General features: G+C 32.1%; 4 protein-coding genes across 4 annotated transcripts; 1 reads left to right on the forward strand and 3 right to left on the reverse strand.

Annotated features, from left to right (window-relative positions):
- Positions 1–25,058: 25,058 nt before the first annotated feature.
- Positions 25,059–26,444, forward strand: LOC139857325 (uncharacterized). Its single transcript, XM_071846063.1, has 2 exons — positions 25,059–25,308; positions 25,670–26,444. Exons 1-2 carry the CDS (start codon positions 25,132–25,134, stop codon positions 26,282–26,284), a joined length of 792 nt encoding a protein of 263 aa, XP_071702164.1. The 5' UTR covers positions 25,059–25,131; the 3' UTR covers positions 26,285–26,444.
- A 3,326-nt stretch (positions 26,445–29,770) lies between these two features.
- On the reverse strand, positions 29,771–31,764 carry LOC139859369 (protein HYPER-SENSITIVITY-RELATED 4-like). Its single transcript, XM_071848159.1, has 2 exons — positions 30,802–31,764; positions 29,771–30,154 (listed from the first exon to the last, which is right to left on the reverse strand). The coding sequence occupies exons 1-2, from the start codon at positions 31,762–31,764 to the stop codon at positions 29,771–29,773; spliced, it is 1,347 nt and encodes a 448-aa protein (XP_071704260.1).
- A 666-nt stretch (positions 31,765–32,430) lies between these two features.
- Positions 32,431–34,931, reverse strand: LOC139859370 (protein HYPER-SENSITIVITY-RELATED 4-like). Its single transcript, XM_071848160.1, has 2 exons — positions 33,966–34,931; positions 32,431–32,814 (listed from the first exon to the last, which is right to left on the reverse strand). The coding sequence occupies exons 1-2, from the start codon at positions 34,929–34,931 to the stop codon at positions 32,431–32,433; spliced, it is 1,350 nt and encodes a 449-aa protein (XP_071704261.1).
- Positions 34,932–39,058: 4,127 nt separating this feature from the next.
- On the reverse strand, positions 39,059–41,380 carry LOC139859372 (inositol-pentakisphosphate 2-kinase-like). The gene is made up of 7 exons (XM_071848162.1): positions 41,279–41,380; positions 40,711–40,914; positions 40,464–40,611; positions 40,284–40,324; positions 40,000–40,110; positions 39,286–39,885; positions 39,059–39,202 (listed from the first exon to the last, which is right to left on the reverse strand). The coding sequence occupies exons 1-7, from the start codon at positions 41,378–41,380 to the stop codon at positions 39,059–39,061; spliced, it is 1,350 nt and encodes a 449-aa protein (XP_071704263.1).
- Positions 41,381–72,089: the final 30,709 nt, after the last annotated feature.

Raw genomic sequence — 72,089 nt, forward strand, 5'->3', positions numbered from 1 at the left:
CATGTGCCATATTACACGGCTCTTACATTCTATATAAATTCTAAGAATATCAAGAAAATATTTCTTGATGATTCAGTCTTTTCTAATGTATTCTGGTAAATTAACAAATCAAAATCGTGCCATTACCATTTCTTTCTAAGAGCATTAGCTATGTTCATTCCAAATTTCATACCTACGAATCCCGGATCATTGTTCGCTTGACTCGAAGTCGGGGAGAGAAAACAAAAGCATGAGGCTCCGAAAAATAAGGGAAGATATAAAACCCAACAACAACCCCGAAATCACAAACCGTGTATATCGATGCAGATAGCGATATAAAGACACGGGAGAACTAGAAACACTATAAACACAAGAGTATAGTAGAAGTAGATAGATTCTTCTGAGGTAGATGAAAAAGGAGAATGGCAGATGTGAAATTAAGAGTATATCAAGGATTAGAATGGGATGGAGCATATTAACGAATGTCTTAAAGTAGGAATTAAGGAGAAAAAGTAGAAAATGTGAATTGTGAAAAATGAGGAAACGAAGGAGTAGATTTATAGTAAAGTATTCGACAAAGAAATCAAAACAGATCGCCGCATTAAAACAAAGAAGATCCTGATCGCCAAAGAACCAAGTCCTATTACGTAAGATTTTCTTTAAATCCCTTAAATCCCGGAAATCAATCATACCCACGACATCGGTTAAGAACGAATCCATATTTACTCATTTCACTCTTTTGTGATAACTTCACTCGTACGCTTCGTCTGATTGAATCATTTAGTCTATATCTCTCAATAATGATAAAACTCCATTATTACCTCATATTCGTCATAAAAACATTCCTATTATTATCCATAATGACCTCTATCAAATTTCGGGGACGAAATTTCTTTAACGGGTAGGTACTGTAATGACCCGGAAATTTCCGACCAAATTTAAACCCTAAGCTTTATATGTCTCCGACACGATAAGCAAAATCTGTAAATTTGAGTCTAGAAAGTTTGAAATCTATATTTAGATAATCAATTACCCTATGACCATGCCTGACGATTCACGAACAATTATGTGCATTAGATATATAACACTTTACCTGAACGTATTTTGCTTAAATATAAGTTTATTTTAGTTAGCGACGAAATTACAAGATAATATCAACGGATTGATTTATCAAGTACATTGTATATATTAAAAGTAATTATAGGTTAAAGTATAGTTATTACTTTCTTTATTAAAAAAAAATAATTATAAAATAAAATAATAATGATAATAATAATAAATATTATTATTAAGATTAAAACCAGTATTAATGTTACTGTAGATATAAAAATTTGATTATTATTATCATTATTATTATAATTAGTAACAAAATTTTAATTAGTATTATGATTATTATTGTTATTATTATCAAGAATAAAATTACTATTATCAGTTTTATAGTTAATATCACTATTATTCCTTATTAATATTATAAATACTATAAAAGTAATTATTATTAGTATTATTATTATAATTACAATTAAAAATATTATTATTACACTATTTTTTTTATTTTTATAATATTACTATTATTATAGATTATTACTGATATAAGTAAAATTATTAATTATAAATAATATTTATATAAAATCATTCATACGAAATCAATTGCTACATAACACGATCGTTGTTGTCAAATTTGATAGATAACTGTATCAATTATTGTACATATCAGTATCTGCTTTTTATTCTCTTGTTTTTATCCCTTTGTCTGAGTAGATACGGTTGATACCTCTTCCTCTATTAAATCCACGATTTTTTTTCTTGATTGTCAATTAGAATCATTCAGCTTAATACTCTTCAAACACTTATAGCTGATATTATGTAAAAAAAAAAAGAAAAAAAAAAAGAAATAAACCACCGCCGGTATCACTGTTCGTGACCAAGGACACCCAGAACTTGAATCCGAACGAAAATTCAAAATGTGTAAATGCAGTCTCGTTAGGAATCGTTTACTTAATCTAACTGCAAAATCCTAAACTCCAATTCTTTCTATCAAATCTCAATTTTCGAGTCAAAGTTTATGATTCAAAAAGTCAAACAATGTTCTTCGGTCAAATTTGTGAAATCTGTTAAGATTTAGGTTCAATTGATAATTTTAGTGTATTCTAAAGATCATTTGAGAGATAATTCATGTAGATCACAAAGTCTCAAAACGCTCCAAACGCGAAATCAAATTTTTTTTTTTTTTCTCTTACAACCGTCCAACAGCAACAGGTTCTTTTCTTTTATTTTTTTTTATTTTTTTTAATTAATCACATATAAGTAATCATATACTGGATATTAAGTTTTAGATTGATTTTGTAAATCACTATTTGGTTTTGGTTGAGTTTGGATCCGAATGATTGAGTATTGAAGAAGAAGGAGATAAACAGCACGGTTTATAATTATTTTGAGTCGAATAATAACAGAAAGACAATACAGCTTGGATGGTTTGGGTGTTGGGTCACTTAACGTGAGGTCTAGGGTACGATCCCGGGCCTGAGCTGTTTTTTTTTGGGAAACCCTTTCTTTGAGGTAGACTTTAAATATCATTATTATTGTTTATTATTATTATTATTATTATTATTATTATTATTATTATTATTATTATTATTATAAACATAATTTTTAAGACTATTATTATTATTATTATTGTTATTAACATTAGTAATAGTATTATAATTAAGAATATTATTAGTAGTGTTTCTTTAAAAATATCACTTTTATTAAAATCATCATTTTATATAAAAATTGTCACTTCTAGTATTATTAATATTATAAATTAAGTAATATCATTTTTCTTATTCATATTTAGGTAAAGTATAATTTTTTTTATTAAAATTCTCATAATTATTAAAAAAAAAATTTAAAAATGTTCATTTTCATCAATATCGTTATATTATAACATATAGACAAAATCGGGTACTAATTCTATATAAAATACAACAACAAATATATATATTATATAATTAATAGGTGAAATTATGTGATTTCCATTATATATTTTAATAGATATACAATTAATATAGGTTCGTGAATCGAAGGCCAACCTTATACTTGATCAATGATGTTATATGTATTTTTACTACAAAATACATTAGGTGAGTATATAGTCCCACTTTTAAACTCTAAGTATTTCGGGATGAGAATACATGTATTTTATGTTTTACGTTATGGACACAAGTAACTGAAAAATATATTCTACGTTGAGTTGTACCACTGGCATACTTCCCTGTAGCTTGGTAACTGTTATTTACAGCGGTATTGTAAACGCGAATCCTGTTGATAGATCTATCGGGCCTGACAACCCCAACCGGACTGGACGACCAGTATTCAACGGTTGCACAGTACTTCGTTTCGTGACTACACTTGGTACGGTGTAGTAAGATTTCTTAATAAAGGGAATATGCGACGTGATTAAATGTTAAGTATGGTTACCAAGTGCTCAACCACTTAGAATATTTTTATTAAAATGTTTACATATGAAATCTTGTGGTCCATAGTTATAACGCTGCTAGCATCAAACCTATATATCTCACCAACTTTATGTTGACGTTTTAAAGCATGTTATTCTCAGGTACGAATTAAGTCTTCCGCTGTGCATTTGCTCATGTTAAGGACATATCTTGGAATCGATCATTGCAATGGAACCAAATGTTGATGACTTCGTCCAGGAGGATGAGGACGGGTTGTTACAAAACATCACCATAGGGTACCATTAGGAACGTCACCCATATCAATAACATGCACAACACCGTTGAGACTTTAAGGGTCTCACTCAAACGAGCTTAACAACCCGATACCAATCAAAATGCTTAAGCACCCAAGGATTCGCACCATAGGATCAAGGCACAACACACCACTTATACACTCTGCGAGAGCAAATCGGAACCATAAACGTAAACTGCCCGCTTGCTACGAATTATCTCCAACGGAGAATAAAGTTTAACTAAGACTTACGCACACACCGCATGTTATTACAAACGAACAACATATAATTTCGTACTAAAAGTACCTGATGTAGAACTGTTGGGCTTCCGTGCTCCACTTCCCATCATGTATTCGCACTCTAAACTCCTAACCCGATCGTCATGCGATTCGAAACACTCTGACTTCTTGTGTCCCTCCATCCGGCAAATGAAACACCTGATTGAGTTTAAAGGCACCACCGTACAATCTTGTGCCAAATGACCCCGTTCCCCACACTTAATGTAGCGACCCCGACAAATCGTCAAGTGACGGCGTCGGCTACGTATGGTCCCATTACATGGTCATAAGCATTTATAACAAAGATTGACCGAAAATATGTCGCATTCATTTCATAAAAGGATGTTTCAATGTTTACAAAAGTAATTCCTAAGACAAGTACATATCAAAAGTTATAGTTCATATGAAACACGTGCGACATAGTTTAAAGTAGCCAAAAAGACGCTCCACGTATGCAAGTATACTCGACATCCAATGCAAGTATCAAAAGTATGAGCGGAAGCATGTATCACCTAAGTTCAAGGACCTGAGAAAAACATAGAGAATCTGTCAACGAAAACGTTGGTGAAATCATAGGTTTAGTAAGTAAGTAAGTGAGTAAGTAAGTTGAACTACAAGTGTTGTCACGTTGAAATAATAATAAACCATTCTAAAAGTTGATATCACGAGCACCCAATTATCAAGGCTTAACTATCACGAAACCCCATTAATATAGTGTCAGAACATACACTTATCCCCGAAAATATATTTCATCCGATTAACGGTAGCGAACCGTCCGAATGAGGGTTTGTCAAACCCGTATGGCCACACAACATAAGTTCTCGCTTACACCCTGCAAGTGTAACTAATGATAATTGAATTGAGGCTTTTTGTTCTAACTCGTACGTAGAATGTTTGTTTTCGTACTTGTGTTCACTTTGTAAAATGAAATGTTTATGTTTTCTCATCCCAAATATAAGTATAAAAGAGTAAAAGTGGGACTATGATCTCACCTTTGATTGCAAGAGTAAATAAGTACTTCAACAAGTAATGTGCGCAAAGGACAACGCTAGTCTCGACCTAAACAAATAGGTTGTATCAATAACGATAGTCACGAAGGGTCAAAGTTGCTCAATTAGTCCTATGGCTCAACACGACTCGATTATGAAGCATGTGAAGCAAATAGTCAAGTTTCATGCAAGATACATGTATAGAAACAAGTTAGAAAGATTGCATAATCAATTGGTTAAGTTTGACAAAAAGTCAAACTTTGGTCGGTCAAAGTCAACGAAAAAGTCAACATGTTCGGGTCGGGTCCCGAACAAATTTTCTATGCTAATTATTCATATATAAGCATGTTAGAACAAGTTGAATGTGAATTGGAGGTCTAGAACGGGCCAAACATTTTTCACATTTGGGACAAGGAGGTCAGAACCTGGCCCCCTTTCCTGTCGCGCCGCGACAGGAAAGGGCCGCGCCGCGGCAAAGGCCGAGTGCTGGTGCCTGGCCAGTCCCAAATGTTCAAGTCTCAATCCAAAACCTTTTTGTGCATAAAACACAAACCGCTAACACTTAGGACTCGCACCTTATATCGTTGGAAAGCTCTTTTGACGTAGAATGCAACTAAACACAATTCATCAATTAAAAACCTCATTTGTAACAACCGAGTTTTCAAACCAAGTGATCATTCAGTGCACACATTAATGCTTCAAACTTACCAATGCACATTTAATGATTTAGGCATTCAATGCATACATATGACATGCCATTTTGTAGGCAATTGAGCATACAATACAACTAACAACTTACTAACAACAAATCATGGCGATCAATGCATCAAATAATCATTTCAAGTTCATTAAACCCTAGCTCAATTCCACCAAAAATCACTAAACAAGTTCTTAGAGTTTTCTCATGCAACCTATACATCAAAATGAAGCTAGTAACACTAGGAACACATTTAATACATGCATTTATAACATTTAACAACATTTAATCATCTAAAACTCAAGATTAAACACACCCATTTTGCTAGTTCATGCAAGTTACTTCCAAACAACAAATCAAGCAATTCAAACACATAATCTTGTTAGACTAGAGCCATAGACACTAATTAACAACCTTGTAACTCAAAAAAATCTCAAGAACACAAAAATTAGTGATTTTAGAAAGTTACCCAAATGCAATGAGATTGGTATGGAATCGAAGAGGAGATCACGAGGAGTTCAAATATGTAATTTGTTTGGCTCGAAGCTTGATCGATTTAGTATGGATGATGATTTACTTTTTGATGAATTTAAAGAAAATATGAAAGTAGAGAATGAAAAGAGAAAAGAAAATGAAAAATGGAGGTGGAAGATGGTTGACTAGTCAAGTGCTAGTCACCATCTTGGGGTTTTGGCAAAACAAGTCCCTCAAGTTGTAGTCGGGTGCGTTAAATTACCTGAACGAGATAATTTGAAACGTGTATTAACGGGAGATGTTATAAACATATAACAGAGTTTAAAATAGTTAAACGGAAAAGTAGATGGAAAAAGGTGGGATGTTATATTACCTACTCCTTAAAAGAAATTTCGTCCCGAAATTTAAGTAGGCGTAGTAGTCGTTGTTCCTTCCTCGGAATCCTGCGTTTCCGGAATTGGGAATAAATGAGGGTATTTCTTTTGCATTTGATCTTGCCTTTCCCAAGTAAATTCGGGTCCTCTTTTGGCGTTCCAACAGACTTTAACAATCGGGATTCGGCTTTGTTTCAATGTCTTGACGGAGGTGTCCACAATTTCAACCGGTTCCTCCACAAAATAAAGCTTGTCATCAATAGTAAGTTCCTCGAGAGGGATGACGATAACGGGTTCGGCAAGACACTTTTTCAAGTTAGATACATGGAAGGTAGGATGAACGGAGTTCAATTGAGGCGGAAGATCTAAACGATAAGCAACGTTTCCAATACGCTCCAAGATTTTGAAAGGACCAATATACCGCGGATTTAGCTTCCCGCATTTCCCAAAACGGATTACACCTTTCCAAGGTGCAACTTTTAACATTACTCGGTCACCGACTTGAAATTCGAGGTCGTTGCGTCTTTTGTCGGTGTAGCACTTTTGACGACTCCGGGCCGTCCGGAGCCTATCTCGGATTTGTACGATCTTCTCGGTGATTCGTAAATGAGTTCGGGTCCGGTGATTTGCACGTCGCCTACCTCGGCCCAACAAAGAGGTGAACGATATTTTCGGCCGTATAGCGCTTCAAAAGGTGCGGTTTTAATACTCGCGTGATAACTATTGTTGTAAGAGAACTCGGCGAGAGGTAAGTGCTTGTCCCAAGCTTTTCCAAAATCAACCACGCAAGCTTGTAACATGTCCTCCAAGGTTTGAATTGTACGTTTGTTTGGTCCGTTGGTTGTGGATGATACGTGGTACTCATGTTTAAACGTGTCTCTAAGGCTTCTTGTAACACTAGAAGTGAAACGAGTATTGTGATCCGAGATAATCGACAATGGTACACCGTGTTGGAATAGAATTAAGATATGTTTGAACAAGCTAGTTAAGGTTTGAAAGCGTTCATTGGAACAAGTTCCTTATCAGCTACCGAGAACGTTTTCCAGGGCTATTCACCCTCGTGGTGAATACTAGTAATATATGATGAGTCTCTCTCTCCATTGACAAAGTATATAAAAGGTTTCCTTATGCAAAAGTACAAGCGAAAGGACAGGAGTGGAATGAGAACTTAGAATAGGATGAGCTCACATCCTGAGGTAGCCATATCGCGCATCTAGTGGTCAAATGTTGAGACCTGGTGGGAAAACGAGATAGAACACGTAGTTGTATGGTTCGGGGTCGAGTAGTAGTTGTCCGTATCAGGAGCATGAGGACGATAAGTCAAAGAGAAAGGAAGTATCCTTGGATTATGTGTTATCTTGGGTCCCAGTAATATCAGACGGTCATAGTGAAATAACAGTGTTATGTAACGTGGTACGTGGTGATGAGAAGATTGATCGGATCCATAATTAAGTATTCCAATCGTTCGTGCAAAAATAACGAATTTCAGTTTCCTTGATTTCGAGTCGAGAGAGTATGCCCTTCGGGCGTTCAAGTAGAAATATTTCCATATTTGAATTTCATTGTGTTACATGAATTTAGCTATTAAGGTTGGTGTGAATAATCGCGTTAAAAGTTCGGACACGGAGAGGTTTAGTCCTTTCCTGGGGGAGTTAACAGGGTAAAAGGACGAGTAACACGAGAAAAAGTCGAAAATGAATCTGCGATAATAATCGGCGAGATCTAAGATTTTACGAGTACAAGTCAGAGTCGTGAGGGTTTCCCGATTACGTGTGGTTCCAATTGCAAGATGTGTTGTAATGCCTTGACCACTATCAACCTGGTCTAGAAATTTGACTTCGTTTATCCAAAATTCTCACTTGGAGAATTCGGTATAGAGTTGCTCTTTTCTCAAGAGTTCGAGCGTAAGACGGAGACGTTGTTCATTTTCTTCTTTACTTGAATAGGTTTAGAACATCAATTATAAGTATGGTAACGATTTTTGTCTAGATAAGTTTACAAACGCGGTTCAGGAGGCCTATGAATACGGGCGGAGGCCTAGATAATCGAACGGTACTAAAAGAAATTTACAACTATTATAGCGAGTTTTAAAAGCGGGTTAGGAGACATCTTCTCCCTGATCCCTCAATTGATGATAATCGGAACAGAGGTTGGTTTGGAATATACGCGAGATTTATGTAAATAATCATGAGGTCATGGATACGAGGAAGAGGGTATCGGTTTTCAACCGAAAGTTACTTAGTTCCAATGATCTATACATAATTGTAGGGAAACATTTCTCCTTAACGAATAGGTTTTGAGCTCCTTAGTTCTATAGGTGTCAAGTTACAATTCAAATTATCCACCCAATAAGTTTAACGTATATCCTCCGATAAAATTTATCGATACACAAAAAAAAAATTCGTTGGTCACTTAAATGGTGTAAGTAATACCTAGGGAAAATGGTGGAGTGCAAATAGTAGGCTCCAAAGCCTTGGATACAAATCATTTATCGATATCCTAATCGAATAAACATGAAACCTGAGAATTTTGAGAAGAAACGTACCCGTGACTAGTTGTCATCTCGGGCATCCTAGGTGTAAATGTTGAAGGTTCAACGGCGTGCGTTGGTTTTAGCTTTATTCTTTGGACAAGCATTTCTAAAATGACCCGGTTGGCCACACTTATAACAAACACCCGTTTTCGGTACATTGGGCTCCTTTTGAGTTACGAGGGCGGTACTTCCACAATGTTTGGCCATATGACCCCTTCCTTGGCATCGACGGCAAATTAGCTTACCACATTCACTAATGTGATGATTGTGGCATTTGTTACAAAAAGGTAGTTTTCCGGCATACCCCTTCTTGCCGCCGGGGGAAAAAGGCTCTTTGGTGAGGTTGTTATTGTTGTGGTTGCTTGATTGAGAGGCTTCCCATTTTCTTTTGTTGTTACCCAGTTGGTCCTCAGCCGTTGGTGTCGGCGCTTCAATTTCATTCACCGTTTTTATAGATTTGCGGGCCATCATTAAAGCCTCTTGTAGGTTAGTGGGTTTGGATGTCATTACCCCGTGTTGAATGCTCTTAGGGAGGCCATCCATGTAAAGTTCAACTCTTAGGGACTCGGGAGTCATGAGATTCGGACAACCTAAGGCTAGTTCGGCAAACCGTTGATTATAAGCTTCGAGGTCATTCCCGACCGTTTTTAAATTTCTTAGTCCCTGTTCGAGCCTTCGAGTCTCATCGCGCGGGAAATATTCGGTGATAATTCTTTCTCTTAATTCGGTCCAAGGGAGTGTGTGGGCTTCATCGATACCCACCGATCGTACATACGTGTTCCACCATGAGAGAGCAACACCGGTGAAAGTGAGGGTGGAGAATTTGACCTTATCTCGGTCTCGACAACCGCTTATGCTAAAAACGGATTCCGTTTGATCAAACCATCGGGTAAGAGCAACTGGTCCCCCGGTTCCATCGATAGTGGGAGGGTTGTACTTCATGAAGCTTTTGTAGGAGCACCCCTCGTTTGAATTACCGCCTCCCTGATTATTGTTGTTGGAAAAGTGATCGGCCACGGCCTCACCCACGGCGGTGGCTATCATTTGTTGAAGAGCTTGTTTTAGAGTTTCGGGAGGAGTATTGTGTTGACCTTGGTGAGCCATTGTTCCATAGAACTGTTGGGCTTCCGTGCTCCACTTCCCATCATGTATTCGCACTCTAAACTCCTAACCCGATCGTCATGCGATTCGAAACACTCTGACTTCTGGTGTCCCTCCATCCGGCAAATGAAACACCTGATTGAGTTTAAAGGCACCACCATACAATCTTGTGCCAAATGACCCCGTTCCCCACACTTAATGTAGCGACCCCGACAAATCGTCAAGTGACGGCGTAGGCTACGTATGGTCCCATTACGTGGTCATAAGCATTTATAACAAAGTTTGACCGAAAATACGTCGCATTCATTTCATAAAAGGATGTTTCAATGTTTACAAAAGTAATTCCCAAGACAAGTACATATCAAAAGTTATAGTTCATATGAAACACGTGCGACATAGTTTAAAGTAGCCAAAAAGACGCTCCACGTATGCAAGTATACTCGACATCCAATGCAAGTATCAAAAGTATGAGCGGAAGCATGTATCACCTAAGTTCAAGGACCTGAGAAAAACATAGAGAATCTGTCAACGAAAACGTTGGTGAAATCATAGGTTTAGTAAGTAAGTAAGTGAGTAAGTAAGTTGAACCACAAGTGTTGTCACGTTGAAATAATAATAAACCATTCTAAAAGTTGATATCACGAGCACCCAATTATCAAGGCTTAACTATCACGAAACCCCATTAATATAGTGTCAGAACATACACTTATCCCCGAAAATATATTTCATCCGATTAACGGTAGCGAACCGTCCGAATGAGGGTTTGTCAAACCCGTATGGCCACACAACATAAGTTCTCGCTTACACCCTGCAAGTGTAACTAATGATAATTGAATTGAGGCTTTTTGTTCTAATTCGTACGTAGAATGTTTGTTTTCGTACTTGTGTTCACTTTGTAAAATGAAACGTTTATGTTTTCTCATCCCAAATATAAGTATAAAAGAGTAAAAGTGGGACTATGATCTCACCTTTGATTGCAAGAGTAAATAAGTACTTCAACAAGTAATGTGCGCAAAGGACAACGCTAGTCTCGACCTAAACAAATAGGTTGTATCAATAACGATAGTCACGAAGGGTCAAAGTTGCTCAATTAGTCCTATGGCTCAACACGACTCGATTATGAAGCATGTGAAGCAAATAGTCAAGTTTCATGCAAGATACATGCATAGAAACAAGTTAGAAAGATTGCATAATCAATTGGTCAAGTTTGACAAAAAGTCAAACTTTGGTCGGTCAAAGTCAACGAAAAAGTCAACATGTTCGGGTCGGGTCCCGAACAAATTTTCTATGCTAATTATTCATATATAAGCATGTTAGAACAAGTTGCATGTGAATTGGAGGTCTAGAACGGGCCAAACATTTTTCACATTTGGGACAAGGAGGTCAGAACCTGGCCCCCTTATATGTCGCGCCGCGACAGGAAAGGGCCGCGCCGCGGCAAAGGCCGGGTGCTGGTGCCTGGCCAGTCCCAAATGTTCAAGTCTCAATCCAAAACCTTTTTGTGCATAAAACACAAACCGCTAACACTTAGGACTCGCACCTTATATCGTTGGAAAGCTCTTTTGACGTAGAATGCAACTAAACACAATTCATCAATTAAAAACCTCATTTGTAACAACCGAGTTTTCAAACCAAGTGATCATTCAGTGCACACATTAATGCTTCAAACTTACCAATGCACATTTAATGATTTAGGCATTCAATGCATACATATGACATGCCATTTTGTAGGCAATTGAGCATACAATACAACTAACAACTTACTAACAACAAATCATGGCGATCAATGCATCAAATAATCATTTCAAGTTCATTAAACCCTAGCTCAATTCCACCAAAAATCACTAAACAAGTTCTTAGAGTTTTCTCATGCAACCTATACATCAAAATGAAGCTAGTAACACTAGGAACACATTTAATACATGCATTTATAACATTTAACAACATTTAATCATCTAAAACTCAAGATTAAACACACCCATTTTGCTAGTTCATGCAAGTTACTTCCAAATAACAAATCAAGCAATTCAAACACATAATCTTGTTAGACTAGAGCCATAGACACTAATTAACAACCTTGTAACTCAAAAAAATCTCAAGAACACAAAAATTAGTGATTTTAGAAAGTTACCCAAATGCAATGAGATTGGTATGGAATTGAAGAGGAGATCACGAGGAGTTCAAATATGTAATTTGTTTGGCTCGAAGCTTGATCGATTTAGTATGGATGATGATTTGCTTTTTGATGAATTTAAAGAAAATATGAAAGTAGAGAATGAAAAGAGAAAAGAAAATGAAAAATGGAGGTGGAAGATGGTTGACTAGTCAAGTGCTAGTCACCATCTTGGGGTTTTGGCAAAACAAGTCCCTCAAGTTGTAGTCGGGTGCGTTAAATTACCTGAACGAGATAATTTGAAACGCGTATTAACGGGAGATGTTATAAACATATAACAGAGTTTAAAATAGTTAAACGGAAAAGTAGACGGAAAAAGGCGGGATGTTACACTTAAAGCACGTGAGCTTGTAACCCTTCTTACTCTTCTTCTTCACATTCCCGACGCCTTCAGGCGTACTTCGTGCCCTCTTACCATGAGCACCATGTAATCCTAACCTTGCAAGTACATCTTCATCATCACTACCTTGAGGTTTCGGAAACCTCTTTTCAAACTCTTCCTTTACAACTTTAGTCACTTGGTCTCGGACCATTTCCGTCATTTGTCCTTCGACCAACTCCTTGGTTACTTCCCTAACTTTGCCGGTGAAAACCGAGATATATTGTTCAAACACTGCCTCAATCTTTAAAGTTAACTTATCCTTCCCTTCGTGAATAGGCTCACTCGTTCCGCATCCATCTTCCGTTTTCATTCTAAGGAATGTAAACGATTAGATCACGAACGTATAAACCACACGCACAACACCGCCCCATCTTTCTAAACACTCATCGTACATCACTTGTTAGACACGATTTGCACCCATAATAAGGTTTGCAAGTCCTTATTACGCATACACGCCGTATCAACTTGTTAGTACAACGACCGCCTCGCTCGATGATATAAGCAAACACAAACAAAATTCTACGCGATAAAAACACACGCGAGAATTATTATCACAACACAATAATATATTAATAATATCCGCATTACTAATATAAACGTTATTCCACTTACAAACAAGGCACTAACTATAACCCATTCCGACCCGTAATCCTACAAGTCCCGCAACAAATTAAGCACACACAAAAGTCTAAGTCTAAGCACCTATCTCAAGTCACCTAAATCCCTTAGACCATGCTCTGATACCACTTGTAACACCCCAACCCGTTATACAAACGATCACGCAGAAATATCGATTAAAAAAAAATTCTTTGTGCACGGACTTGCGCGGCGCGCCAAGCCATTGCGCGGCGCGCAGAATGGCTTGGACAGGCTGCTGTCCCAAAAAGTCAATTACGCGAAAAAGATTGACCACTTCCCAACATTTTTAGACGAAACGCTTTACACCACATATTCAAATATGTAAAACTAACACGTTCCATTAATAAAAAGGGTTTTACGACACCGAGCCCACATATGCCCAAATTACCCCTTTAAGTACAAATACGAGTTTTCGACCACAAGACTTTTAATACAAAATAAAAGCCGAGCATGGCGATTGGGGATACGCTACCCAATCCTAATTAATCCAAAAGCAAGCCTTCTAAAGCAACTACGCAAGCCACTAGTTCCCACGCTTACCCGAGCCACCGCATCCAAGCGAATCTATAAAAAGGTAAACAATGAGAGGGTAAGCTAGCGCTTAGTGAGTGATAATATACTACATACATATATATGCATAAAATGGACACGCCACACAAATATCAAATACCTCATACCGAAGCATCCATGAATAAGGCAACTACACTAAGCATACCGTGCGATCTCTAAGTAACAAGCTAAAGATATCAACAAAATATAAGTTCACCAACAACGATGTGAACAACGGCAAATAAGCTACACCCGGAGGGTTAGCTACATTACAACAATACGTCAATATATATATATATATATATATATATATATATATATATATATATATATATATATATATATATATATATATATATATATATATATATATATATATATATATATATATATAAACGCCCAAGGTTAACCAATCGTAAAAAGGAATGGTACTCGAATTTCCCATCGGTGTTCATAACAACCGTTAGTGTACAACACATATATCACTAACCCTTAGACAACACATATCCGTTTATAAAATCGTTAGTGTACAACACATATAACACTAAATTGGACAACACATATCCATTCATAAATCATTAGTGTACAACACATATAACACTAAATTGGACAACATATATCCATTCATAAAAATGTTAATGTACAACGCATATATCACTAACTTGGACAACACATATCCATACAATAAACCGTTAGCATACAACACATATATCGCTAACTCGGACAACATACATCCGTTCATAAAGGCCGTTAGTGTACTACGACATATATCACTAACTTGGACAACACATATCCGTTCCTACAATTAAATACATTATATACATACATGTATACTTATTCCACTCACAACCACGTGTGATAACGTACACCCAAAGTGTGTACTTCGCCAAAGGTGGTCAACCAAAATGCACAACCGTGCCAATTGGACCCATACACAAGTCCATCAAATCCACCTATATGTGAAGTGAGCTCTATAGCTGAGAATCACTTCACCCGACCCGCACCCATCCTACACATACATATGCATATAGGATATTAACACTCACCTTGTCGCCTTGATGAATGCTTTCGAATAATCCACAACTCGTCAATGGAAAGTACCTATTCCATTATCACAATTACAACAACACACTTAGAGTGGATTTACAAACCAACCCAATTCGACACATAGTGCAATTTCGACCCAAATGCACTTTCAAGCACAAACCGTGCCCAAACTAACCAATGATCACTAACACAAGTGAGAATGGTCCTAATATGCCAATTAAACCCAATCATAAGTGTTAAACACTTATCGTTCTCAAAATTGCCCATAAACCCTAATTTTGACCCATAAAGTCAAAATCTCACCATTTACAAGTTTTGACACCAAAACGTATTTAACTCGGTTTCATACTTCAACTTAATCCATTTTAAGTTTATAAACTTTATTACCTCGACAATTGAGTCATAATCATCAACAAACCCTAATTTTGACTCTAGCCAAAATTAGTCAACCACAAGAACCCTAATGGTCTCCAAAACATCAATAATCACTAATACTAGTGATGATACACCATTTACAAGTCTTAAATATGGTTAAATCATTAACCAACCTAAAACCCACCAACATCAACAATAACTAGTTACAATTTCCCATTTCACCTCCTAAATGAGTTTTACCACTAACTAGCTCAAAACCCTAAACTTGAATATTAAATTACAAAGATGAAATTCGGAGTTTGAACTTACCAATACCGCCAAAATGATGCCGTTGACGAGTAGAGCAACTTTAATACTTGAGACTTGACCCGAATCAAACTTCTTCTTCTCCAAATGGAGCTTTCTCACACTTGAAATGGGTTTCTCACTCTAGGGTTTGATGAGAGTGTTTGATGAGTGAAATGTGATCCAAAATGATCAATGGATCATTTTGATGACCCCAAATCGACCCCAAGTGAAAAGACCAAAGTACCCCTCATTTAAACCCTTTAAAAATGCTGAAAATTGCATCAACGGCAATCGGAGCACCGCTCCAAATGGTGGAGCACCGCTCTAACCTACAGGTCAGTTTTCAGAAACTTGTTTTGGCCATAACTTTTTGACCGTAGCTCCATTTTCGATGAATCAAATATCGTTGAAAACGTAATAAGATTTTCTTTCCAATGGTAAGGCTTTGAAACATCAACACAAACTTTATTTGGGGTTGAAAAGATACGTACACACCTTGTCACTTCAGACAACGTCCAGTTTCCTTCGACGTTCGAGCAAGCAACACGTACGTGCTTCGTACACTTCATATACGCATCGTACACCATAAATACATTATGTACAATAAATATTTGAGTCTTACATGGATACTCCGCCAATATAAAGCGGCACGTTGGAGTACGCCCGCATAATCAAGCTCGCATTCTTGATTGTTTTCAGTAAATCTTGCTCAAGGTCATCCGGGGTGACCTTGTCATTCACCGTTGCATCCATCTCAGTGCACCAAGCTTTGGGTATGTTGCTATCAGCATGGGCGATATTATTAATAAAAAAGAAGGAGATGCGCCAGTTCCCAATGGAATCCTTGGGAGAGGTCATCACGCAAGGACGACCGCGGAAGGAATACCACCCCTTATCGTAAGGTGTAAGACTATTAAAAGAGCGAAAGGTGTTAAGTAGTGGTTGCTCATTAAGTGCTTTGCAGTACATCTCGAATAGCACAATTTTATTAATCGCATTTAGGTGCAGTTGTGCAACTGCAACCTTGTAGTATTCGCATACGCTGCGAAAAAAGGGAGTAAGCAGAAGGCGTAAATTGCCATGTGATATGGCAGCCTCGTAAATGGTAATCGTGCCCTTGGGAGGGGCATTAGCCCTATCCTCCGCTGATGGAACAGTGGGTGAAAATTGTGCAAGCAATGGATAATACTGTTGTAGGGTTTGGATTTTCGCCTCCATCATATATGAAACGAAGGCGCTGGGAGTGTTGGCAGAAGATAAGGATGGCATTCGTAATAATAAGTAGATCTGGTAATGAATTGAAAAGTGTTAAGGGTTGAATCGCTTAATTTCAACGAATGTGTGAAAAGTTTCGACAAGAGAGTTTGATTAAATAAGCAATTGAGGAAGAAAGCGTAAAGTTGTTAATGCAAATTATCTAGCTATTTATAATTGAAATTAGGGCGAGGAAGTCGGAAAGGTAATGATTACTTTTAAACGGCTAAAATTACCGCAACGTGTAAACGGTAATTTTATAGCCGTTACAGCGATTCTGATTTGACAGTTTTGCAAAGTTACCGTTGTTATTATGCGTTTTAATTGCTGCAATCAACGGTAATAATTTCATGGTAAACAATTATTAAAACTTGCTGCAAATATATTTTAAAGTAACACGGTTTATTTTTTAGAGTTTATCATGATGCATCTGCTTCGCGAAATGTATCATAATAAACTGGGGGGACTTGATCATATACATGGTATTGTATATGTATATTTTATTAGCTAAAGGCTAAAAGCAGAAGTTACGCGAACTATAATCAAAAGGCTTGAAATAATTCGCCGAAGATAAAGATCGCGGATCAGTTTCCGCGCTAATAAAAGACTGCGGGTCATTCCGCTAATTTTCCGCGGATAGTTAAACAGTCCGCAGACCGCGGATATTTCGAATACTATAAATAGGGAGCTCGACCTCTCATTTATAGGTTGTTGATTTTCTGCCATTTGCCTGAACCTTTGTAATTTTCTCTTGTGATCTCGCACAAGGAATTTTTACATCGTGTCAAGGTGAATCATGCTAATTAACAATCAAGACCGGGTCGGGGTGGTTGATCACTTGATAGTTAAAGTGAAAGACAATCATCAGGGTCCAAAATAATCATCAAACATCTCATCCTCCATCTTAATCTCATTGCACTCAATCCGTAATTAAGTATCTTATTAATTATGGATTGATCAATGTCCTCTCCAACGACCGGCATCTCACCGGTGGTTCGGTGTTTTTAAGCTTTCCGTCGTGAATAAAGGTCCTCCGCTCCTTCTCCGGTGGCTTTTGCGTCGATTGAATGCTCCGGTTTCTTCTCTGGTTTTCAGGTGACGAATCCAGTTCTCAGATTTTGGAAATCGTTAGGGGTTGGAGTGTTTTATTGGTTGTGATTTCGGCGACGATAGGTAAGCCTTGATGTGTCTTCTCTCCGTCTCCTCTGCTGTTTCTCTACTCGGTTTGGTTGTAGGCGACGAGTTCTGCCTGGAACTCTACATCTCACTAAGTTGGGCTTCAATTTTGGTTGGAGGTGGGTTTGATTTGGTGGGGTTTAGGTGGATCGTTTTTTGTGTTGAATTTCGACGGATCTCGGTGGTCCGGCCGCGGGTCTTCGGTGGTTTTGTGGTGGTGGTCGGTGTTCTCCTGACAATCACCCATGTTAGAGCTCTGGCATTCTTACCGGTGGACTTTGTTCTTGTCGGAATGGTTTTTTTTTTTTTTTTACTTATTTGATTATGTGTATTATAACCGGTATTTTACTTTTATATTGTTATAGCTTTAGTTGTATTTGGTCCTTCGTAAAACGCATTTTCCACCCAGTTGGTGAGCCGTTTGATTAGGACTGTGTATTATTTGTTAGAGCTCATTTTAGACTCTATTGTATCGGTTGTATGAGTTGATCTCCGGATCGGTTATTAATGTTATCATTTTTTTGCCAAAAAAAAAATTCATGGGCCCTGTGCAATGGAACGGGCTGCACAACCCAATATCCGGGCCTGCATGTAAAACTCGGATGTTTCCCATAGCAACCTGATCACGAACAAAATGAATGTCAATCTAAATATGCTTCGTTCGCTGTTGTGGAACTGGACTATATGCCATTTATACAGAACTAATATTGTCACAATAGACAATGGTGTCCTTTGACAGTGAAGTGTGAAGGACTCTCAGAAGATTTTGAAGCCAGCATGTCTCGGCAATAGCATTTTCAACTCCACGATATTTGGGCTCATCACTAGATCTAGATATAACCTGTTGGCGCTTCGATGACCATGATAAAAGATTTTCACCAATAAAAACACAATAACTAGACGTAGAACGAGGTGTGTTGGGGGAACCCACCCCAATCAGCGTTAGAATATGCAACAAGTCCATCTGTGGATGAGACATGTATCTGTAACCAATAATCAAGAGTGTCACGGAGGTAGCGCAAAATGCGCTTAAGAGCAAGGAAATGCGGTTCGCGTAGATCATGCATGAAAAGAAAAATTTGTTGAACCGCATAAGAGATGTAAGGGTGAGTGAACGTAAGGTACTGAAAATCACATGCAAGACTCATGTATAATGTATGATCGAAAACCGGAGGACCAGTGTTGCTCAATTTGGAATGTGAGTCAGCGGGCGTGTGGCAAGGATTACACTACATCATATCTGCACGTTGTAGGATCTATCGCGTACTTTTGTTGTGATGGGAACAATCCTTTAGAGCTGTGAGTAGCCGAGATAACAAGAAAATAGTTAAGAGTACCCAAATCAGTCATTTAGAACTCGTTATTGAACTGTCTAATAATAGTGTGTAGAAACGAGGTAGATGATGCAGTGAGGATGATGTCATCTACATACGGAAGTAGATAAGTTGTAGAAGATCATTGGCAATACACAAACAAAGATAAGTCAGATCGACTGCGTAGAAAGCCATGTGTCCAAACAAAGTCAACAAATCGCTGATACTAAGCGCGGGGGGTCTGTTTCAAGCCGTATAAAGAGCGTTGTAGGTGACTGACGTTGTCCGAGAATATGGTATTTCGGTATCCAAGTGGCTGATGCATGTAAACCGTCTCCTGTAAGTCGTCATGAAGAAAGGCATTCTTCACGTCAAGCAGGTGAACTAGCCAATGATGTGAGACAATTTGAATCAACACCGTACGAATGGTGGTTGGCTTGACAACCGGCCCGAAAGTCCCATCTCAATCTATGCCAATTTGCCTACTCTTTTCGTTATAAACTAACTAAGATTTGTAACGGGACATGGAACTGTCATCATTAAACTTCTGCTTAAATAACCACATAGAACAGTTCATGTTAGCCCTTGACAGGCGCGAAACAAGTACTCAAGTTCCATTCTACATAAGAGCATGATATTCCTCATCCATAGCTTTGTGCCAATGAGGGTCCTGAAGAGCCTGTAAATACGACCGGGGCACAGGTGAAGGCGTAGTGGTAGTAGTGTGTAGTTTAAGACAAGTGACAGGTTTAGTAATGGCGTATTTGTTACGGGTCATCATAGGGTGTAGGGGAGGAGGTGATGGAGAGGTGCTTGTGGTGGTAGAAGGAGAGTCGGTAGTCGAAGTAGCAGGTGGTGAAGTAATAGGTGTGGGTGAATTGGCGAATGATGGGTGATTAACATCCGAGGACAACAATGGTGGTGCGGGTTTGATGTGTGGGAGAAAGGTTGGAGAAGGAGAGTCAATAATTTCATAGGATGGATGTTGTGTAGAAGTTAATTTCGTCAGAGACAAAATGACGTGATATAATAGTTTTATGATTATAAATGTCAAGGCACCGAAAACCAAAATGATCTTAAGGATATCCGAGAAAGAAACATGGGGTTGTAGTGTGGTGCGAGTTTGTGAGGAGTAATGATATGAGGAAAACATAAACAACCAAAAACACGTAAGTGTACGTAGGTAGGGTGTTGTTTGAAGAGTCAGAAGTGAGGTGTGTTATTTTGAATGGTTGAAGAAGGTAAAATGTTGAGGATATGGGTTTCCATATGAAGGGCTTCCGCTTAGTATGTGGGAGGAAGACGAGCACGAAATAAGAGTGTGCAATTGGAGTTGTTGATAATGCGAAACATTCTCTCTGACTTACTATTTTGTTTAGAGAAGGTGTGAAACCCTTTTTCATTTACATTGCTCTTTTATTTATAGTACAAGACTCCAATTTTTTAGAAGTGGCTCATGGGCTTTTAACTGTGTGGAGCCCAAGATAGGATACACCATCATGGGTTGAAGTAAAATGAAATTATTATCATTTTGGAAAGTATGATTACCATCTATATACTCCATTGATTCTAAGTATATTTGTATTTTCGTGGCACTGGTTTTTCGTTGGCTACACATCAAATCATTATACTTATTTTTGACTTGACCATAATAAAGTAAATAGATAATCAAGTAAATATTTACCCTAGTCCCGAGTGCAATAGGATGAATGAATTAAGAACGAGTCAAGCTTTAACTTTTCGAAAAACATGACTAACCCTAATTTGATCAATGAGATACAAGAGGGTGGTTAATGTTGATCGTTCACCGACGAATTGATTGGACAGTTCCACGACGAGTAGTTACGATTTACATGTGAGAAGATAAGCCAAAACTTAAAGTATGAAAGTATAAATTCAGAGAGAATAACTAAATATGTTAAATGAAGGCTTAAGATTTGTATTTAGAGAAAAACTCTACCTTCCAGAAGGCATTCGATTGTGATCCCTTCCATATTCGCCGCACGTGATATTTGCCTATAAAAATAGGAAATGATTAATCAGCTATGAATTAGATTAGTTAGAGTCTTAAAGACTTAATCGAATAAGGAAGCCATGAGGTCAGTGAATGTTCGCACAATCGAGATATGCACGACATGGACATTGGATTTTGCGTGCTAATGATGTGTTTCATGACATGAACGCAAGTCCCAAGCTTTTAGGCGCCCATCGATATGCGTAATTAATTGACATAAACAAAATCATCATCTGTCGCCATGTATAAATTCACACACCCTTATTCCTCTTATCATAGTTCTCCCTCTTTTGTTAGCCACAATTTCGTATCATTTAAGTGATATCTCCCATATCCCGCTCATGACGGGATTATGTAAAGTTGTTTTCGTGTTATTGGTCTACTTATGCAAATGTTTCTCTATTCATCTTTTTATGACAATACTTTCAATTAAACTTGAAAATTGACATTACTCAACTTATGACCACTAATGCTTAAGAAAAAAGAAGCACAATGATGACAAAGAAAACAAATTTGACCGAAAGAAAACTCCTAAACGTTGGTTCCATCAGAAATGGGACTATGCTATAACATAATGCCAAAAGTTTAAGACATGATTGGAAATACACTATATATATGTATATACTTATACTTATAGTTTGTTACTTATATATATTCACTTTTTTCATTTTAACACCTTGTGATGAGTTGGTATCAGTTTGGTTATAATAATTAGTCATATTGCATCGACAACATAACAACAGTGTGTTTATCATTGCGATGTTGTTCTGCTTGTTTACTCTTCTTGAATTCACAAAGTTGATTGACAAATGTTATAAGTGTTGCTACATAATGAAACGGCCTCAAAGCTGAAGTAGTGAAATAACCGATATCTTAAAGTTTCAAATAAAATCATGTTAATTAGACAGTATATAAAATACTTGGCCCCCTCACGTTGCCTAAACTATGTAAACCTTATTCGTAGTTTATAGTTTATGAATGATCTAATTGTTTGTTTTTAGATGGTTTCAAGAATAGTATAAAATTTCACATATATAATTTCCTAAACTCTTGTAATGAGACATCATATATTAACTTAGGACCTAGAAAACTTGTTAATGACATCATACGATACGGAGTAACATCAAAAGAAATCAACCCATTTACCAGTACATGAGTAAGGGCCTGTTTATTTATAACTTAATGGACTGTGTTGAGCCCTATGATTATTCGGTCAAATTTGAAGTTGTTTACTTACACCTTAATTATTAATATTGTCTACATAGAAGCCTGTTTTGGTCAGGCAAAAAACCACACTAGCATCCATACAGCACCTCATATTTCCACAACTACCCACCCACTTTATTCTCTCTTTCTATCTTCTTCCCATCTTCTAAACTTATTAAATTATAATTATTCTATACATAATTGATAGATCATCAAACAACCTTCACTTAATACTCCAATGACCACCGCCATGTTTCCGTCGACCGCCGTGATTTTGTCGACCGCCACGGTTGCGGCGACCGTCGCGGTTGCGGCGACTAACGCTTTCGTGAACAAATAATCAATAATTATAGTATTTGAAGAAAAACAAGAACACTGTTATGTTGATCTTTCTACATTTTATCTATTTTGTTTGAAATTATTATGTAAAAAATGAATTGTGAACTCTTGTATTAAATTTTAGGGGCAAAAATGATGGAGGAACATTCTGAATTTCATGTTTTTCTTTTACAATTATTGTTGTTTAATTGCTTATGATTAGCATTACATGTATATTACAATTATTATTACTTGTTTATATTTACAGTATTATTTACGGAGTATTTTTATGAGATAATAATAAGACAAGCAGGTGATAGCTTTTTTATATACTAAAAAAATAACAATTAAATTTAAGGGTAAAGTAGTCAATTTTACCATTCAGTCTTTTTATTCAGCATAAAAAGTAAACAACATTCATCATTCACTGATTATTACATATAGTCTTCCATATACATACTGCCATCTATATCCATATTGGACTTAATGTGAAAAAAAGTAAACAGGCCCTAAAAGTATCACCCTACTAAATTTGCATAAATGTCAGGATTTGTATTTAGTTTCTTACACTTTGTGCCTTACAACATGTATAAAAGTTTAAAAGATCAAATGGTTACCTAGAATCACTTAGCCTTTCTTGTTAGATACTTTACAGATATACTTTGATTTTCTTTAAACACTTCAAATAATGTGTCTACAACTATACTTCCACACGTTTTACAAGAAACACCAATTTTAGACCAAAGACGCATGTGATGATTGTTTTTGCACTATTTATCATACATGTATGCCCAAACTTGCTACCTTTAGTTTGTGTTTATTAGCATATACATATATATAGTATTATCGTTATGTTATATTGTTATTGCTTTCCATAAACAAACTATTTTAGTGATGAGGTAAGAATAATTGTCTACATCTTATTTCCCTCGTACCTCACAATCGTGAGATTAGGTATTGTTGTTTTTTTTTGCCATGGTTTTCCAAAACGAGTTTTAACGTTTTAAGTTACCTCCCCATACTTTGCCATCAGCAGGATTAAGTACAATTGTAAGTTACCTTGTTTGACACTCTCGAAATCGTAAATGATTATGAACTTTTTTCCATGAAGAAGTGTAATATCATAGAAAGCGAAATGCAAGAGAGTCTATTTAAATAATGAGTACGTAGATGTGTTTTCGTAATTGTAAATTATCATCTACTGCAGTTACAAACTTTATTGTTGTCATCAAGTTGCATAGACTTTTATTCTTTTAGATGTTTATTGAAAGTATGTTAAGAGCTTGTAACACATTTGAACAGTAAATAACGAAAATTTTACTTATAAAGGGTGTTCATTAGTAAAATTGTAGCAAATCATCTTACATGATATGATACTATTTTGTTCAAGCAACTTACAGTTCAAATAGATGTCATTAACCAAAAAGTGCACTTTCAATACGTCTTAACCGACAAGTAAAAAATCATCATAGTAATGTTTACATGCCGTTATGATGTAGAATTTGCGTGGACAGACTTATGTATACATGGTAGATATAACCACGATAAGTATCAATACAAATTACACTTGATAACCTTATGAAAACTTGTTCATCTAGAGCGACATTCAAACGTAAATTTCTATATTCAAATCACATCGGATTCGGCTGATTTTTGGTTCATTGGACTCCTAAGTTAATCTAGTACAAATCCCAATATTAAAATCTCGTTTTCAACCAATGCATTGGCTTAAAAACAAGCGAAACCGTCGATACCTCTAAACAAAAGCACTTTTCGACCATTGTACATTCCAAATCAAATATCTCTTGATACACTCAACCTCAACGACTACAAATATAATCGACGAAAAGCTAACTTAATTCCCTACAATTAGAAGCAAATTTCACAAAAAATTAACAAGTAAAACTGAAGTTATTAACGATACAATCGAGCATAGAAACACACCAAAAGGAATAAAATTGATCAAATCATCTCACTACATTCACAAACATGTCCTTATCAGCCGTAGATGCCAAATGATCTAACCGCTCACGTTTAAATTCAGGTTAGGTGTTCGATCCGTGTGACCTCACTACTAACCAATCATATTACATCTTTTAGATTATGTACTCTCATGCTCGATATTATTTAAACCACCACAAATTTCACGCTAGAATCAAATCGCTTCAAATCATCAATCTCAATTATCGTTTAATCAGCATTTCTAGATCTCAAATTTCGTTCGAGCACTAAATCTACATCAATGGCGACAGAAGAACCTATTGTTGCGACGGAGCCTATCTCAGAACCGATCGTCGATGACAAACCGGTAACGGAAGAAAAAACTGAAGTTCCGGCTGCTGAAACCGGTAAAAAGGCTAAAAAATCATCGGCGAAGGCTAAACCTAAAAGTCCGTCTTTGCATCCACCCTACTTCCTGGTATGAATTCATTTCATTACTTTACATTGTTTTATTACGTTACTTTTTCTTTTTGTCGGTACGATTCAGTTGATTTATGCGATCGATGTTAACCTATCGATTTCTCTGATTGTGTTTAATTTCGCTAAATATGTTTGCAACGGTTCGATTAGAGCTGATCTATTCGGTTGATGTACATATAATACAGAATTGATTGCTAATTACATAGTTCGATTTTTGTTAATATACTAATGAACTTGCTGTTTGATGAATAATGTAAATGTAAATGTAAATATATGGACGAATTCATTGCAGTTTGCTGTGTCGCTATGTAAATCATTGAATAATGTTATTTAATTCTGTTAATTATTTTATCTAATAGATGATTAAGGACGCAATTGCTACGTTGAAGGAGAGAACCGGATCTAGTCAGTATGCGATCACGAAATTCATTGAAGAGAAGGAGAAGAATCTTCCAGTTAATTTCAAGAAGGGTTTATTGACTCAATTGAAAAAATTCGTTGCTGCTGGTAAACTAGTTAAAGTCAAGGCATCATACAAGCTACCCTCTGCAAAAGCTCCGGCTACAGCTGCTCCGGCAAAGAAGAAACCTGCTGCTAAGCCAAAAACAGCCGCCAAGCCAAAGACTGCGGCTAAAAAAGCTGCTACTAAGAAAGCAGGAACCAAGCCTAAGCCAAAGCCTGCTCCAAAAGCGAAAGCTGTAGCCAAGCCGAAAGCAGTTGCTAAGCCTAAGCCAGCTGTGAAAGCCAAGCCGAAGAAAGCTGTTGCAAAGCCTAAAGCTGCTGCTGCAAAGGCTAAGACGCCAACGAAAGCGGCTAAAGTAGCGAGGACCTCTTCGAGATCTACGCCTGGGATGAAAGTGGCAGCTGTGAAGGCTACTGTGAAGAAAACACCAGTAAAGAAGGCAGTTAAAAGTTTGAAACCTAAGGCAGCAACTGCTAAGAAGGCAACCGCAACAAGGAAGGCAAAGAAGTGAGATGTGAGTGAGATTTTAGTACATTGTTATTGTTTTTAGGGTTATTGTGTAAAATGTTGGTGGTATCTTTGTATTCCTGGTAATAGTTTATAGAGATCTTTTAGTTTATGAATCAATTGTTCCTTACATTAGAGCCTTATATATGATTATCTCTTCTTCATATTGAAATGTTCTGATCTTGTGTTTTTCAATTTCATTTGTTATTGAAAACTTTTATGTTAGTATGTTATGGTTGTGTTTGTGTAACTTTTGATTGTAAATGGTGGTGTAAGTTACACAGGTGAAGAATGTACTATTGGATTGTTTATGCAGTGAAAACCAGATGGTATGCAATATTCACATCAATGTATTGATTTATGTTTGTTTTAGGTTCTGAAACTAATATCGACTTTAAGATTTGTATAGTAACTTGTTTCTTTGTATTCTGCAGGAGAGTTCAAAGTAAGAGAATCTGAAGAAATAATGGCTGGTAAGCCTGTCTCTCAATTTGTCACTTTTATCAATTGAAATTTAGAGTTTGATATCAGACACAATGTTTGATGGGATGGGAATAATAGGATGGTGTAGTTGCACTATTATTGTGTTTGACATTGTATTACCAAAAAGTGAAGCTTAGATTCCCACTAAAACTCTTTCTTGCTTGCCTACCTTCCTTTGTGGAATGATGCTAGTGTTATGTTCTTGAACTATACGGTAGCTAATTAATTATCTGTCAGGTTGGTGCCAACTAAATTATCTAATGACTGTGCTTTCATGGTGGTTTGATACATTATGGTACAATCCTCTAACTTTATATGAATTCTGAGCATTCAAGTTCTGGTATGATTTATTGTATCGGATTTACCATTATGTATATTTTTCCTTTCTGCCATATCTGTATTGTTGTCCTTCATTTGAGTTTTTCTATGATGAGTTGGGTGGAATTAAGGTCTCTTGATACTTAATCGCTTAACGTTTTTTTATTGGATTTTGTAATGAAATTGACCCGATGTAAGAGGAAACCAACATGAGTAGCTTGACTTTCATATTAGTAAAATGGAGCAATCAAATTTAGTATGTAGGGCATGATGCATCAATGACTTGAATCTAAGTTTGTACAGATACAACAACAACAATACTCAATCCTACGAAAGTGGGGTATGAGAGAGGTTGGTGTAGACAATCATTCTTCGTACCCTAGATTAGAAGGAAGTCACTACTCCATCCGCGGGTATAGAACCCTCGACTAGATAAGGTCGTCCCTCCCTCTACTCTAAAGCAAAAGAGATTGCTTCCTAAAGGACCTCTGGCCAGAAATGCTCATAAAAACGAAATAGGGAGGGCAAATGATACTTACCTGACAGAGTTATGTACACCTACAAAAGAAGGAAAATGATACTTATTATTACTGTATTAATTTATTAATACGAAAGAAATGAGCTACTGTATGTTGCAGACTTGCAGTTAATAGTTTAAGAGCTGAGTTTTTCTAGTTAATGTAGTAAGTTGGCTGAAGATGTGGACTGCATTTCCTAAAAGCCAATTAATCTAACTTTTTTAGACAAAGACCATTGGTGATGTCTTTAATAGAACTTGATAGCTAACATGTATATATGATGACCTTATTGTAACTTTACGATTAGAGTGAGAGCTTAACCTTATGACAGTCTGCTATATGTAAACATAAATGAAGGAGGTTTTTACCAGGTTATCCGGGGAGAGTGAGTATTTTCTACGCGTCTTACATAGGTTATCCCCATTTCCAACCCTTTCCCTGCTCACCTGCTGAAACCCAAGATGTGTTGCTAGCGAGTTTTTGAAAATGACATCTCACGATGATGCTAACCACTAGGACATCTTGAGATGATCTCCTGCATATGTGCCTTGTAATTTTGGATACATGATGAAATCATTATATTTTCTAAAACATAGGGGTTTTTTTGAATAGAGATATCAACATCGAATGCTCTCATTTGTCACCCACACACAGTGGCGGTACCAGGATTTGTTTTTACCGGGGGCAAATTTTTTTTTTAACACCTTAGCAATTTTTTTGGGTAAAATATGGAGGTTTTTGGACAAAAAATGAAAGTTTTTAGGCAAATTATGTAGGTTTTGGGACAGAATTTTGAAGGTTTGTGGGCAAAATTTGTAGGTTTTGGGGTAAAATTTGAAGATTTTTAGGCAAAATTTGAAGGTTTTGGAGCAAAATATTTAAGTTTTGGGGAGAAAAAAAAAAATATCACCGGAGGCAAAGTCGATAAATCCAAAATTTTTACACTGAAAATTGCAAATCCACTGGGGGCGGCCGCCCCCGTTTGTCCCTTCATAAAATCGCCCGTGCCCACACACGCATTAGGAGGAAACCCAATTCGCGATGATGTTGACAGTACCATCGAAGGTTAAAAACATAGAGACCTTCCCAAATCTCATTGATGTTGACAGTACCCCAAGTTGGATCCCACCCCATACCACTCAGGCCAAGCTTCGTGGTCTAAAACAGAGGGGTTTAATTGGATGTAGAAATAGTTCTGCTGATAAAAAATATATAGATAGCAGGTTGTTTTAGATATACAAATATATGATTGTATATGCATTTGATAGGACATTGTGGTTCGTCGGGAAATTGGGAATTAGCATCCTTTTTAGGTCAATACTTGTTAAGTTGAGAAACCAACCATGCTACTTTAGCTGTCTAGCAATCAGTAGTAATATGGCAATGTGTGTACTCAGTAATTCTGAGTTGCAGAGCTACATTTCATTTGTTACAATATGCAAATGGTCTGTTGTTTAGATATAACATGGCAGTAGCTTAAAACTATTAGTAGAGTACTTGAAACTAACCTCAAAAGGTAGCTAAAACTTAAAGACGAAACATTGTGTTTACTCAAAGCTTTAAGGCTACGTCTAGCATTTTCCTTATTTTATTTCATCAACTTCTCATGTGGCCTAATCAAAGCTTTAAATATGTTTTCTTAGAAACATGTTACATGTACTAGCAGACTTTATTGTTCTTCTTGGCCCCTGCATGTATAGCTGTGCACTAATGAAGTAGATGATGTCTTCTTTCCGAGTTAGATGGGGTAATATAATCTTTATTTTGGACCAACTGAGCTACCAGGTTAGTCTCCACTTTTTGCGTATTTACACTTTTACGATGAATTGGTTTTTAATGATTGTATTTGTGTGGGCATTAGCAATTGCTATCTTTGAACAAAATCATTCTACTTTCTCGTCTTCCATTATATCTGTAGTTCATTGATAGAATGAATATGTGCTATGCTTGGTAAGGTAACCAAAGTAAGTAAAGGTAACAGGTAAAACTAAAACTGAAATCTTTAACAAAAAGTCAGTAGTGTGTAACAAGGACATTTTTTAAATTGCTTGCAGTGAACAATAAATTTGTGACCGAATTAGTAGGGAGTAATAAATAAAATCATAAAAAAATCACAAACTAATAACCATAACCTCCTCTATAATCTTATGAAAATACTATTCATAACCTTATTAGTCAGTAGCAGTACGCGTTGCATCTGCTTCCTTCTTTTGGAGCCAGTGAATTAGATTAGATAGCACAACTTCAACATTCTCACCCTTCATCAATTCCCCTGCAATCTCAGCAGGTGTCACTTTGACTTTTTTCAATAATACTTTAATTACACCAAATAGCTCTGACTTTTCGTCCTCTTTGACCTGTAGATAAGTAGATGCAAGTATTTTGAACCCACCATATGTACAATAAGACATCTCTAGGTGCACATCCATGCGTCCTGGCCTCAACAATGCTGCATCCAACCGATCCTTGTGGTTTGTTGTGAACACTATGATCCGCTCGTCCCCACAACTCGACCATAACCCATCAATGAAGTTGAGCAGCCCTGATAATGTTATCTAATCCAGCTCAAGTAAAACATACATCAATTTCCCCTCAAATAACTCAGCTCTTGGGCATTTAGCCATGTAGAAAGTATTTTAAATTTAAAGTTGATAAGAGGGGTGAGTTACGGTGGATGCCTGGATTATAATAAGTCATGTTTAGTGGTTGTTTACTATGGGTCCATATGGGTGGGTTAGCATGCTAACACCTTTTATCCATTCTATAAATCTTTTGTGTATAACAATTGTGTTAATTATGATTAATAAACACAGATATTCAACTTTTGACCAGCATTTGGCTCATTTGAGTCATTTCGCATTCCCTTTTTATCGACTAATTTTATGGTTGTTCTATTACTTCATATAAGGATTTTGTAATGACAGTCCGAAGAGTTGTCTTTAAGAATTTCATACATGCATAGTTTGTTTGTACATTGACAATAGCTACTCACACCCTGCAAATAACTACCGCAACTAACCTTAATGTACCACTACTTTTGCATGCATATAATTCTTAATGACAACTTCTAAGGGATGTCGTCATAAGAAATTTCATTTTCTTACATTGACTTAATTACTTAACTTGATATAAGAAGCAAGCCAAATTGACCCATACAATACTACAATACAGTCGGGCCAAATTGATATGACAACGTACGTACCTTATCTTCATCTTTATTCGCCTCGTCCTTCTCTAAATCCCGATTCTGCAATCCCACATTACAATCAATATCCTCAATAACAATTATCGACCGATTCTTTGTCCCAATCAACAACCTCCTCAAATCAGAATTACATTGCACCTCCCTTAAATCCAAATCATACACATCAAACTTAAGATAATTAGCCATAGCCGCAACCAAACTCGACTTACCCGTACCAGGCGGCCCGTAAAACAAATATCCTCGTTTCCACGCCTTCCCGACCCGTTTATAATAATCTTTCCTCTTAATAAACATCTCAATATCCTCAACAATCTCAGCCTTTTTTTCTTCATCCATAGCCATCGTTTCAAACGTAGCCGGATGGTTTAAAGCTATCGAGCTCCAATAATCGGTCCCCCTATAATCAACTGTATGCAACCTAACCGCTTTTTTCTCATCTTTAATCTCTTTACCTTTCTTCATTACATAAGGCAAGTAGTTCTTCAACATTATGTCCTTATACCTTTTATGAAATGTTAACTCAAAGAATCTAATTTCACGAGCATTCGAGTTCGGATCGTTTAACTCGACCCGTTCGGTATGCAAAACCCATTTGCAATTAACGTTATTGAATATGTCCATTATAGGTTGGTTTTTGTCTACAGTGATGGTGAAGTCTTGGTCTTGGTCGGGTTTATTGACTTTGATTCTGGTGGTGGAAGGAGATAACTTGTGGCCCAAGAAAAGGTTGGCGGATTCGAAAAGGTGGTTGGGGGTAAGGCCATCTGATTCTTGGATGATGATGGTGAGTTGAGAAGACAGACTTTTGAAGAAGGTTTTGAAGGAGGAGGAGAAGTAATCGTTGATGTCGGAAGGAATGAGATTGGCGGTGATGGACCGGAAGAGGACGGCGGAGGCGGCGAGTGATGCGGCGGTGGAGAGGATGGTTTTGGGTGGTGGAAAAGATTCGCTCGAGAACATTGTGGCGGTGGTGGTGGCGATTCGAGAGGAAGCTAGAACAAATTGTTTTTTATTTTTATTTTTAAAAGTTGAGTATTCTCCACGGCTTTGACTACAAAAGTCAGAAAAGAATTCGTTTGAAAAATTGAAAAGACGGAGAGAGAGTGTTTTTCATCATTTTTTTTATAGTTATTACTATTTAATAAATATTTAAAGAGAAAATTTTGTTATGAAATAATGGAGAAAATAACTTAATTGATGATCAATTTTGATACACATCACCTATTATTATGTTTTTACCCTAAGCTAAGCTAGTGAAATTATAGTATAAATAAAATATGCAAGCTCAATTCTGATACACAATAAATACATCACCTAATTTATAGTTATTAATATTTAATATTTAATAAATCAGTCTAATTTCTTGTCTTCCATTATATCTGTTAGTTCATTCATAGAAAGAATATATGCTATGCTTGGTAAGGTAACAAAAGTAAGTAAAAGTAACATGTAAAGCTGTAATCTTTAACAAAAAGTAAGCAGAGTGTAACAAGGACATTTTATGAACTGCGTGCAGTGAACAATAAATTTGTGAAGGAATCAGTAATAAAAAAAATCATAAAAGATTCACAAACTAATAAGCATAACCTCCTCTATAATATTACGAAAATATCATTCATAACCTTATTAGCTAGTAGTAGTAGGTATTGCATCTGCTTCCTTCTTTTGGAGCCAGTGAATGAGGTTAGATAGCACAATTTCCACATTCTCACCCTTCATCAATTCTCCTGCAATCTCAGCAGGTGTCGCTTTGACTTTCTTCAATAATTCTTTAATTACACCGAATAGCTCTGACTTTTCGTCCTCTTTAACTTGTAGATAAGCAGATGCAAGTATCTTGAACCCACCATATGTACAATAAGACATCTCTAAGTGCACATCCATGCGTCCTGGCCTCAACAATGCTGCATCCAACCGATCCTTGTGGTTTGTTGTGAACACTATGATCCGCTCGTCCCCACAACTTGACCATAACCCATCAATAAAGTTGAGCAGCCCTGATAAAGTTATCTAATCCAGCACAAGTAAAACATACATCAATGTTGCCTCAAATAAGTGAGATCTCGGGCATTTAGCCATGTAGAAAGTATTTTAAATTAAAAGGTGACAAGATGGTTGAGTTACGGTGGATGCCTGGATTATAATAAGTCATTTTTACTATGGGTCCATATGGGCGGGTTAGCATGCAGTGGCGGATCCAGAATTTTTTCCCACCGGGGGCGAAATTTTTTTTAAAACCATAGCAATTTTTTTGAGTAAAATATGGAGGTTTTGGGGCAAAAAATTGAAGTTTTTAGGCAAAATTTGAAGATTTGTGGGTAAAATTTGAAGGTTTTGGGTCAAAATTTGGAGAATTTTGAACAAAATTTGAAGGTTTTGGGGTAAAATATAAAGCTTTTGGGGCAAAAAAAAAATTCACCGGGGGCAAAGTCGAAAAATCTAAAATTTTTACACTAAAATTTCGAAATCCACCGGGGGCGGGCGCCCCCCCTCCTTACACTCTAGATCCGCCTCTGTTAGCATGCTAACACCTTTAAATTATCCATTCTTTACACCTTTTGTGTATAATTGCGTTAAGTATGATTAATAAACACAGATATTCAACTTTTGACCAACATTTGGCCCGTTTGATTCTATGCAAGAGGTCTCAGGTTCAAATCATGTCTAGACAAATATATTGTGGTGGCCAGGGAAAGGTTGAAAACAGCAGGGGGTTGCGTACATCAGAGTATGAGGTCGGATTACTCGCCACCCGAGTAACCCGAACAAGGAAAACCTTCTACCTTTTTATTTGGCCCGTTTGAAACATTTAGTGTTTCCCTTTTTATCGACTAATATTATGGTTATTCTACTACTTCATAATAAGGACTTTTCTAATGACAGCCCTAAAGGTTGTCTTTAAGAATTTCGTACATGCATAGTTTGTTTTTTCATTGACAATAGCTACTCACTCCCGTCAAATAACTACCACAAGTAACCTTAATGTACCACTACTTTTGCATGTATATAATTCTTAATGACAACCCTAAGGGCTGTTGTCATTAGAAATTTCCTTTTCTTACATTGACTTAATTACTTAACTTGATATAACATGCAACCCAAATCGACCTATACAATATTACAATACAATCGGGTCAAAATTGATATGACAATGTACGTACCTTATCCTCATCTCTATTCGCGTTGTCCTTCTCTAAATCCCGATTCTGCAATCCCACATTACAATCAATATCCTCAATCACAATTATCGACCGATCCTTTGTCCCAAGTAACAACCTCCTCAAATCATAATTACATTGCACCACCCTTAAGTCCAAATCATACACATCAAACTTAAGATGATTAGCCATAGCTGCAACCAAACTCGACTTCCCAGTACCAGGCGGCCCGTAAAACAAATACCCTCGTTTCCACGCCTTCCCGATCCTCTTATAATAATCTTTCCTCCTAATAAACATCTCAATATCCTCAACAATTTCAGCCTTCTTTTCTTCGTCCATAGCCATCGTTTCAAACGTAGCCGGATGGCTTAAAGCTATCGAGCTCCAATAATCGGTCCCCCTATAATCAACTGTATGCAACCTAACCGCTTTTTTCTCATCTTTAATCTCTTTACCTTTCTTCATTACATAAGGCAAGTAGTTCTTCAACATTACGTCCTTATGCTTTTTATGAAAAGTTAACTCAAAGAATCTAATTTCAGCTCGAGCATTCGAGTTTGGCTCGTTTAACTCGACCCATTCGGTATGCAAAACCCATTTGCAATTTATGTTTTGGAACATGTCCAACATGGGTTGGTTTTTGTCTACTGTGATGGTGAAGTCTTGGTCTTGTTCGGGCTTATTGACTTTGATTCGGGTGGTGGAAGGAGATAACTTGTGGCCCAAGAAAAGGTTGGCGGATTCGAAAAGGTGGTTGGGAGTAAGGCCATCTGATTCTTGGATGATGATGGTGAGTTGAGAAGACAGGCTTTTGATGAAGGTTTTGAGGGAGGAGGAGAAGTAATCGTTGATGTCGGAAGGAATGAGATTGGCGGTGATGGATCGGAAGAGGACGGCGGTGGCGGCGAGTGATGCGGCGGTGGAGAGGATGGTTTTGGGTGGTGGAAAAGATTCGTACGTGAACATTATGGAGGTGGCGATTTGAGAGCTAGGATGCTACAGGTTAGGAAGTGCAAATTGGTTTATTTAAGGGTAATGCATAAGAAACTTTGTTTTTAGTAAATGTTTTAGTTCATCCAATAAAAATACTAGGAGAACACAATAAATAAGGTAATGCATGTGGGTTTTCTTGATAGTCATGACATGCAGGTGAGACCTATCTATAACCTTTTGATTAAGAATTTTTTTTTTTTTTTAGTAATTTATAAATAAAATGTCATAAAATTAGTATACTTTCTATTTATTTTCCACTTTTACCCTCACATTTTCTTTTTCTTTTAATTCTATGTACATACATTAAGAACAAAATAGAACTTAAACTTCTTATTCTTTTTAATTTATGGAAGTAGACTATTAATTTGGGACATCCCAAAATAAAATAGTGGACTATTAATATAGGATGGTGGGAGTATTTTTTTGTCTAGAGACTATTAATATGAGACGAATGGAGTATAACTTATAAAATTAAACTTCCGCACTTTCATATTTGTGTTAACAGAATAATAGAAATAGAACAATATATAACATCCTTACCCTATAACAAATGGGTATTACTAAAATACAATAAGTACATAAAAACTTAGTCTGTTCCCAAGTTTTGTTGTAGAAGAAAAGAAATGAACTGAAGAGAAGAGAAAGGGAAAGAAGCTGGATCTTTTCAATTTGAAAGGAAAGCTTGAAGAGAAAATTAAGCTAAATCTATCCCTACTCTTCCTTCCATTTCTTTTATGTTAAAACTTAGGAACACCAATTTCATTTAGTCTCTCTCTCGGATTCTTTCCCCTTCCCTTCAAAATTAAACTCTCAAACAAAACCTTTGTATTGTTGTATATGACGTAAATAATGAGATATGTAAAATAAAAAGATATGTAATAAGTAACACGTTAGTTTTTCAATAATATTTATGTTAGTGAGCGTAATCAATTTTCGCGGCAACACACAAACTATTTATAATTTATAATAATAATAATAATAATAATAATAATAATAATAATAATAATAATAATAATAATAATAATAATAATAATAATTATAATTATAATAATAATAATAATAATATAAAATAGGTAATATAATATAATAGTGATTAGTGATAATATAATATAGAAAAAGAAGTAGATATACTCCGTAAATAAAGAAAAAAGCAAAAGAAGTTATGATTAAATAAAAAGAATTAATGATGTAGTAATAATTAGAGTTGACCTGGCCTTGTAATAGTTAGAGTTGACCTGGTTTTTAAATCTTTGCAAGGTGATTTATTTATCCCCTCCCTTATTTTATAAAGTGGGAAGTATTCTCCACGGCTTTGAGAAAGAAAAGTCAAAACAGAATTCGTTTGAAAAATTGAAAAGACGAAGAGTGTTCTACTTCTTTCATCATTTTTTAATATTTATATTTGTTTTTGACAAAATTACTAAAAGAGTTCTTGTAGTTTGTTCAAAATTACTGATTTAGTTCCTATGGTTTATTTTAACATTGCCTGTGGTATACAAATCTCCTGATATAGTCCCTTGTTTTGACGATTGTTAAAAATTCTGTTAAATGACCTGATTAAAAGATTTTTTTTTCTTTTTTAAATATCGTTAGTGGGAGCAACTAGATTTATGGGGAATATCAACTTAAAAAACACAGGGAGTAAATCAGCAAAAACAAACCACAAGCATTATTTTAGTAATTTTGTCTTTGTCTTTTAAAGAGTAAATATTTGTTTTGAAGTGTATACTATAATAAGAAGTTTGGTAAAACAAAGAAAAAAGGGACAAATTGAGATGCACAATTTTTGTATTTCATTTTTATTAGTTAAGTGCTATCAAACATGACATGCCCAATTTCAATACCATTGCAGATTCTTGAGTTAAAACTTTACTAAAAACGGTAAGTAGAAGGATCAGAAATATTATTGAATAACGTAGTTAGACTACATATATCCTTGATTAACCTAATATACGTTTATTATAATGCTTTCGGCAAAGTACTGATTTTGGAGTTTCGTCATATTTTTTGGTAATGTTCTCATGAACCTCACTTTCAACCTGTATTCGCTAGCTTTGTATTGATACATGAAATACTGAATAACACAATTTAATAGCTAAATTCCAAGATGTAACTACTAAAACAACTATCAACATGCCCCAGTTTATAAGATTTTTCAAAAGTATTATCATGATTAATCAAATATTATTGTTTATTGTTTATAGCTATTTCAAGTTAGTGACAACAATACCAAGTATGATTCTAATGAAGATGCATCGAGCAAGACCCGCCAATCATCACACAAGACAACATGGCCAAATGCCATCTTTTACAAATCACGTACCCGCTACCATTGTTTGTCATGTAATCTAAACATCCTTCATTCTGACAACGATTTATCATCAATATTCCTTGCCCTGTGTTTACTGAACAATGAAGCTTATCTCTTCGTGTACTCGGCTTCAATTCTTCTAGAACTTGCAATAAAGCGTGTGATGTATTCTGTTAAACACGTTCAAGTATTTTCTTGTTCCTGCGCATTACTTCTCTATCATCATTTATATCTTAATAGAACATAATGAACAAGAAATCAGATACCGTTAAACAAAGGTATCCAGAAAATGATTGATACGGTCTCTTCGAGTCGACCACCACAACAACAACAACAAAACCCAATCCCACATGTGTGGGGTATGGGGAGGTAAGATGTAGACAATCCTTCCCCTATTCCTGGAATAAAGAGAATTCCTCCCTCTCAATGTTCTATCGATAGAGAGATTGCTTCCGAATGAACCTCCAAGCAATAAGTAGGTTTAAAAAAAAATGTGAGACGCCATGAAAATAGTATAAATTTCCATGGGTTTTATACCTGCCCGAAGTTCAGTTTAGGCTCTAAGCGACAGTCAAGTCGCCAATAAATCGACGCTTACTGTTGACTCGAGTCACCCTTAACTCCTAAGAAATAAAAATAAAGGGAGAGATAGAGACTCTGGTTCAAACCAATTTTTCATTCCATAACTTCATTCAACCCAAGTAGTACAATTTATACTGAATGCAGGACCAAAATTAACGAAGAGAACAATGCAGTTACATCTACTATAATGCATGATGTTTACAACATGGAACATGGTCGTATCAAACATGCAAACTACAACTAATTGCTCATCAATACCGATCCATGCTTGTATCAATGATTATCCACCAAAGAAATACAAACAACTATTTACTGAATGAATCTGTTTCACCAGTGTTAAACTCAGTGCCTAAATGATGACATTTAGAATTTGATACAGAAAACGGAAACCAGTGGAAAAGGAAGAAAAATTGTAACATAAACCATGAACACGTCTAATTTGAGAATATAAGAAGATGAAACCATCTTCAATTCCTTCGGTGAATGGTAATAGAAAATTGTGAAAAAGATTATTAGAACACCATAAAAAATTAGATTAATCACATAATTACTGTTTTTTAAACATCAGTTTCACAAGAAAACAGTTTGAGGATGTTTGGAAATTTACTAGTTACTAGAGGGCCAGTCCGTATCATGTTATAGTCCTATTGTGAGTCCTAAATGTACGTCTAACACATAGATAATTTAGATGTTAAATATATACCTTAATAATGCTGCGGTTTGTTGATCCGTGTTGTACGTTTTACTCGAGCAGCATCAGTTAAGAGGACAATTTTTGCAAGGCAGCAGTACCCAACCTTGCAATGACATGGCAGGTCTTGTCCTGGGTCCCATTCCTGATCAACAAAAACAACTATTGAACATCAAACAGGGCCGATTCAATGGTTGGATGAGGTTAGAAACTACAGATCTCAAAACTGGCTCAGACTGAGTCACAACTGACGAAGTTTATGTGTTACCATCAACAGACCAAAAATAGGCATACTAATACATGCAAGCAAATCAGAACATAGAACCTTTGAAAATGTAAATCTACTTGCAAAAACAACTTTTAGCCATGGGAGAAGCAAAATAACAAATAAATAAAATATACTGAAGAACTATTGGAAAATATAAATGTAGAATCAAAATGATTGCATCTTCAAAAGCTCACATTTGATTAGGAGATAAGTATAATCAGTGAACAAGTCATTATTTTCATAAGCAATCATCCCTCTTCAACACTTGCAGAATTTTCAGTTTGCTTTGAACTTTTCAACATCTTTGTACAGCAACTAAGTATTTTCTGGTCTAGCTCATAATAATGTATCATTTTTTCCAAAGGTTTCATATCCAAATCTATAAAAGATACCTGCACAAATATGAATATTATTTTTACTAATAATACATACCAATAATTAATTCACCTTTATGAAGATATCAACAGTTGCTTACCTTATAATCAAACCTTTGGCCAGTTGATTCATGACAGATAACATTATACGAAGATTTTGGATCCCTTTTATCTCTTGTTCTAAAACTAATCATAAGACTCAAATCTTTTGCAGTTGCAGCAATTAAATACTCCCTTACAATCTTCAAACTTTCATCCAATGTTAATGAATGCAAAGAACTGAATCTACCTAACAATACATCTTCACCCAAATCTCTACAAATCGCACAAGGCTGCGAAACAACGTTATAATACGCATGAATTGCACCTTCAATGTCAAAAAGATCAAGCTTTTGAACCTCGAGAAGCCGATCTAACAATCTTGATCTATAAACAGCCTCAGAAACAAGTTGTAGAAAGAACATTGTACGCGTTCCGTCATTAGCTTGAATAACAGACTTCAATTCATCTTCAAATGCTTTATCATTATGAACGTTAGTTCTGTATTTACCGCCACCTAAGCTCCCGAATACAAGGGAACCATTCAAGAACACTCTGAAATTGTTTTGAGGAGTAGAAAATAGGTCTCTAATCGATTTTAGTATTCTTTCCTTGGATCCAGAGAACATATCCAATGGATCATATTCACTTAATTGTGATATCTGAGGTGGAAAATCAAATGTATATGTTTTACTATGTAGTTGTTGACATAAATGCTAGCCTTACATAAATATATAATAGAGGATAAGATAAAAAAAAATAATAATAATAAAAACCTTCTTATGTTGCAATTTAAGGCTCTGGTGTAACTTGAAACGGGTCATGCTCCTTTTGATTACGTGTTCGTCTGAAATATAACTTGAACATGGAAGAAATCCACACTTGGGCTGCTTGGAAAAAAAGAAATAAATAAAATAAGACAAAATACTAGAAGAAACAATTTTGTGGAAACATATAAAGTACTAATATGTATGTACAGAACAATATAGTACAGATTGAGAAAATTCATAACGAACGAATCAAAATTAAAATAAAACAATAATAAAAAAAAATCATGTACCTTTATCTCAACAGATATAGAAAGCTCCTCGTCATGAAGAACTAACATTCGAAGAGAGAAAAGTAGTTATTATATCATTCTTTGAACATTTCAATTAAATACATACTACTTATTAGCAAGCAAAATATTCTTTAATCATCATTTGGAGTGGCCGATTAAATCTATAGAGCTAGTGATTACCCTGAGGAAAAACTGAATGATCAGATATAAGTAGTGCATAATCACACTTAGTATTGACGTCAGCATCATTAACTCTACAAGAAGGACGCTGGGAAAGAACATTTTTCCCAACTAACTCGAGGAAATCCCTGGATACAAGAACGCGAATCTGCCAAGTTCATTAAACAAAATGTCAAGTATATATAGCATTCAAAAAATAGCAATATAACAAGTCTTATAAAATTGTAATGATACAGTACAAACATACCCCAGCATCAACATGATTGGAACCTAATAATGGACTCATTACATTCTGCACATACAAATGTTCCGCAATCTCCCTCGTCGGAGCTGATAATAGTTCACAATCTTCTTTCCATAGAAGACATTCATGTACGGATAAAGCTGAAGATATTTCTTCACAATTAGTCCCATTTCTTTTAACTTTTTGTACCCTTAACACTTTCCCAACCTACATATTCAGTCATAAATTTTCTCAATTCCAGTATACAACTATTAAACAACCACATTAAGGTGTTGTTTGTTTTTTTAAGATGTTTTGGTCTGAGGATCTGCGGACCACGCCTGTAAAGAGTATGTGGTTTAAAGGTCTGAATGTTATTGAATAATGAAGACTTTTTGTTTTTATGTCTGCAAAATAACTTAAATCATTTCTGCAGCACTTAGAAACATATATCTAAGTCTGCGAGGTTGCAGACAGAATAAGACATTATCAACCCTAAGTTCAATACATATTCCTAACCTTCAATTGAACAATTTCATATGTAAGTATATGTATATGTATATATTGATGAATATAATAAATTAGGGCTTACAAAATAGGGAGATGATCCAGTATAAGAGAGAATGAGATTTGCAGCTCCTTCTCCTCTGTAAATCCATTCGTTTGCGTCTTTTGCCTCTAAAATTAACTCCATAATTCAACTGTATATTAATGTGAATATAATCATTATCGCAAATGCATCTTAATGTATACGGATAAGAAAAAAAACATAATTAATCACTTACGTAAACGAATTGTTTCGTTTATTTTACAATAATTCCAGTGTATGAGTATAATTTACAGAGCACAAAACCCTAGCTGCCGCCTAACCTGCTACAACAATTTACGTAAATGCCAGATGAATTTGTATTTTATACCTCTGTCTCGTTCCAATAGGGTCTCATTCCAATAGGGTCTTGGCAGTATTCCATTTTATGTTGTCTTAGTTTACTTCTATAAATAAAAAAGAAAGAAGATATTTTATCGGTGGAAGAAAATATTTCATTGTTAGAGAAATGAAGTTAGTGAAATTTTCTAAAACTGCTTATTTTTTTTTGCTAGATGTATTCATATTCATATTTATAACATTTTAGAGTAACATTTAACATTTTAAACACGTGTAATTTGTAATCAGGTAATCGTCCATATTTGTGATGTGCAATATATGAACTTTTACTTCTTCTCTTTTGGTTTAAATACTGGAGTAATAAATAATAATTAATAATTAATAATTAATAATATAATATTATTATTTAATATTAATAATTAATATGAATAATATAATAATAATAATAATAATAATAATATATCCTTTTTCAAATAATGTATTTATAACGATGTAGGAGAAATCAGCGCGTTGCTACGAACGAGTTATTACATACAAAATATCAATGAAGTTGTGATGTGGTCCAGCGGTTGGTGGCATGCTTCCTTTAGGGGATGTCAGGAGTTCGACCCTTGTTGGCTACATAATAAATGAAAGGACCCGTCCTAATTCATCCGGACAAAATCCACATCGATTACAAACGATTCACAATAGTTGATTACATCGCGAGGTACTTGACCTCTATATGATACATTTTACAAACATTGTATTCGTTTTGAAAAGACAAACTTCATTACATCGAAAATTGACGATATGCATACCATTTCATAATATATCTAATTATAATTATCTTAATAATAATCATGATGAACTCGACGACTCGAATGCAACGTTTTTTGAAATATGTCATGAATGACTCCAAGTAATATCTTTAAAGTGAGCAAATGCACAGCGGAAGATTTCTTTCATACCTGAGAATAAACATGCTTTCAAGTGTCAACCAAAAGGTTTGTGAGTTCATTAGTTTATCATAAATAATCATTTCATAATTTTAATAGACCACAAGATTTCATATTTCCATTTCTCATAAACATACGTCTCATGCATAGAGACAAAATATCATTCGTATGGATTGAACACCTGGTAACCGACATTCACAATATACATATAAGATTATCCCCATCATTTCGGGATCCTCCTTCGGACATGATATAAATTTCGAAGTACTAAAGCATCCGGTACTTTGGATGGGGCTTGTTGGGCCCGATAGATCTATCTTTAGAGTTCGCGTCAATTAGGGTGTCTGTTCCCTAATTCTTAGATTACCAGACTTAATAAAGGGGCATATTCGGTTTAATAATCCAGCCATAGAATGTAGTTTTAAGTACTTGTGTCTATTTTGTAAAACAGTTATAAAAGCAGCGCATGTATTCTCAGTCCCAAAAATATATATTGCAAAAGCATTTAAAAAGGGAATAATGAAACTCACCTAATGTATTTTGTAGTAAAAATACATATGACTATATTGAACAATGCAGGGTTGGCCTCGGATTCACGAACCTATATCATTTGTATATATATTAATACATATAATCGTAATTGAATGGATATATATATTAGTTTATTGGTCACACCATTTTTACATTAATAACATATATTTTTAATTTGTATATACATTCAAAATAATTAATATTTTTATAGTTATATATGTATATCTGCTTTGTGTTATATTATAAATACCTAAATTATTATATATGAGTATTTCTAAAATAATTTGTAAATATTTACTTATAATCTTAACAACGTCGTTCAAACTTATATTTTCATAGTTATAATTATTTTGAATAATAATACTTACATTAATCTAGTTAATATTAATAATAATGATAATAGTATTAATAATAATAATAATCCCAATTGTAATTATAATACTTATTCTAATGATAACGATAATGATAATACTCGTAATTTGATTACTAATAATGATATTCCTAAATATTAGGAGTAATAACGATTATCATTATCATAGTAATAATAACAATGATTTTAATAATAATATTAGTTAGTTAATGATAATTATACTCATAACATTAATATTAGTGATAATAATAATTAACACACTACTAATAACATATTTAATAATAATAACATAACAATAATAATAATAATAAAAGAAAATAAAAGAAAAGAGAACTACCTCTAAAAGCTCAAAAAGAATTAATAATCTGCCTAAGCCGGGACTCGAACCCGCGACATCCCGTTCACATGACCACACTCTTAACCATAGAACCGATCTGTTTTTCTGTAATTATGTCAACCCAGTTTATTTTTAACCTTCATTATTTAGTTTCTGTTTCTTCATCATCTCCAACACCTCATCGACTAAGACCAAATCAAATCATCCTTTAATATATCATGTAGTATCACAACAGAAACCACTAAACGTTGTGATATTAATTAATAGACACAAAAAAAAAAATGAACTAAAAAGAATGAAAACAGTCGCGGTTTGCTCGGAAAAAAAATGAAGAACTCAAATCCCAATTTCAAATTTTAGGATGTTTTAGACAAAGTTTATAACACAAAATATGTTTCAAAACTCTCATAGAAACTTTACACATTGTCAATTGAACTCGAATTATAGCAGGTATCTCGAATTCGTTTTAAAAAAATTTGTTTGACTTTTGATACCGAAACTTTGACTCGTAAATTCGAGTTTGATTTGATGAATTGAAAGAAGAATTTTTACAGGAAGATCCTTTAGTATAATCTTAACAATACTGCAATAATAGATTTTAAAATAAATTTCAAATTCGATGTTTGGCATAAAATGTTGAAGAACAGAGGTAAACGTGCAGCAACTTCAAATTTTGTTTGATGGTTCTGTGTTCCCACTCGATTTGTAATAATAGATGGTTATACAGAGGTTATTAGGTGTTATTACAGCTAAATTAACTTTGTTTACATCTGTTTGTAATTGGAATCTGTCGACACAAATTATTCTCACTAGTACGAATAATATATAAAAAATAAGGCTGATCTTGACTTATAATTGCTTGGTACGATCGACTATGATGTTCAATAATTCAAGAGATTCAAACAAATATAAATACAGTAATTGATTGAGTTGGTAATCTACTTTTGGAGTTGTTATGCACACTCACGATTGTTATATATAATTAATTATAATTATATTAATAATAATTAAATTTTCCAATAATATTAATAATAAAATTAATAATAATGATATTATTAATAATAAATAATAATATTGGTTTCTTTGTATATATATATATATATATATATATCTTTGTATATTATTTATATAAAGGAACATAATAATGTTAATTATAGATAAACATTAATATTTTAAATATTAATTTTTATTAATAATTAAACTAGTAACAATAACAGAATTAATAATGATAATAATATCAATAATACTAATGATAATAACTAATGATGATTATAATTGTAAATATAATAATGATCATATTATTAATGATTATAAAAATGATAATTTTTAATAAGTTTAATATTAATAATCAAAATAAGAATGATAATAATATTATTATTACAAATGTTAATAATAACACTACTTATAATAATATTAATATTATTAATAATACTAATAATAATAATACAACAACTTATACATATCAAATTTCATATTATAATTTTAATAATACTAATATTAATAATAATGAATATACTAATAATATAACAACTATAATTAAACTTGTAATTACATTTAATACATAAGCATTATTATCTATTATGTATTATTATATGATAACATTTGTTGAATATTTATTTACAATATAATAACTATTGATAGTAATCATATATACATATATATATATATATATATATATATATATATATATATATATATATATATTGATAATAATATTATATATATATATATATATATATATATATATATATATATATATATATATATATATATATATATATATATATATTTATTTATTTATTTATATTTATTCTTTTTAATAGTACCTTATTTATTCTATTTATCAGTTTACATTTTAAATTCCAATTGATTAAAGGTATTTTATTAATTCAAAATATTATATATATATATATATATATATATATATATACATATATATATATATATATATATATATATATACATATATATATATATATATATATATATATACATACATATATATATATACATATATATATATATATACATATATATATATATACATATATATATATATATACACACATATGTTTATATATATATAATTACATATTTGTTATACACAATCTGTTCGTGAATCGTCGAGCACGGTCAAAGGGTAATTGATTACATGAATATAGATTTCAAAACTTTCGAGACTCAACATTACAGATTTTGCTTATCGTGTATGAATCATATAAAGATTAAGTTTAAATTTGGTCGGAAATTCCCAGGTCATCACAGTACCTACCCGTTAAAGAAATTTCGTCCCGAAATTTGAGTGAGGTCGTCATGGCTAACAATAAATATGTTTCCCTGACGAGTATGAGCTGATAAATAGAGTTTTATCATTATTGAATAATACAGATAAAATAATTCGATTATTCGAAGAGCACGAATGAAGCTATCACAAAAGATTGAAATGAGGAAAATAAGATTCGCCTTAGCTTTTGACGTGGTCAGGGTTGAATTTTGAAAGTAAGATACATCTTAACTTTTGATGTAGTCACGATTGAATTTAGAAAACAGGATGCGTCTTATCTTTTGACGTTGTTTTGGTTGAATTCCGGAATTTAAGGGATTTGAAGAAAATCTTCGAAATCTAAAAGATTTGATTCTCCTGCGAATAAGGAAATTTAGATTTTTATAATTAAATGCGGTGATCTGCCTCGATTCCTCTGTCTGATATTTTCACTATAAATTTTACTTTTTCCGTTCCATTAATTTCACCACTTCAATACTCAATTCCCAAATTCAAAAGATCGTGAAAATGCTTAATCCAATTCTGATCCTTTTCCTTATCCTGATTATCGCAATAATCATTCTCCTTTTCCAACTTCCACCGGAGGAATCCGTTTATTTCTACTATGCTTTAGGGATTATTGTATTTATAATCCTCCCGTGTCTTTATATTGCTATACGCACTGATATCCACGGTTTGTAATTTCGGTGTTGTTGTTGGGCTTTATATTTTCTCTTATATGTTGGAGCTCTTTGCCTTTTTATTATCCTCCCGACCTCTAGTAAAGCGAGTAACGGTCCAGAATTCGTAAGTATGAAATTTCGAATAAACATCGTGTTCTAAATAAGAACTAATGTATTAGCACGATTTGATTTATCAAATTACCAGAATAACTGAGAATAGAACTATCAAGAATATACTTTCTTGATATATTCAGAAGTTAAGCATAATGAAAGAGTTATGTAACATGGCACGTGATGACGTTAGGATCTGTGAATCATCACGTCCCATTTGAAACTCAGCATGACTTAGTGTAATATAATCACGTTGATCAAGTGTCATTATATTATACTAACTCATGCATCAGTTCCCAACACTACTTCAAAAACATTCATATTTTAAATTCGAAAGTTTACAGAATATAGAAACTAACAGTTTCTATATGATGTAACACTGATAGCACGAAGAGATTAATGATTTCAGGTAAGATTAGTTATGAAAATATATTTAGAAATATCAAGGATATTTATAATGAAAGATACGATAATATCTCTGAATATCTAAGATCAGAGGATGATAGAAACTATTGTCTGCAAGGGTTTAGAGTAAGGAGCAAGATATTCACTAAAGACTTTAGCAGACATTGAATCATTTGGATTCTTTGAAGTCAAACTTATTCTTTGTGATTTGTCCACGACTTTCTTCATAGTTTCGCATAATCTGCTTTTCGATACTAAATTTTCTCTTGAATGTTTCTAATATAATGATACACTGGAAACACGAAGAGGTATATAATTTCGGACGAGAATATTTATGAAAATATCCTCAGAAATATCGAAGATATTGAAGATGATATTTTGGAATTTCTAAGTTCGATGGTTGACGGAGAAAGATTTTTCGCAATATTTTAACATGAGTACAGAGCAAGATATTAGGTTTCATCGGATCCAAAATTACCTAGATTCTTTGAATATATGGTATGGTCCTTGTATTTGTCCTTGGTCTCCTTCGTGATTAGCTCAATCCGTTTTTCAGTTCCAACTTTTCTGAGCTTTTCCAACATACTATTCTTTATCATCAAACTTTCGATGATTAAGGTCGTTTACGGTTGTCTATAGTTTCTGCTGCTTCATTCAGCTTTTTCAACATTCAGAGTATTGATTTGTAGACTGAGTGCTTTTCAGAATTTCGGAATGAAATATCATAATTCTAAGAGATAAATGTTATACATATAACTATTGATGTAGGTATGCTGTGAGTTTTCAAAGTACTGATTGCTGATTTCCGGTAATTGGTATGGCATTTCTCATTACAAGATGCGGATGAGTATATGATAGGGTTTCAATGAATAAATATAATGATTTATCAGAGAGATTTAAGCTAAGAAGCAACGAGGTTGCTGATACATCTGCTGGTAATATGGTGGAATATAAATAAAAGTTCCCCGGTAACAATAAAGGAGCAAACATATAAATCAAGGTTATAATAAGGTTGCCTCGAACGAAAAGTCAAAGTTGACTTGCTGGAGCTGTGACAAAATTTACTAATTTGAAAAGAAAATTTCAAAGTTATTTTGGGTAATAATAACACTAAGGAATTAGCACAACTACGTGTTAAACGTTTATTCAATTTCTGAGAGTTTTTCAGATGCATAACTATATGCATAAATCTTTTCTTCCGTGGATGAAGTGCAGTTGGTTCATCCTTTCGATTGAGGTGTTTTCAAGAATCATGAAAGATTTTGAACGCAGATTGTAATCTTCAAGATACAGATGAAGTTTAAGATGAAATCAAGTGGCAGACTTGAAGAATTGTTTAGTTTCATATGTTATAATCAATATTTTAATTCATTTTAATTGTCCAATGTTGGTAGTTCTCAATTGATAGTCTACAGTTAGCAATTCACTAATTTATAAAGTTCGAATTAATTAATATGTATCGTGACCCGTGTACATGTCTCAGACTCGATCACAACTCAAAGTATATATATTATTATAGAATCAACCTCAACGCTGTATAGAGAACTCGATCATTACTGCATATAGAGTGTCTATGGTGATTCTAAATAATATATATAGATGCGTCGATATGATATGTCAAAACCTTGTATACGTGTCCAGATATTTAAAGTGCGTAAAATAAATACAGAAATTAAATGACGATAAATAAAATGCGTAAAGTAAATAACAGAATTTAAATGACGATAATTAAAATTGCGATAATTAAATTGCGATAAATAAATTGCGATAATTAAATGGTAATACGGAAATAACAGTTAGCTTGGAACAGTTAGCTAGGATTTTGTTAGCGTGGATTCTTAATAGAATTTCATATTATTAATTAATCTGTTTCTAATCAATTTTTATTGTGTCCATTATTTCTTCATTATGCCACTTGTTGGATTCTGATAGGTCAAAATCCAAATATGTAATTGGATTTGAATGAAAATGGTTATTCTGTAGTGAACGGATTCGTATATCGGTGAATGTAAGTAGGATAGTAAACGACTGTTGAATCAGCTTCGAAGAATTTACAGTGTAACTTATTAATGTGAAATTTAAATATTTCTAGGGTATTACCTACCCGTTAAAATATTTTCACCATTAACAGTTTGTATAAAAGAATTTTTAATTACAATCTTTATGAAAATATATTTACATATATACCTTCTTCAGATATAATCATAGATTTAATGAGTTAATATGATATTAAACTCATTTGATTTACCGTTAGAACAAGAATATATAATCACTAAAACATTTAGAGATTACTTAATCGTCATGAAGAAAGAAGATAATCGATGTAGAACGATACGTAGAACGATGATTATACTCGAGGTACATAATGAGATGTTGAGGCATGGATTGTTGATGGTACTGGTGCTGTTACTGATGGTACTGTTGGTGCCGATGATGTCGCTGAAGCTGGTACATTTTGTACCATATTCTCCAGATTGATTACTCGAGCGCGAAGTTCGTTGACTTCTCCTATTATTCTAAGATGATTGTCGGTCGGAACAACCAGATGAATAAGGATTGGAATTTTTGATAGAATATAATCGTGACGAGCTATCCTGGAAATGAGGCTGAAAATGGTGTTTCGGATAGGTTCGCCGATAAGTATTTCAGGTTCTTCGCCAAGAGGTGAATTCGGTTGACAGAAAGGATCGCCTTCTTCGCGTCTACATTGATTAAGTCGACTACGAACACATCAGAAGAATTGATGATGGCCGATTGGTTGATCCATTCCGGTTATACTGCTTTCGGAGCTCAAGTGTGTTTCCATATCGGAATAACTGTCGGAATAACTATCGGATTAGCTATCGAATTCTGGGGGACTCGAACTGGTTGAGAGATTCATTTCGTACGATGAGATGAAGGATTTTCGATAAGAAATAGATTATAGGATGTAGATTAGTACCCTACAATACATAATTAGATATGCATATATAATACTAAAATCCCATAAGTTATGGAAGAATCTACAGAAATGACAGGCAAAGTTTACAATAGCAGATACGCTAAGATATGAATTAGCAGATATGCTAAGATATGAATTTTGTCTATACAATAATAATGCAATCAATGCAATAAGATGTGTCTAGACTAAGGATGATAAGCAATTGATTCTCTAAGAATGATAAGCAGGTAATTTTCGACACGAAATGATAAGCAAAACTTTTGACAAGCAGACATGGTCGAAGTCCAGACCCACTAATGCATCTAAACAACTATCAGTTTGACACACTAATGCAAGACTTGGTTCGCTAAGACCACCGCTCTGATACCAACTTAAAGGACCCGTCCTAATCCATCCGGACAAAGTCCACATCGATTACAAACGATTCACAATAGTTGGTTACATCGCGAGGTACTTGACCTCTATATGATACATTTTACAAACATTGTATTCGTTTTGAAAAGACAAACTTCATTACATCAAAAATTGACGATATGCATACCATTTCATAATATATCTAATTATAATTATCTTAATAATAATCTTGATGAACTCGATGACTCGAATGCAACGTTTTTTGAAATATGTCATGAATGACTCCAAGTAATATCTTTAAAGTGAGCAAATGCACAGCGGAAGATTTCTTTCATACCTGAGAATAAACATGCTTTCAAGTGTCAACCAAAAGGTTTGTGAGTTCATTAGTTTATCATAAATAATCATTTCATAATTTTAATAGACCACAAGATTTCATATTTCCATTTCTCATAAACATACGTCCCATGCATAGAGACAAAATATCATTCGTATGGATTGAACACCTGGTAACCGACATTCACAATATACATATAAGAATATCCCCATCATTCCGGGATCCTCCTTCGGACATGATATAAATTTCGAAGTACTAAAGCATCCGGTACTTTGGATGGGGCTTGTTGGGCCCGATAGATCTATCTTTAGAGTTCGCGTCAATTAGGGTGTCTGTTCCCTAATTCTTAGATTACCAGACTTAATAAAGGGGCATATTCGGTTTAATAATCCAGCCATAGAATGTAATTTTAAGTACTTGTGTCTATTTCGTAAAACAGTTATAAAAGCAGCGCATGTATTCTCAGTCCCAAAAATATATATTGCAAAAGCATTTAAAAAGGAAATAATGAAACTCACCTAATGTATTTTGTAGTAAAAATACATATGACTATATTGAACAATGCAGGGTTGGCCTCGGATTCACGAACCTATATCATTTGTATATATATTAATACATATAATCGTAATTGAATGGATATATATATTAGTTTATTGGTCACACCATTTTTACATTAATAACATATATTTTTAATTTGTATATACATTCAAAATAATTAATATTTTTATAGTTATATATGTATATCTGCTTTGTGTTATATTATAAATACCTAAATTATTATATATGAGTATTTCTAAAATAATTTGTAAATATTTACTTATAATCTTAACAACGTCGTTCAAACTTTTATTTTCATAGTTATAATTATTTTGAATAATAATACTTACATTAATCTAGTTAATATTAATAATAATGATAATAGTATTAATAATAATAATAATCCCAATTGTAATTATAATACTTATTCTAATGATAACGATAATGATAATACTAGTAATTTAATTACTAATAATGATATTCCTAAATATTAGGAGTAATAACGATTATCATTATCATAGTAATAATAACAATGATTTTAATAATAATATTAGTTAGTTAATGATAATAATACTCATAACATTAATATTAGTAATAATAATAATTAACACACTACTAATAACATATTTAATAATAATAACATAACAATAATAATAATAATAAAAGAAAATAAAAGAAAAGAGAACTACCTCTAAAAGCTCAAAAAGAATTAATAATCTGCCCAAGCCGGGACTCGAACCCGCGACATCCCGTTCACATGATCACTCTTAACCATAGAACCAATCTGTTTTTCTGTAATTATGTCAACCCAGTTTATTTTTAACCTTCATTATTTAGTTTCTGTTTCTTCATCATCTCCAACACCTCATCGACTAAGACCAAATCAAATCATCCTTTAATATATCATGTAGTATCACAACAGAAACCACTAAACGTTGTGATATTAATTAATAGACAAAAAAAATGAACTAAAAAGAATGAAAACAGTCGCGGTTTGCTCGGAAAAAAAATGAAGAACTCAAATCCCAATTTCAAATTTTAGGATGTTTTAGACGAAGTTTATAACACAAAATATGTTTCAAAACTCTCATAGAAAGTTTACACATTATCAATTGAACTCGAATTATAGCAGGTATCTCGAATTCGTTTTATAAAAATTTGTTTGACTTTTGATACCGAAACTTTGACTCGTAAATTCGAGTTTGATTTGATGAATTGAAAGAAGAATTTTTACAGGAAGATCCTTTAGTATAATCTTAACAATACTGCAATAATAGATTTTAAAATAAATTTCAAATTCGATGTTTGGCATAAAATGTTGAAGAACAGATGTAAACGTGCAGCAACTTCAAATTTTGTTTGATGGTTCTGTGTTCCCACTCGATTTGTAATAATAGATGGTTATACAGAGGTTATTAGGTGTTATTACAGCTAAATTGACTTTGTTTACATCTGTTTGTTATTGGAATCTGTCGACACAAATTATTCTCACTAGTACGAATAATATATAAAAAAATAAGGCTGATCTTGACTTATAATTGCTTGGTACGATCGACTATGATGTTCAATAATTCAAGAGATTCAAACAAATATAAATACAGTAATTGATTGAGTTGGTAATCTACTTTTGGAGTTGTTATGCACACTCACGATTGTTATATATAATTAATTATAATTATATTAATAATAATTAAATTTTCCAATAATATTAATAATAAAATTAATAATAATAATATTATTAATAATAAATAATAATAATGATTTCTTTGTATATATATATATATATATATATATATATATATATATATATATATATATATATATCTTTGTATATTATTTATATAAAGGAACATAATAATGTTAATTATAGATAAACATTAATATTTTAAATATTAATTTTTATTAATAATTAAACTAGTAACAATAACAGAATTAATAATGATAATAATATCAATAATACTAATGATAATAACTAATGATGATTATAATTGTAAATATAATAATGATCATATTATTAATGATTATAAAAATGATAATTTTTAATAAGTTTAATATTAATAATCAAAATAAGAATGATAATAATAATATTATTACAAATGTTAATAATAACACTACTTATAATAATATTAATATTAATAATAATACTAATAATAATAATACAACAACTTATACATATCAAATTTCATATTATAATTTTAATAATACTAATATTAATAATAATGAATATACTAATAATATAACAACTATAATTAAACTTGTAATTACATTTAATACATAAGCATTATTATCTATTATGTATTATTATATGATAACATTTGTTGAAAATTTATTTACAATATAATAACTATTGATAGTAATCATATATATATATATATATATATATATATATATATATATATATATATATATATATATATATATTATCAATATATATATATATATACATATATATATATATATATTTATTTATTTATTTATATTTATTCTTTTTAATAGTATCTTATTTATTCTATTTATTAGTTTACATTTTAAATTCCAATTGATTAAAGGTATTTTATTAATTCAAAATATTATATATATATATATATATATATATATATATATATATATATACATATGTTTATATATATATAATTACATATTTGTTATACACAATCTGTTCGTGAATCGTCGAGCACGGTCAAAGGGTAATTGATTACATGAATATAGATTTCAAAACTTTCGAGACTCAACATTACAGATTTTGCTTATCATATCTGAATCATATAAAGATTAAGTTTAAATTTAGTCGGAAATTCCCAGGTCATCACAATAAAAACACAATTTCATCTATGCCATGTAGTATCCACCCATGACACCTTTCTCATATCGTTTGGGGGGTAAAGGGGGTTTTACTTGGCCGGGAAACGATGGGGGCGGAGTTATTATCGCTGCATCGTCATAGTCGAAAGGGGAGATAATCACAAAGGGTGGTTTAGTCCTCCTCATGTGATCCCAATCGCTATTAAAAAAAAACATACAAAATTTCAATAATTATAATAATAGTATATACATTTGTTAGGTTAAATTACATTAAAGTTTTTATATATGGTCATATGAGTAACGTAGAAATATCTCAATAGATAAAAAGAGAGATTTCAAAAGTATGGCCATATGGATAACCTAGAAATATTTTAAGGGATAAAAAGGAAATATTCCAAAAGAAAAGAAATACATCTAAACATAGCGATATTAAAAAAAAAGTGGTATAATATATATATACTAGGTTTTTGAGCCCGTGCGTTGCACGGGTGTGTAAAAAACCGTGCAAAAATGTAATTTCCAGTTCATATTGCTATGTAAATAGCGTATTAAAATTAGAAAAAGTATAAGAATTATTTAAGAGCCCGTGGTGTTGCCAAATTTTAAAAATTCTTTTGAGTTTAAGAGCCGTGCGTTGTGTAAAAAATTGTGCAAAAAATGTAATTTGCATTTCATATTGGTATGTAAATAGCGATACTAAAAAAATAGAAAAAATATAAGAATTATTTAAGAGTCCGTGGTGTTGTCAAATTTTAAAAATGGTTTTAATTTTAAGAGTCCGTGGTGTTGACGAATTTTAAAAGTTCATTTAAGTTTAAGAGGCCGCTGTGTTGACAAATTTTAAAAGTGATTTTGGGTAGTGCTAGTAACTTAATGTCTATCATTTTTTTCACCGTTAATATCTTTTTAATATATAAATTATATACTACGCAATATTTATAGTACATTAAAAATTTATCATAGAACGTAACATTAGTAAAATATAAGTTATGTTATTTTAGAATTATTGTATACAATTATTTTTTGAATAAAAGTATAACCCGCGAGTTTAATTTTAAAAAAGATGTTAGTCATTTTAGCAAAATAATGGTACTCGGGGGAGTCGTTATATATAATTAATACGGAGTATTATAATAGTTATACTGTCCCATTTAAAAAAAAAAAATTAATTTGAGTAACTTTTAGATGATTTACTAATTTTTAATAGTAGCCTTTTAAATTAGTTTCTCCTCATCTTTTAATATTAAAAATACTAAATTGCCCTTACTTATTTGTTTTATGAAAAAACAACTAATAATATAACACTGTGTACTTGAAACTTTCGAATGTATATAGTTCCTAAATTAAAGGATCAATAATATATATAGTTCCTAAATTAAAGGATCAATAATATTTAAAAACTACTACAAATTTATACTTCCGAATGTATACAGTTGTGAATGTATATAATTTTAATTTAAATACATATAAATTATATATATATATATATATATATATATATATATATATATATATATATATATATATATATATATATAAACATCCTTAAATAACTTTCAACCACAATCAAGAAAAACTTTTTGGTTTATATGTGTGTGTGTGTGTGTGTGTGTATATATATATATATATATATATATATATATATATATATATATATATATATATATATATATATGGGCAGGATCAATGGGGAAGTAACCAATCGGGGGGAAGTGGAGGAAAGCAAAAAAAAAATTTCTTCGTATTTTTGGAATTTTTTTTAGACATCAAGATCACACGAAAATATGAACATTTAGAAAAGACACTTCGTGATGAATGTTATTATTTAGGCAAGAAAACGATCGACAAAAACAACATTCAAGATAATATTGATCGTGAAGAATGTTAACGTTTTTTTTCTTCATGTTTTGTGAAGTAAAATTTAGCCCGATTTAGAGTTTAGAGTTTAGGGTTTAGGGTTTAGGGTTTGGTGTTTTGGGTTTATTCCATAAACCCAAAACCCCAAACCCTAAACCCTAAACTCTAAACCGAGTCGTGTTAAAAACTCAATCTAAATCTTAAATCTAAACCCTAAATCTAAACCCTAAACCCTAAATTTCTAAACTCTAATATCTAAACCCTATAAACCCTAATATCTAAAACCTCAACATACGCTCGAAAAACACGATAATTGTTATATTTTACTTCTTCGAGCTTTTTTCCGTCAAAATAAAAACATTTATCACAAAGTGTCTTTATTAAATGTTTATATTTTTATCCAATCTATAATGTTCGTGAACAAAGTTTTTTCAAAAAACGAAAAAAAAAGTTTTGCTTCCCCCCGATTGGTTACTTCCCTCTTGATCCTACCACTATATATATATATATATATATATATATATATATATATATATATATATATATATATATACGTATATGTATATATATATACGTATACGTATATATATATATATATATACGTATACGTGTATATATATATATACATATACGTATATATATATATATACATATACGTATATATATATATATATATATATATATATACGTGTGTATATATATATATATATATATATATATATATATATATATATATTTATATATATATATATATATATATTGAGACGACCCGTCTTAATCCATAAGGACGAATACAATAACATATGGATACATTGCGAGGTATTTGACCTCTATATGATACATTTTACAAACATTGCATTCGTTTTTAAAAGACTTCATTACATCGAAAGATGACAGACATGCATACCATTTCGTAATATCCAACTATAAATGACCTAAGCTGTCATTTACTTAATCATAATCTTTATTGAACTCAACGACTTGAATGCAACGTCTTTTGAAATATGCCATGAATGACTCCAAGTAATATCTTTAAAATGAGCAAATGCACAACAGAATATTTCTTTAATACCTGAGAATAAACATGATTTCAAGTGTCAACCAAAAGGTTGGTGAGTTCATTAGTTTATCATCAATATTCATTTCCATCATTTTTAATAGACCACAAGATTATTCATTTCCATTTCTCATAAATATACATCCCATACATAGAGATAAAAATCATTCATATGGTGAACACCTGGTAATCGACCTTAAGAAGATGCATATAGAATATCCCCATCATTCCGGGACTCCCTTCGGACATGATAAATTCAAAGTACTAAAGCAGTTCAAATTCTCTGACTGGGGCTTGTTAGTGCCCATAGATCTATCTTTAGGATTCGCGTCAATTAGGGGCCAGTTCCCTAATTCTTAGATTACCAGACTAAAAAGGGGCATATTCAATTTCGATCATTCAACCATAGAATGTAGTTTCGATTACTTGTGTCTATTTCGTCAAACATTTATAAAAACGCATGTATTCTCAGTCCCAAAAATATATATTGCAAAAACATTTAAAAAGGGAGCAAATGAAACTCACTATACTGTATTTCGTAGTAAAAATACATATGACGTCATTGAACAAGTGCAAGGTTGGCCTCAGATTCACAAACCTATATTAAGTATATATATTCATATGTTGGTCAATATCTGTCTAACAATTTAGGTCAGGTCATAGTGTATCACAATCCTAATGCTCGAGACCGATATACAAAAGTCTTTAAAAAAATCACTTTGACCCAAAATGACATCCAAAATCTATACATGATTATTATATAACTTAAATATAGTCATTTTATATATTTAAATATATTTAACAGATTTTATTAGAATAAATAATATAAATCATTTATTAATAAATAAAAATTCATATTAAAATTTATATATAATAAAAATATACTTTTATATATCATAAGTAATAAAATTTATAAAGCTCACTTAATATCATAAAAATATAGTGGTATGTATTATTAATGTAATTATATTACATGTGATAAAATATCTTTGTATCACATATTTAAATAATATTGATAATAATAATAAATAAAGGTTGTATTATTTTGTAATAATAATAATTATTACTATTCTACTAATAATAATAACAATATTTATATTTACTAACGATGATATTAGTTATGATAAAATGATAATTCTAATCATGATAATTTTAATAATAATGTTACTTTTTAATATTAACTGTAATAACAATATTTTATAAAATAATAATTCTATTCAAAATGATAATTTTTAATAATAATAATACTAATATGATAATAATAATGATATTTTATAATAACAATGATATTTCTATTAAAAATGATAATTTTAATAAAAATAATAGTTTTAATATTAATTATACTTTTAATAATAAATATAACGATAAAAATAATATAATGGTAGTTTTGATGAAAATATTAATTATTTTAATAATAATACTAATACTAATAATAATAATAATAATAATATTGATAATATTAATAATAACCTTAATGATAATAACGATAGTAATAACAATAACAATTTTTAATGATAATACTTATATTAATAATGATAATGATAATAATAATAATAATATTAATTATTAGATAATAATAATAATTACGATAATAACGACGATAACGATAACGATAACGACGATCGTAATAATAATAATAATCATTTTAATAATAATACTAAAATTAAAGATAATTCAGTTGACTATATCTTTTAATCCGTTCATCGAAATCACACGATTCCTAAATGAAAAGTTATTGATTTTTCGCCAGCTTTCCAACGACATGCATATCATATACCTTATCTGTAACGACCCTACTTTTTCCATTATCTTTTACCGTTAATTATTTAACGACCGTTAACTGTTATTCGTTCCACGTCATTTCTATGACCTATATTATTATATTTGTAATAATATATTAATTATTATGTGTTATATGGATATTTGTATTCATATCTTTAATTGTACGTTTCTACGTGTCGCGGATTTCTATCCGGCGAATCTTTTCGGTTTTCAAACCAACGGTCGAGCTTTTGGGATTTTTAAGTCCTAATTATTTTAAATATGATATTTTAATGTCATATAATCATATATAGTGTTTATATATTTTATCCGTCGCGTAGCTGTTATCTCTCCGATAAATTAATCGCGTAGTTGCGTTTTCGCGTTTCGGGCTTCGATCGGGCGTTCGGGCCACAAGCAATTAGTAATTTATCAATTTTGGGCCATAAAAGGGGCCCACCCTCTTTCTAGAGCCGGCCATCACCCCATGGGGAGGGGGTGTATGTGCCATTTTTCCAAACTAGTGATTTTATGGAACAAAACCTAGTTTTCACTCCTCATTTCACATTCTAATTTTTTTTTGTGTGTTTCTCCTCTCCTTGCTCTCCTAGCCATCACCACTAGCATCATCATCATCATCATCATCATCATCATCATCATCATCATCATCATCCTTTAACCAAATATTAATTGGATCAAGAAGCTTTAATCATCAACGGATTCCTCTCTTCGATCTCTACACACTCATACCATTCGATTCTTGATTAGGGTATAAACCCTAACCCTAGATTTTTAATTTTTCTTTATTTTTCTGTATTTGATTATATTTTAATAGTATGATGATTACTTGTTGTTGTAATGGTGTTTGTATGCATAGAATTACTCATAAACACATGTATTCGGTTTGATAAAATTGGGACAGCAGCTATTTCGTGTATTTCTGATATTGTGACTGTTATAAAAGTTAAAATAAAGTATCTAGATGAGTTCCTCTTATCAATACATTAATTTTAGACTCCGGATTCATGTCGTTTCGATTCCCGGAGCCCTAGATATGATCAAAGTGGTATTTTGTTAAGATTGAAATGTGATATTGGTATGAACCAGGTTTGGTCCGACTTTGTGACCATATTTGGTGACTTTAGGGTGTGTTAGTGTGTTAGGATCAATGATGGGACGAACTTTCATGTTCGGGTCATCTAAATCCGAGCCACGAATCACCCGTTGCGTCTAAAAGACGATTTTGATTGAATTAAAGTTTCAAGTGATGTCTTGGCTGATCACCACGACTTGTGGGCTGTTCTTGGTGTGTTCTTGAGTGTACCGAAGTGTCGGGTGGTTTGATTAGGCGGAGATATATGTAAGGCTCGCCGAAAACCGACCCACGGGGCTCAAGATACGACCCGATGAACTTTTGATTTAAAACTTGTGATTAATTATTAAACTTATGATATAAATAGTGAATTTCATTATCATTTAATTACTTATGATATAAAAAGTAATTATTATAATTTAAGACTTATGATATATATTTATTATATCATTTAATTATTACTTATGATTTAATTAACATTTTAATTAAACTTATGATTAACAATACTTTTATTATTAATGGAAAATACTTATGATAAGTGTTAAACTTATATTATAAGATTATTATTATAAGACTTATAATAAAGATTAATTAATTATTTAATTATTATAAGGCTTAGTTATTATTTAATTATAATTTAATTATTAAATACTTATGATTTAATAATTATAATTAGAAACTTATGATATGATTAATAATTCATTATTAATTAATAATACTGATGACATGATTTAAAATTTATTATTAATTAATAATACTTATATTATGACTAATATTTAATTAATTAATTAAATACTTATGTTATATTAATTATATCATTTAAACTTATGTTAACTTTAATAATTCATTTTAATTTAATTAAACTTATGTTATGACATAATTATACATATTTAACTTTAACTAACATTACAACTTATATTATTATTATAACTTATACTTTTAAAATTAATGTTGACTATGTTTGACCGAGGTTGACTTTTGAGTTGACTTCCGGTTGACTTTGACTTTCAGTTGACTTTTGTTGACTTTCTAAATAAGGAAACTTTTCCAACTTAAAACTTTCTAAAAATAGAAACTTTCTAAATTTGGAAACTTTCCAAAAATAGAAACTTTCCAAAAATAGAAACTTTCCTAAAATAGAAACTTTCCAAAAATAAAAACTTTCCAAAAATGGAAACCTGCTAAAAATAGAAACTTTCTAAAAATAGAAAGTGTGTGTCCGTACGCTGTTCCGATCAAACCGATGCATGTTGAGTATTGTTCTATGACTACTTGCAACATGTACAATAGCTATCATACTAAGACTTGACCTAAGTTAGTTATTTATATCGACCTTCATTATTTATAGGTCGGCGTTGTGATCATTCCTGATCACTTTACTTCATTTGCTGTTCGCATATTTGTACGGTTACTTTGTTTGCTATTAAGGTGAGTTATATTCCTATTTTTCTATTTTAAATCTTTTGGGATGAGAATACATGCAATTTATTTTATATTTTGGACACTTGTGGAAGTTGGCTTAAATTATTCATTGTGAGTTGAACAAAAATATTCCCTAGTCTGGTAACTGTAATCACTGGTTTCTACTAGTAAACGCGAATCCTACGGATAGATCTATCGGGTTTGACAACCCCATTTCGAGCTAGTCGCGCTAGCAATTTATAATCGGAATGTTTAGTACTTCGTAATTGGTTGTAGATACACTTGTTCGGTGTATATTATTTATTGTGTTTGGCAAGGGTAAATAAATGGTTAAGTGGTTACCAGGTGGCTCACGGTAAATGGAATAATGTTTTTATATGTTTTCTAGCATATAATTTTGTGGTCCAAAAAGGAGTTTTTTTTTATGTTTTCAAACATAAATTTTTACGGTTTAAATTAAATATTGTTTGCAATATTAAACCTATAATTCACTCAATATTTTTTGTTGACAGTTACTCGCATGTTTTATTCTCAGGTTCATGATTGATTGCTTCCGCTATGCTTAGAGAGTCTGCATATTTATGAAGGCAGCTTTTGTTAAACAATAACTTGCATTCTATTTTGATACATTTAATAGTGGATGATGTTGACTTTGTTTTGGTCAACTTTTGGTTAAGTAATAATGTATGGTTTTTCCTAAACTTACATATTTTGATAGGTTTCCTTTATAGGAAATCATTTTTAAATAAAGAATGCAAGATTATTTATTAAATTCATATAGAGTTATGATCAAGCTGTGGGACCAAGATAACGATGGTCGTCAAGTGTACTTTGACGGGTCGTTAAATTATCTCAAAAGCATTTGTATTTAATTCATGATATATCATCAAGTATTTAACGACAATAATAAGCATACAAGCATGCATAATCATTTATACTCGAGCACTAGTCAGGGATACACTATTAATATATAAAAGTTAAGATACGAGTGCTCACATATCAATATTGAGATTCAATATTGCAGGAAAGTACGTAGACGCAACGGAGATGATAAACACTAGGTTGACCTCAAAAGCTATTCCCTGAACCATACCCATAATCTCCATAGCTATAATCCATAATTTCCTTAGCTCTATCCTACTCGAAAAATCCGTTTTGAAAACACTCAAGCAGAACCTCGTCGTAGTATTTATGTTTTAATACTAATAATAATAATACTACTAATAATAATAATAAGATTAATACTAATAATAATAATCTTAATAATAATAGTAATAATAATAATAATAATAATAATAATAATAATAATAATAATAATAATAATAATAATAATAATATAAATTATAAATATAATACGGAGTAATATAGATGGATATTGATATGTGTGTGTGCAATTCAGTGAACGAGTTCGCTTTTATAGACAATTCCTGAAATCACACTCCATGCGATCGCATGAGATTCGGGTGTGATGCTCATGCGATCGCATGAGAGCACCTGACAGCTAATTCGCATTATAATTGATCTGCCGACACTCAAATAATAACATTAATAATAAATATATATTTAATTCATAGAATTAATTATATATTATATTATATTCACGTGCATAGTTGACCTGTAATTTTTGTTCCAATGACTTGTACATTGTCACGTGACTAATGTCCTGGTTTCGGTTTTTCGAACGACGTTTCGTACGCTTAGAAAACTAGCACTTTACGTTCGCGACGTGTACCTTTATCAATAATTAGACTTATATCACCAATAATTATATTAATTGAAATGTAACTTATTTATTTGAGTGTTTTGGTCATTTATTTCTATAAATCAACGTCTCTTTATTTATCAAAGTCTATTTAATTTAAAACGTTTTATATCTAAGTTAATATTATATTTTGTAATATATATATATATATATATATATATATATATATATATATATATATCATCATCATTTAAAATATAAACTTGTACACATTATATATATAATTGAAATATTTATCTAATAATATAATATTTAGTTTTCAAAACTAATTATATTTTAAAGTTCATTTATAATAGAAAAATATTATGTCGTATCACGTTTACGTTTTTGAAACACTATATATATAGTTGTAATTTATAATATAAGCTTTAATTAAATCCTTCAAAATTCATAAACAAATTATCTTATAAAACGTTTTAATAATAAAGTTCTTTTTAAACTGAAAATGTTTCTGTACGTTTGAAACTCAATCAAGTAAATATGATAATTTTACTTTTCAAAACTAAATATATTTAAGAATCATAATGGAAATCGTTATATCATAAAACGTTTCAGAAGAGTAAAATTATATATGCTCATAATAGGTTTCAAAATTTTAAATTACAGTTTATTAGTGAAGCATGGGATAGAGTTCAAAGGTTAAATAAACGTATGAAATCATTTTAAGGTAAAACATCGATATCTATTTTCTAAGTTATCTATATTCCATAACTTTACTTTCACATTAAATATTATGAGAGCTAACAATTACTGTATCAAAAGTCACGAGGAAAATATTGAAAAGTATGAATTGAAAATCAAACAGGAACCTCTAATAACCCTTGTCTAGTTTTCGTTAATTGACACATTTGTTCTTATTTGTAAATCACTTTACCAATTATTTCGAATATCGTTAAAAAGAACAGATTTCTTAAATCGCAGTGGACCTCACAACAGAGACCTGTAATCCAATCACAATGTATCTGATAATTCAATCATTTGATATTATCTTTTAATTCCGTCGATAATTATATTAAATATGTATTGAAACAAATACGTTCATGTAAAGTATTATACATCTATTACTTTGTTAACGTTTTCAATTAATATAACTATATCTTATATATATACGTATTTATACTCATAAATGTCCGTGAATCATCGAGCACAGTCAAAGGGTAATTGATTACATGAACACAGTTCAAAGTTTTTGAGATTTCAACATTACAGACTTTGCTTATTGATGTGTGCAGCGGAGGTGTACGAAATACTATATTTTTATTACAAAATACGAAGCAAATTACACAAGTTTTAATTATTTATATAGATGAGATATACCTAAACCTTGCTACAACACTATATGCAGTATACCTAATCGTAGATTAGTGTAGTTTTTAGTAAGTCCGGTTCGTTCCACAGGGAGCTGGCTGAGTTTAACGCTATATTTTTATTAACTATATTTGTATGTATGTATGTATATATATATATATATATATATATATATATATATATATATATATATATATATATATATATATATATATATATATATATATATATATATATATAAAAGTAGTATTATTATTATAAAAGGGGGGTTTTACTGTTTAATGGCCGGTTTGTCGATTTTATATTTTAAGAGTAAAGATAAATGACAATAATTAAAGTGCGTAAAATAAATAACAAAATTAAAATGACAATAAATAAAATGGCAGTAAATAAAAGTACGATGAGAAATACAATAAAAGAATTATGCTTATTTAAACTTCCATAATCATGATGTTTGACGTTTTGATTTTAATTAATTATTACCCGGGTTAATTGTCCTTTGTCCTGGTTTATTTGATACCTATCGGGTTTTTGTCCATAATAGTCCATCGGTCATAATTATAAAATGCTCGTCAAATTAACCTTATTCCCGAAGTCAAATATTCCAACTAATTAGGGATTCAAACTGTAACAAGGTTTTAATACTTTGTTAATAATTACACCAGGTTATCGACTGCGTGTAATTTAAGGTTTTAATACTTTGTTAACAATTACACCAATTACCCTTGTATGTAATCCACCCCTGTTTAAATAAGATATGAACATTAATTTACCCACTTAGTCAGTTTGAATAATCAATTACCCAACCCGAATAATTAATTAAATGATCGTAAAAGATGTCGTATAAACGTCACTAAATAGGACATGCATAATCATTTAATAATTATTAAATTAACTAATTTGAAGATAGGTTCAACAGATTTCAATGAGTTGTCATTCGATTAGACAATACCCCCCATCTATTAAGAGTCCATAGTCCAATGTCCACAAGTGTTGGTCTTTTGTCCAAATCCTAATTATGGTACAAAATCCAATAACCCCATCTTAATATTTAGCCCAACATCACGATTACTTCGACTTAAATAAGCATAATAATAACTTAGTTACGAGACATTAATTTAAAAAGGAAGAACATAGCTTACAATGATTATTAATAGCGTAGCATTACACAGACAGAGTTTCGACTTTAAAACCCGTAAATCATTTCTTACAATAACTCAATTATTATTATACTTAAATTAAAATTAAAATTATAAATATATATATATATATATACATATATATATATATATATATATATATTGATCAGAGTAAAGAAATGAAAAGAGTGTGTGTTTACTCGTCCGAAAACTTGTGGCTTTTATAGACTTGGCCAACATTCTGAAGCCATGCGATCGCATGCTTTTTCGTCTTCCTGGCTGTGACGACCCGAAAATTTTCGACCAAATTTAAACTTGATCTTTAATTAATTTCGACACGATAAGCAAAGTCTGTAATATTGAAGTCTCAAAAAAAACTTGGAACTGTGTTCATGTATACATTTGACCTTTGAACTATTCATATGGATTCAGTGAACCTTTGACTATTCCCGACGATTCACGAACAATTATTTGTAAATAAATATGTACAGATATACACATATATAAATGTAAATAAATATAATAATTGGAAATGATAAAATGTAATCGTTTGAATTAAGAATTATTATTATTATTATATATCATTTAATTAATAACATGTAATGTTAATATCTAATATAATAAATTTAATTATAAGTTAAACTATAATTGTTACAGTAATATTATTATTACTTTCAATATTAACATCTATATTAGTGATAATAACATTATTATAAAAATGGATATGAATATAAATTGTTATATTATTATTACTAATATTATCGTAGTTAGTATTATTATCAGTATCATTAATGATATTATCATCATCATTATTATTATAGTTAAAAACATTAATATAATAAAAATAATACAGTTTAATATGGTTATCATTAATAATATTAATATATATAACATATAGTTATGAAATCGGATATGTAAAAATTGTTATATTGATTTTTTTTATTATTATCATTAAAAATATTAATATTATTATAATTAATAGTAATATTAGTATTATGGAAAATAAAAACATTACTACCATTTTATATTTAATATCAATATCAATATCTAATATCATTATAATTAATATAACTTTTATTAGTGATATTATAATTAATATACATTTAATTATTATTTACATTAAAATTAGGATTAATATCATTTTTATTATTACTAGTATTAAGATTATATATTATCAATATTATTATTAATAGTATCATTATCATTAATATTAATAGTAATATTATTATTAATATTGTTAATATTATTATAATACTAGTATTTGTTTATATTAACAATATAATTATTATTAATATACTTATAAATTACTAAAATAAATTTGATATATCAAACAGTTATATAACAACAAGTATCTGCTATGCATCGTTTTCATCTACAGATTTCTTTCCTTCTTTATCCTATTTTTGTCTCTGATCCTGATAAAGCATTTGTACGAATCGGTTTCAAAGTCACGATAGCAAACAAAGGTTGTTGAAGGTCGATATCTGTTATACTTTTTTATTGTATTTTTTGTACCTGATGGAGCAATATTGGTCGACCATTATCTTCTATAAGTCATTTGATTACAGTTGTTAATCGATACCATACGACTTACATCATCAATTATCAATTTCAATCACCTTTTACAGCCTTAAATTTGATTGAATTTAGAAGAAACTTTGAAGAACCCAGTCGCTATCCTCTGTTCGTGAAATCAAATTACATTAGCCCAAACACGAATCAAATTGCAAAAACTATTGATGCAGTATTGTTAGGAATTATTCACTCAAACAAACTGCAAATTCTCAATCTCCAATTCTTTCTAACGAATTCCAATTTTCGAGTCAATGTTTTGGATTAAAAAGTCAACCGAAAGTTCTTTAATCAAATTCGAGATACCTATTTTGAATCAAGTCCAATTATTGATTTCAGAAGTTTCGTTAAACAATTTGATATCTGTTTCATGTTATGATTATAACCTGTAAGTGTCTAGAAGTCAAGATGATGATTTGAGTTATTTTTTTTCTTTGCGATAAACAACAGAACTGATTAAGTTCATTTAATTATTTTTTTTGCTCTCTGATTAATTCCAAAACGATTATAAACTAGTTATTGTCTGTGTCAATACCACCTCCAAAACAAATTCAAAACCTTGATGTTATGGTTGGATTTTTTGGTTGATTTATAAATGAGGAAGAAGAAGAGGTTATATAAATACAGTTTATAAACAACTGTGAGGATTTTAAAACAGATAAATGGGCAACAGTCCAATGGTCCGAGGTGTTTTCGGGTTTTCGAGAGGTTGAGGGTTCGAGTCCTGGCGGTAGCATTCTTTTTGAGCTTTTCTTCAAGGTTGAACTCTTTTATTTTCATCATCATCATCATTATTATTATTATTATTATTATTATTATTATTATTATTATTATTATTATTATTATTATTATTATTATTATTATTATTATTATTATTATTACTATTACTATTGTTACTATTGTTATTATTATTGTTATTATTATTATCATTATTATTATTAGTAGAAAAACTATGATTTAGTTATTGTTATAATTACTGTTATTATTATTACTATCATAATTATTATTATCAGTATTATAATTATTGATATTATCATTATAATCAAATACAACTTTTATTACTAATAATAATATGATTATTTTATCAAATAAATATTATGTATATAAAGATATACTTATAAGTAATATTACATATAAGTATGTACTAATCATAATAACAATTTTTATATAAATACTAATATATAACAAATTATGTATTTTTAATATAAAACTAAACAGATATATATATGATAATATAACTATATAAATATTAACCATTTTGAATATATATACAAATTATATATATATATATATATATATATATATATATATATATATATATATATATATATATATATATATATATATATATAATATAATTTAATAAATATGAATTCGTTCGATTACGATTATATGTATTAATATATATACAAATGATATAGGTTCTTGAATCCGAGGCCAACCCTGCATTGTTCAATATCGTCATATGTATTTTTACTACAAAATACATTATGTGAGTTTCATTTGCTCCCTTTTTAAATGCTTTTGCAATATATATTTTTGGGATTGAGAATACATGCGCTGCTTTTATAAATGTTTTACGAAATAGACACAAGTAATCAAAACTACATTCTATGGTTGGATTATCGAATCAAATATGCCCCTTTTTTGCTTGGTAGCCTAAGAATTAGGGAAATGGCCCCTAATTGACGTGAATCCTAAAGATAGATCTATGGACCTTGACATGTCCCATTCAGGTTACAAATGCTTTAGTACTTCGATTATCATGTCTGATGAGAGTCCCGGAATGATGGGGATATTCTATATGCATTCTGTTAGTTCGGTTATCAAGCGTTCACCATATGAATGATTTTTATCTCTATGCCGTGCAAAATGCCTGATATGAGATTATGTTTATGAGAAATGGAAATAAAAATCTTGTGGTCTATTAAATTATGGAAATGATTGATTACGATAAACTAATGAACTCACCAACCTTTTGGTTGACACTTTAAAGCATGTTTATTCTCATGTATGAAAGAAATCATCCGCTGTGCATTTGCTCATTTTAGAGATATTACTTGGAGTCATTCATGACATATTTCAAAAGACGTTGCATTCAAGTCGTTGAGTTCAATAAAGATTATTATGACAGATTAGGTCAATTATTGTTGGATATATTATGAAATGGTATGCATGCCTTCAACTTTTGATGAAATGAAAGTTTGTCTTTTAAAAATTAATGCAATGTTTGAAAAATGTATCATATAGAGGTCAAGTACCTCGCGATGTAACCAAATGTAATGTATTCGTCCAGATGGATTAGGACGGGTCATAAAAGTTGGTATCAGAGCAGCGGTCTTAGCAAACCAGGTCTTGCATTAGTGTGTCTAACTGATAGTCATTAGAATGCATTAGTGAGTCTGGACTTAAACCGTGTCTGCATGTCAAAAGTTTTGCTTATCATTTCGTGTCGAAAATTATTTGCTTATCATCCTTAAAGTCTAGACACGTCTTACTGTCTCTATTGCATAGACCGTGTATAGATAAACTCATATCTTAGCTTATCTGTTATTGTTACCTTTGCCTGACAGTTTCCGTAGATTCCTCCATAACTTATGGGATTTTAGTATTATATATGCATATGTAAATTATGTATTGCAGGGTACTAATCTACATCCTATAATCTATTTTCTTACCGAAAATCCTTCATCTGATCATACGAGATGAATCCCTCAACCAGTTCGAGTCCCTCAGATTCCGATAGCTATTTCGATAATTATTCTGACAGCTATTCCAATATGGAGTTTCACCTAAGCTCCGAAAGTAGTGTCACCAGAATGAATCAACAAATCATCCATCCCCAATTCATCTGATGGGTTCGTAGTCGACTTAATCAATGGAGACGAGAAGAAGACGATACTTTCCATTCACCACATTCCCCTCTTGGCAAAGAACCTGAAGCACTTACTGGCGAACCTGTTCGTAATACTATTTTCTCTCTCATTTTCAGAATATCTCACCACGATTATATCCTATCTAAAATTCTAAACCTTATTCATCCACTCGTTCCGACCGACAATCATCCCGGAATAATGGAAAAAGTCAACGAGCTTCGCGCCCGAGTTGTAGTCTTGGAAAATATGGTGCAAAACGTACCAGATTCAACAACATCACTGATGTCGTACGAGGTGTATATAAAATAGTTTATATTTTACTAGGAAAAACTATTAAATACGATACAATTTTACACAAGATATTTATTTATTTATAGAATGGATATACTTAAACCTTGCTACAACACTTATAGGTAGTGTACCTAATCGTACAGTAGTGTAGTTTTTAGTAAGTCCGGTTCGTTCCACAGGGAAATCTTTAAACAAAGTTCAACGCTATATTAGTTTACTTTTATAAAAATACAAATATATATATAAGTAATATTATTATTATAAAGGGGGGTTTTTACCGTTTAATGACCGGTTTGTCGATTTTAAAACTTTAGTCGCAGTTAAAACCTAATGTAAAATATAAAATAAATACAAGACTTAAATTAAAGCGTAAAGTAAATAACGATAATGAAATTGCGAATAATAAAAATGCGATAAAATAAAATTGTGATAATTAAAAAGTACGATTAAATAACAATAAATAAAAGTGCGATAATTAGAAGTGCAATTAAATATAAAATAAAGGAAATTAAATATGAAATAAAAGAATTATGCTTATTTAAACTTCCGTAATCATGATGTTTGACGTGTTGATTTTAGTTTTATGCCCATGGGTTAATTGTCCTTTGTCCTGGATTATTTAATATGTCCGTCTGGTTTTTGTCCATAACAGTCCATCAGTCATAAATATAAAATGCAAGTGTCCTCGTCAAATTATTCTTATACCCGAAGTTAAATATTCCAACTAATTGGGGATTCGAATTGTAACAAGGTTTTAATACTTTGTTTAATGAATACACCAGGTTATCGACTGCGTGTAAACCAAGGTTTTACTACTTTGTTAACAATTACACCAATTACCCTTGAATGTAATTTCACCCCTGTTTTAATTATTCTAGTGGCTATTAATCCATTCCCGTGTCCGGTTAAATGAACGATTATTCGTACATATAAATACCCCGCCCATCGTGTCCGATCGAGTTTCTATGGTAATTTATAGGGACGCCCAATTGTAAATCTTTATATTAACATTAACAAACTTTCATTTAGTTAAACAAATATAAAGCCCATTAATAGCCCATAGTCTAATTTCCACAAGTGTCGTTCTTTTGTCCAAACCCCAATTATTGTACAAAGCCCAATTACCCAATTTTAGTAATTAGCCCAACATCATGATTACTTCGTTTTAAATAAGCATAATAATAACTTAGCTACGAGACATTAATGTAAAAAGGTTGAACATAACTTACAATGATTAAAAATAGCGTAGCGTTACACGGACAGAATTTCGACTTACACCCTTACAACATTCGCTAACATACCCTTTATTATTAGGATTTAAAATTAAAATTAAAATTAAAATATAAATTATATATATATATTACGTATATATTGAGAGAGAGATAGATATTATGTGTTTAACTCGGCAGAAAACTGGCTTTATATAGGACCTGACCAGCATTTTCACTCCATGCGACTCGCATGGATTTTGTGCTTCTGGCCATGCGAGTCGCATGGCCACCCTGGATCCAGCCAAGTTGGTTTGTTTTCTTCTTGCCGACGTAATATAATAATAATATATAATATAATATATAATTATATATATATTATATTATATTCTTGTGCATAGTAGACTAGATATTTTTGGTCCGTTGCGTCGGGCGTTTCTTCTTGGCTCAGGTCCCGGTTCCGGATTTTCGGACGTCTTCGCGTATTATTTTATATCGTGTACTTTGCGTTTTGTAACTTTGTACTCTTGTCATTTTGAGACGTTCCTCATCAATATTTTGA

The sequence above is a fragment of the Rutidosis leptorrhynchoides genome, chromosome 7 (genome assembly GCF_046630445.1).
Source record: "Rutidosis leptorrhynchoides isolate AG116_Rl617_1_P2 chromosome 7, CSIRO_AGI_Rlap_v1, whole genome shotgun sequence".
Lineage (NCBI taxonomy): Eukaryota > Viridiplantae > Streptophyta > Magnoliopsida > Asterales > Asteraceae > Rutidosis > Rutidosis leptorrhynchoides.

Excerpts from the sequence above, each read along its gene's own strand:
- LOC139857325 (XM_071846063.1), top strand. The coding sequence starts at position 25,132 with ATGGCGACAGAAGAACCTATTGTTGCGACGGAGCCTATCTCAGAACCG. Across the intron at positions 25,309-25,669 it reads TGCATCCACCCTACTTCCTG|ATGATTAAGGACGCAATTGC; the intron begins GTATGAATTCAT and ends TTTATCTAATAG.
- LOC139859369 (XM_071848159.1), bottom strand. The coding sequence starts at position 31,764 with ATGTTCTCGAGCGAATCTTTTCCACCACCCAAAACCATCCTCTCCACC. Across the intron at positions 30,155-30,801 it reads CGAATAAAGATGAAGATAAG|ATAACATTATCAGGGCTGCT; the intron begins GTACGTACGTTG and ends GAGCTGGATTAG.
- LOC139859370 (XM_071848160.1), bottom strand. The coding sequence starts at position 34,931 with ATGTTCACGTACGAATCTTTTCCACCACCCAAAACCATCCTCTCCACC. Across the intron at positions 32,815-33,965 it reads CGAATAGAGATGAGGATAAG|ATAACTTTATCAGGGCTGCT; the intron begins GTACGTACATTG and ends GTGCTGGATTAG.
- LOC139859372 (XM_071848162.1), bottom strand. The coding sequence starts at position 41,380 with ATGGAGTTAATTTTAGAGGCAAAAGACGCAAACGAATGGATTTACAGA. Across the intron at positions 40,612-40,710 it reads CCAATCATGTTGATGCTGGG|ATTCGCGTTCTTGTATCCAG; the intron begins GTATGTTTGTAC and ends TGAACTTGGCAG. Across the intron at positions 40,111-40,283 it reads CTATATCTGTTGAGATAAAG|CCCAAGTGTGGATTTCTTCC; the intron begins GTACATGATTTT and ends TTTTCCAAGCAG.